The sequence below is a fragment of the Bos grunniens genome, chromosome 5, assembly GCF_055505025.1.
Source record: "Bos grunniens cultivar Pamir isolate PY7600 chromosome 5, Bosgru_T2T1.0, whole genome shotgun sequence".
Classification (NCBI taxonomy): Eukaryota; Metazoa; Chordata; class Mammalia; order Artiodactyla; family Bovidae; genus Bos; species Bos grunniens.
The window spans coordinates 103,790,291-103,851,554 of NC_141169.1; the positions used below are offsets into that span (position 1 = coordinate 103,790,291).

Sequence of the window (61,264 nt, forward strand, 5' to 3'; positions counted from 1 at the left end):
AGGAAGGGGTGTTGCGGGAGTAGTGCTGTGTAAACATAATCTTTACTTTGTCACTTCTTCATGCCAGCTCTCTCTACACTGAGGAGTCACAGCAGGATCACAATTACATTTTCAGTTCAGTTCAGTTCAGTCACTCAGTCGTGTCCCACTCTTTGTGACCCCATGAATCACAGCATGCCAGGCCTCCCTGTCCATCACCAACTCCCAGTGTTCACCCAAACTTATGTCCATTGAGTTGGTGATGTCATCAAGCCATCTCAACCTCTTTTGTCCCCTTCTCCTCCTGCCCCCAATCATTCCCAGCATCAGGGACTTTTAAATGAGTCAACTCTTCCCATGAGGTGGCCAAAATATTGGAGTTTCAGCTTCAGCATCAGTCCCTCCAATGAACACCCAGGACTGATCTCCTTTAGGATGGACTAGTTGAATCTCCTTGCAGTCCAAGAGACTCTCAAGAGTCTTCTCCAACACCACAGATCAAAAGCATCAATTCTTCAGCACTCAGCTTTCTTCACAGTCCAACTCTCACATCCATACATGACCACTGGAAAAACCATAGCCTTGACTAGACGGACCTTTGCTGGCAAAGTAATATCTCTGCTTTTGAATATGCTATCTAGGTTGGTCATAACCTTCCTTCCAAGGAGTAAGCATCTTTTAATTTCATGGCTGCAATCACCATCTGGAGTGATTTTGGAGCCAAAAAAATAAAGTCTGACACTGTTTAGGCAATCTTGAAACATCTGAAAAACAGATGTTTTCAAAGAATCCCCTTGGTCTGAAATTCTTCCTCTAAGAGATCAGTCATGTCAGATGCCTCCATCCATATCTCTGAAATATAAATAGCCAAATGTTCCTGATCTTTCTATATACATCCATTCTTCTGGATCCCCTCTGCCTAGGTCTCCACTTTCTTGCCCTCTTGTCCCATCTGAATATAGGGTGTGGGTGAGCACCAATTTTCCTTCCATCAACTTGAAGACATATATGAACTGATATAATTCACTTAGAAGGAGAGATCCTTGAAGAGAGAAGAAATCATAAGCAGCATCATAAGCAAATAGTAAGAAGAGATGGAGAAGAAAGAATGGATTTATAAGGATTGGATAATCAAACAGACATGGGATACGAGCAAAGAGGTGTCTGTATCTACTAAAGGAATAAATGAGAGATGAAAAAGGAAGAGGTAGTTATGTTCAGTTAGATTTTTAATTGGCCTGTGAATATTGAGGCAGGATAAGGAAAGCTGTATCCATTCTCTTCCACCAGCCAACCTTCCACTTTGAAACTCACACCCAGTCTGGTGTCCCAGAACAAGTTACAAACTGGTGATGTGACATCTCAGAGGTGTTTAGAACTGTTTTGTTTTGTTTTTCCATGAGTTCATCTTGTTAGGAAGGAGTGTGAGAATGTAGACCAAGTTTACATCCTTTTCTAAATAAGAGTGACCTGGAGCACTTGTGAGCGTGCCCTCATTAGCCTCTAAGACAGGTGAGAAAGCAGGTCAGCTCACTCACTTGCATTTCCTTTGAGAAAGATGGCATTTGAGGACCAATCCTCTAAAAGCGTTTGACATGGAGCTTGCTAAGTTAACAGCACAGCAAAAAGTTAATTTATTCAGAATATTTCATTTTGAGCAATTTTCATATGGCACAATTACAGGTCAGCACTACTCTATTGAAATACAGGCAATTAGAATATCTGAGGCTTCATCTCATATTTAATACAGCATCACGAGGAAGTCACTGGGGATGTTCCCAGGGTACTGAGTTCAACATCATCGTACCCAGCATCCTCTTTCTTCCCCTGGAGCAGCCAGAGGCTCTCTTCTCTTTGCCCAGGATCAGCTGCCTCTCTGGAGAAGTTCAGATAAGAGCCTGAAGTAGAAAACAGAAGTTTGATTAGAACTGAGACACGAGGATGGGACAGAACCCTCTGGTGGAAGGGAGTCAAGCAAGTGCTTATGACAAAGCATCCCTGGGACCCAGGTGTGGGGAGGGAGGCTCAGGCTATTTCACATCATTTCCAGTGAGGATGGATCCCAGCTATCCTCTCAGATACAGTTCATGTGGTCTACTGGGCCTCAGTGCATGGGGAAATCCTGCATCACAGGAGACCTGTGCTCAGGAGTTCTGGGAGACCTGCTTCCAGGCAACACAATACCAAGGAGATGCCCAGCAATGGTAAGAATCATAAAAGGGAATTTAAATGTTCTCCTTTCACAGGTGATAGATGCAAATTCACAATTAGAGGGAGACTGGAGACAGGAAAAATCTGAATTCCTCACTCACAACCCAAGTCTGCTCTTAGTTGACTTGACTCCTGTTCCCAAATGTCCACAAATAGTATCACAGGTGCACCCACAGATATTTCCTCCCCAGAAACTACACAGGCCCTCAGATGGAGAAATACTCTTTTCTAGAGAATGAGGGTCTTCTTGCAGCTACTGAAATATCAGTTTACTGTGATACACACAGTCAAAGGCTTTGCCATAGTTAATAAAGCAGAAATAGATGTTTCTCTGGAACTCTCTTGCTTTTTTGATGATCCAGTGAATTTTGGCAATTTGATCTCTGGTTCCTCTGCCTTTTCTAAGTCCAGCTTGAACATCTAGAATTTCACGGTTCATGTCCTGTTGAAGCCTGGCTTGGAGAATTTTGAGCATTACTTTCCTAGTGTGTGAGATGAGTGCAATTGTGTGGTAGTTTGAACATTCTTTGGCATTGCCTTTCTTTGGGATTGGAATGAAAACCGACCTTTTCCAGTCCTGTGGCCACTGCTAAGTTTTCCAAATTTGCTGGCATATTGAGTGCAGCACTCTCACGGCATCATCTTTTAGGATTTGAAAGAACTCAACTGGTATTCTGTCACCTCCACTAGCTTTGTTCAGAGTGATGCTTCCTAAGGCCCACTTGACTTCACATTCCAGGATATCTGTCTCTAGGTGAGTGATCACACCATTGTGATTATCTGGGTCATGAAGATTTTTTTGTATAGTTCTTCTGTGTGTTCTTGCCACCTCTTGTTAATATCTTCTGCTACTGTTAGGTCTATAACATGTCTGTCCTTTATTGTACCCATCTTTGCATGAAATATTCCCTTGGTATCTGTAATTGTCTTGACCAGCTCTCTAGTCTTTCCCATTCCATTGTTTTCCTATGTTTCTTTGCATTGATCAGTGAGGAAGGCTTTCTTATCTCTCCTTGCTATTCCTTGGAATCAAATGGATATATCTTTCCTTTGCTCCTTTGGTTTCACTTGTTGTCTTTTCTCAGCTATTTTTAAGGCCTCCTCAGACAACCATTTTGCCTTTTTGCATTTCTTTTTCTTTGGATGCTCTTGATCCCTGCCTCCTGTAGAATGTCACGAACCTCCATCCATAATTCATCAGGCACTCTGCCTATCAGACGTAATCCCCTGAATCTATTTGTCACTTCTACTGTATAAATTTGGAATTTGATTTAGGTCATACCTGAATGGTCTAGTGGGTTTCTCTACTTTCTTCAATTTAAGTCTGAATTTGGCAATAAGGAGTTCATGATCTGAGCCACATTCAGCTCCCAGTCTTGTTTTTGCTGACAGTACAGAACGTCTCCATCTTTGGCTGCAAAGAATATAATTAATCTGATTTCAGTACTGACCATCTGATGGTGTCCACGTGTAGAGTCCTCTCTTGTGTTGTTGGAAGAGGGTGTTTGTTATGACTGGTGCATTCTCTTGGAAAAACTCTATTAGCCTTTGCCTTGCCTCATTTTGTACTCCAAGGCCAAATTTGGCTGTTACTCCAGGTATCTCTTGACTTCCTACTTTTACATTCTAGTCCCTTATAATCAAAAGGACATCTTTTTTAGGTGATAGTTCTAAAAGGTCATGTAGGTCTTCATAGAATGGCAACTTCGGCTTCTTCAGCATTACTGATTCAGCATAGACCTGGATTACTGTGATACTGAATGGTTTGCCTTCATGTATGTGACAGTGAAAATATATTATTAAAACATTTGTTCCATCTTTGAATTTGGTTTAGTTCAGTTCAGTCACTCAGTCATGCCTGACTCTCTGTGACCCCATGGACTGCAGCACGTCAGGCCTCCCTGTCTATCACCAACACCCAGAGCTTGCTCAAACTCATATCCATCGAGTCGGTGATGCCATCTAATCATTTCATCTTCTGTCATCTCCTTCTCCTCCTGCCTTCAATCTTCCCCAGCATCAGGGTCTTTTCTGAAGAGTCAGTTCTTCACATCAGGTGGCCAAGGCATTGGAGCTTCTACTTCGTCTCAGTCCTACCAATGAATATTCAAGATTGAATTCCTTTAAATTGTCTGGGTTGATCTCCTTGCCATCCAAGGGTCTCTGAAGAGTCTTCTCCAACACTACAGTTCAAAAGCATCAATTCTTCAGCGCTTAGCTTTCTTTTACTGCTGCTACTGCTAAGTCACTTTGTCGTGTCCGACTCTGTGTGACCCCATAGACGGAAGCCCACAGGCTCCCCAGTCCCTGGGATTCTCCAGGCAAGAACACTGGAGTGGGTTACCATTTCCTTCTCCAGTACATCAAAGTGAAAAGTGAAAGTAAAGTTGCTAAGTCATGTCTGACTCTTAGCGACCCCATGGAATGCAGCCTACCAGTCTCCTCCATCCATGGGATTTTCCAGGCAAGAGTACTGGAGTGGGGTATGTTCAATTAATTGATAAGTTTCTCTTTCAGCCATGACACAATGCTTGTGGGATCTTAGTTCCTTGACCAGGGTTGAACCTAGGCCCTAGCAGTGAAAGTACAGAATCAGAACCTCTGGACCACCAGGAAATTCCGTAATCTATAAATCTTCATGCAAGTATATCACAAAGTGATAAGTTTATGTCACATTATGAAGACATAAATGCCAAAATCAGAGTGATTTCTCACTCCTTGCAAGGAGTCTGACAGCATTAAATATGGCATATGGTCAAGATGATGCTACCGTTAATGAGATTAGTTATATTTTGGATCTCTAGGGAGGCTGGGCATTGAGGAGCACAAATTCACTCTTTTCAGATAGAAAGATTGCGGGAGATCAACTGACCCCACTCACCTGTCTGAGAGGACCTCACCCCATTATCCTTCTCTGGGGGCACTTCCTCCTCATTCCCCTGAGAGGCAGAAGGAGTTCCAGGCACTGGTACTTCTTCAGCATCATCGTAATTTTCAGCAGGGACATCAGTCCTCTGATCTGGGGGTTCCAAGAGCAGACAAGGGAGTGGATGAAGCCACAGTAAGTGGGTTGGTCTGGGGAATACCTAAGATACCTTCAGACCCAGAGTTTCCGAGTTTCTGAATAGAGGCACCAGTCACTCCTTGTTTCAAAAGACTTTTTTCTCTAAGACCATGTTTCATTTTGATGTGTCCATAGCCAAAACATGATATTACATATCTCAATATTTTCTGGTGGAAACTACATATCTCAAAGCAACTCTTCCACCACTGAGCATTGCTAAAGTACTTTGACAAACTGTGCTTTACAGATGTTGTTTTTTTAAAACATTGTGTGCCTGTGGTGATTCTGGACACAGAGAGACCAGCCCCAACATGAGACATCACAGAAGAGCCAGAGAAGGATGAACCCTATCTGGACACAAGGGATGCCTCTGATCCATCAAAGGAAAACCATTCCCCTTAAATCTCCTCTCTATGAGGGAAACTCTCCTCCCCAGAGCCCAGCCGAGGCAGGTCCACCTCTATTTCCTGGAGCGGACCTGTAGTCACTGTTGTCCTCACCATCTCTGGTGTAATATGACAGTTTAGTCAGTGAAAAATCTAACGGGAAGCCTCATGTGGAGACAAACATCACACAACACACAGCATGACCCTCCCCACACCCATGGGACCTGTGTTAAGGCTGAGAAGGGACAGGCCTGGCTTCTGCAGTGTAGACAGGCTGGGTGGTCACGGGGCTCTGAGAGGCCATCCTGCCTCTTTGGAGGAGCCGTCTCTGTGAGCCTAGGGCACACATGGGGTCTGCAGATGCTGAGAAGATGTGCACAGCCAGTGGGTGGTGACAACCAGAGATCCCAGGAGGGCAGACAGAGACACTCACCTGGGCTGCCCAGACCTTCCTTCTGGGTCAGAAGGTAATCGAGCTCTTCATACACAGCTTCAGCAAGAGCATCTTCATAGCTGGATAAGGCTGAGAGATCCCCCAGCAGGTCAGAGAAGCTTCCCTAGATACCCCGATCCAGCCAGCCCACCTTCATCTCCCTGGTGCTTACATGGGGGCTGCCAGGACCTCAGCATCCTCTCCTACCCCATGCATCATGTCAGCACCTTCTCCCCTCATCTGACCCTGATTACAGCTCAGTGCCAACTCTGTCTGGTCTCACAGGAGAGGCCATGACTTATGAGAGTTCACACCCCAGTCCTAGGAACCTCTGTCTACTCAGCCCTTAGAGCTCAGCACGGAGCACATGGAGTCTGCAACTCAGAACAGTACCTGGCCCAGGTTCCCCTCTTCATACCTGCCCCATCTCCTGCCTCCATACACTCTCCCTGGTCCCCAGTTCCCCGTGCAGCCCACCTCTGCGCTCTGCTCTCCATCTGAGCAGCTGAGTCACCAGGATGACGAGGACCAGGAAGAGAAGGGCCCCCAGGATAAGGCAGAGGATCCCAGGCAGGGAGAAGACACCAGGGAGAGAATTTGAGGTTGTTCTGGTTCCTGAGGAGAACAGGAAAAAGGGCTGGAAATAGTCTTGGGCACAGAGAAATCTCTGTGTCAGCATTTTCAGGAGCTCCAGACAATGGCATCTCAGCCTCAGACAGTGTCAGGGTTCCCCTGGGTCTCGTCCTGAGACAAGTCAACTCCACCCTGGCCAGTGTGGCCCTGAGGCAGAGATGGGGATTGTCAGGGAGCTCCCCTCCGAGACAGCCTCTGAGGACCCAGCTCATCCCCTCTCCTTGGGCTTCAGGAGACAGAGCATCAAACAGTCCATGGACCTGTACCTCTGTGATGAGGAGCAACACTCAAGGGCAAGTGGGAGATCCTTAGATTCTACAACATGGAAACCAGACTTTCTTCCACCCCGGGCATGAGAACATTAGACCCTGGACATCAAGGCAGGGGATTTCCCCAGTATAATGCCCTGGCTCCTCCCCAACAGCCACAGCTCCTCAGATTCTTTCCTCTTCTGAATTGTCAGAGAGCCCACAGAACAGGTCCCCAGTATTTGAGTATTCTTTCCTGCCTGTGGATGGATCACAGTACCTGCTGTAGTCGTGGGCACTGTTGTCCTTACACCTAAAGAGAAAAACAGTAGTGTGGGGAAGAAGAATTGGCCAGAATGCAGGGCAAACCTTTTCCGTCCTGAGCCTGAAATCACCCCTCAGTCTGCACAACATCAATGTCCAGTCCTCCCAGCTCCCTCATCCTAGATCAGAGCCCCAGCACCCGGGATGTCTGAACACAAAATCCCCACCATGCCCAGCCCACCCCAGTGCCCCTGCACTGCCCCAGCTCACCCAGGGTGGACCCCGAACCCCTCACTCACCAGAGCACCTCACACCAGCATCCTCCTCATGCTTGCAGTCGCTCTGCCCCCAGGGCTCCGCAGCACAGTCCCACAGGGAAGACTCCTGGCCTCCACACCGCACCTCATCCAGCCAGATGCTCCCATTTCCAGGGCCAAATGCTGCAGACCGCACGGCTTCTAGGGCCTGGCCACAGCCCAGCTGCTGACACACCACCTCAGCCTCTGCCAGGCTCCAGGAGTCATCGCACACGGTGCCCCAGGAGCCACTGTGCCAGACCTCCACCCGCCCTGAGCACTCGCTGTCTCCTGCCCTGAGCCGGAGCTTCTGTCTGTCTAAAAAGGCAGCAGACCCTCCTGTGATTCCCCTGGTGGGAGGAAGGAGCCCCTGGGAGCCACAGGGGAGGGGGCAGGCTGACGTACCTGTGCAAGGGGCAGCAGTTGGACAGCTCTTGGGTCTTCTTCCTGAACACAACAGGGAAACAGTGGATCAGGAACAGCTGAGGGTGTTCCTGTCCCCACATAAGATTATCTAAGATCCATGGCTCAGTGCAAATGACATGTGAAAACACAGGCTCATTATCTCCTGGGCTGAAACATTCACTGCATCTGATCACCAGCTGAAATTACTTTAAATATTTACTTGTTTATCAGTCTTCACACCCCACAGCAAATATAAACACAGACATCTACGAATGTACACACTCCCCTCTGAATGAAAATTCCATTAGAAGGACCTTGTATATCTTATATGTGCCATGTTTCTGCTATTAGCACAGTGCCTGTACATTGTATGCACTCATTCAACAAATATCTATGGAAAACCATTTCGAAATACCTAGATAGGGGCTTGATAAATATTTATTAAATGAATGAATAGATGAATAAAATTCAGTGAAATAAAATTTCTTTTTTTAAATTCATACTAATCAGTGAAATAGTAAACCAAATATAAATTAATGGTAACAGTCTATGATAATAGTTCATATTAAAAATAATCAGTCCAGAAGCACAGAGTCAATTTAAATTTAAAATCTCATGTACATAATTTTAATGGCAAATTATTAGATAGATTATAAACTACTCTTACCTATTATTCAGTGTGACAAGTGGGCAAGTGAAGACTACTGTTGTAAAAGGAAACTCTCTTTTCTAAATTTGTTTTTAATTGGAAGATAATTGCTCCACAATGTAGTGTTGGTTATGTGTGTGTATGTGTGTGTGTGTGTGGGTTAGTCCCTCAGTCATGTCCAACTCTTTGTCACCCTATGGACTGCAGCCCACCAGGCTCCTCTGTCCATAGGATTTTCCAGACAAACATGCTGGAGTGGATTGCTCTTCACTTCACTGGATCCTCCCTACCCAGGGAATAACCCAGGTCTCCCACACTGCAGGCAGTTTCTTTGGGCTCATAGTGTTGGTTAGGAATCTCTTAAAAAGGAAGTATACAGGAAAAACTTGGTAGAATTCTGAGAAGATAAATGGACACATATATGTACACACTGAGTAAGCCAGAAATTTTTGCAGTAGTTAAAAAAAGCCTACTGAAAACAATTTGTATTGAGAAGATGCAGAATTAATAAACAAAAGACTGAAAATATATATAAAAGAACTGAAGCTGAGAGAAATATAAATTCAAAAAAAAAACACAGAAGGGTAAATAGTATCTGTCATAAAGTATCAATATTTATATATTCTTTCCAGATCATCCTATCAAAACTCCTACCCACTCTATTCAGAGAACCTCTGAGAAAACGATGGCAGGAGCTCTGTGAGTGGGTTGCTCATTTTCATGGTCAAAGACTTTACCACCTCTCAATTCACAGGGTTTAATTGTAGGGAAAATATCATCAATAAAAGGTCTCATAGTTTAATGCCTCTTTCGCCTTCAAATAAAAAAGACAAAGAGATGAGCAAAAAGAGGCAAGGAAGGGAGTGAGCCTCTGCTTTAGAAGTATCTGATCCCATGTTCTCTTAGCTATGGGTTTCAGGTAACATCCAGCATACCCTTCAAGGTGCACCTGAATGGGGTGTGTGTGTTTGTGTATGTGGAGGGGGAGGGAAGGAGAAAGAGAAACAGAGAGAGAACTTTTGGAGGAATAAGGTGCTGTGGTTTAACTATTTGTAGCCTTCACCAACATTTATTTATTTCATTCAAAATTTACTGCTGAAATCTCAGTTCCCAATGTAACAGTATTTAGTGGTGGAGCCTTCTCAAACTCTTCCAAAAACAGAAGAAAAGATCACTTCCAAATTCATTTTATGAAGCCAACATCAGTCTGATACCAAAGCCAGATAAGGACACCATGAGAAAAGAAAATTACGGCTAATACTCTGATAAGTACAGGTGCAAAAATCGTCAACAAAATATTAGAAAACTGAATTTGACAATACACTACAAGAATCATACACCATGATCAAGTGATATTTGTTCCAAGGATACAAGGATAGTTCAACATTCACAAATTAATCAATGTGATACACCAAATAAACAAAATGAAGGTAAAAATCATATCCTCAAAGGATTCAGAAAAAGTGTTTGACAAGTTCAACATCCACTTACAGTAAAAACTCTTTTACAAAGTAGGTATAGAAGGACTGCATCTCAACATAATTAAGGCCATATGAAAAGTACACAGCTAACAAAATACTTGACTGTAAAAAAACAAAAGCTTTTCCTCTGAAATTAGACACAAGACAAAAATGTCTACTCTTGCCACTTTTATTCAACTTAGTTTTGGTAGTTCTATGCAGATCCATCAGGAAATAAAAAGAAAATCAAGATTTCCAAATCTGGAAGGAAGAGGTAAAACTGACACTATTTGCAGATTGAAAAGTGAAAGTGTTAGTCACTCAGTCATGTCTGACTCTTTACAACCCCAAGGACTGCAGCCTGCCAGGCTCCTCTGTGCACTGGGATTCTCCAGGCAAGAATACTGGAGTGGGTTGCCATTCCTTCCTCCAGGGGATCTTCCTGACCCAGGGACTGAACCCGGGTCTCTTGCATTGCAGACAGATTCTTTACCATCAGAGTCATGAGGAAAGAAACCCCCTCACATGATATTATATGTAGAAAACACTAAAGACTTCAGCAAAAATATAAGAACTAATACACTCAGTAAAGTTGCAGAAGAAAAATCTGTATACAAAAATCATATGCATTTCTTTACACTAACAACAAACTGCTATAAAAGAAACTGAGAAAACAATTCTACTTACATTTGCATGAAAATGAATAAAATGTCTAGGAATAAATTTAACCAAGGAGGTGAAAGACCTGTACACTGAAAAATACAAACACATTGATGAAAGATACTGAAGATGACTCAAATAAAGGGAAAGAAATTCTGTGCTCATGGATTGGAAGATCTAATACTATTAATATGGCCATACTACCCAAAGCATCTACAGATTCACTGCAATCCTTATCAAAATTCCAAAGGAAATTTTCACAGATACAGAAGAAACAATCCTAAAATTTGCATGGAACCACAAAAGACGCTCAATATCAAAGCAGTCTTGAGAAAGAATAACAAAGCTAGAGGTGTCGTCCTTCCTGATTTCAAACTGTATTACAAAGCTATATTAATCAAAACACTATGTCGTTGGTATAAAAATGAACACAGAGATCAATGGAACAGAATAGAGAGTCCATAAATAAACCCGCATTTCTATGGTCAATTAATTTTTGACAAAGAAGCCAAGAATATACAGTGGGAAAAGGAGAGTTTTTTTCAGGAAATGACATTGGGAAAACTGGACAGCCACATGCAAAAAATGAAACTGGACCACTATCTTACACCATTCACAAAAATTAACTCAAAAGAGATTAAAGACTTGATCACAAGACCTGAAGCCATAAAATTTCTACAGGACAAAACAGAAAATAAAATCCTTGACACCAGTCTTTGTGATGATTTTTTGGATCCAACACCAAAAGCAAAGGGAACAAGAGTAAAAACAAGCAGTTGTGATGACATAAGGCTAAAAAGCTTCTGTCCAATTAAGGGAACCGTCAACAAAGTGAAAAAGCAACCTGTGGAACTGGAGAAAATATTTGCATATTATATTTCTGGTAAGGATTATTATCCAAAATACACAAGGAACTCATACAACTCAGCAGCAAAAAACAAACAATCTGATTTTTTTTTAATGGGCAGAGAACCTGAATAGACACTTTTTTAAAGAATACATACAACCTGCCAATAGGTACATGAAAATGTGCTCAACACTATTAATCATTAGAAAATACAAATCAAAACCACAATGAGGTATGACCTCATATCCTCTAGAAAGGTTTTTATCCAAAAGAAGAAATAACAGGAGTTGAGGAGAATGTGAAGAGACAGGAAAGCTTTTGCACAGTTAGAGGGAATGTAAGTTGATGTAGCCCCTATGGAAACAGTATTGAGGTGCATCAAAAATTAAAAATAGAACTGCCATATGATCTAGGAATTTCACTTTGGAGTATTTATCTGAAGGAAACAAAAACTAACTTGAAAACCCATGTTCACTGCAGCAACATATGTTCAGTTGCTAGGTTGTGTCTGACTCTTTGCAACCCCATGGACTGCAGCATGCCAGGCTCCTCTGTCCTTCACTAACTCCCAAAGTTTGCTCAAATTCATGTCCACTGAACTGGTGATGCTAGCTAACTATCTCGTCCTCTGTGGCCCCCTTCTTCTTCTGCCTTCAATCTTTCCCAGCATCGGGGTCTTTTCCAATGAGTCAGCTCTTCTCATCAGGTGGCCAAAGTATTGTAGCTTCAGCTTCAGCATCAGTCCTTCCAATGAATACTCAGGGTTGATTTCCTTTAGGATTGATTGGTTTGATCTCCTTGCTGCCCAAAGGACTCTCAATTCAATTGTGGCATCCAAGCACCACAATTCAAAAGAATCAACTCTTTTTAGCTTCTTCTATAACCCAGCTCTCACATCCAGAGATGACTACTGGAAAAAATATAGCTTTGACCATATGGACCTTTGTCAGCAAAGTGATGTCTCTGCTTTTTAATACACTGTCTAGCTTTGTCACAGAGGAGCAAGCCTCTTTTAATCTCATGGCTACAATCACCATGAGCAGTGATTTGGGAATCCAAGAAAAGAAAATCTATCACTGTTTCCACTTTTCCCCTTTTATTTGCCATGAAGTGCTGATGATCTTAGGTTTTAGAATGTTGAGCTGTAAGCCAGCTTTTCACTCTTCTCTTTCACCCTCAATGAGAGGCTCTTTAGTTCCTCTTCGCTTTCTGCCATTAGAGTGGTATCATCTGTGTATCTGAGGTTGTTGATATTTCTCACAGCAATCTTGATTCCAGCTTGTGATTCATCCAGCCTGGCATTTCCTATGCATATAAGTTAAATAAACAGGGTGACAATATACAGCCTTGATGAACTCTTTTCCCAATTTGGAACCAGTCAGTTGTTTCATGTCTGGTTCCAACTGCTGCTTTTTGATCTGCATACAGGTCTCTCAGGAGGCAGGTAAGGCGCCCTGGTATTCTCATCTCTTTAAGAATTTTCCACAGTTCATTGTGATCCACATGGTCAAAGGCTTTATGTAGTCAATGAAGCAGATGTTTTTCTGGAATTCTCTGGCTTACTCTATGATCCAACAAATGTTGGCAGTTTGATCTCTGGTTTCTCTGCCTTTTCTAAACCCAGATTGTACATCTCGGAAGTTCTTAGTTCGCTTGTTGCTCAAGCCTAGCTTGAAAGACTTTGAGCATAACCTTGCTAGCATGTGAAATGAGCACAATTGTGAGGTAGTTTGACCATTCATTGGCATTGGCCTTCTTTGAGATTGAAATGAAAACTGACCTTCTCCAGTCCTGTGGCCACTGATGAATTTTCCAAATTTGCTGACGTATTGACTGCAGCACTTTAACAGTATTACCTTTTAGTATTTTATAGCAATATATATGAGTCAAACAATGTAAGTCTTCACTGATGAATGGATAAAGAAAATGTAATATAGACTTATATCCACCCATAAAAAGAAGAAAATCTTGCCAGTTTCAACAACATGGATGGACCTCGAGGGCATTATGCTAAGTGAAACAAATCAGACAGAGAAAGAAAAATACCATATAATCTCATTTATATCTGTAATATTAAAACACAAAGCAAGTTCAGAGGTGCTGAGTAGTTGGTGGCTGCCAGAGGTGGGGGATTTGGTGTGGGCAAAGGTAATCAAAAGGTATAAATTTGAATTATAAAATTAATAGGTGAAGAGATATAACATACAGCATGGTGCTATAGTGAATACTGTATTGTCTATTTGAAAGATGGCAAGAAAATACATCTTAAACATTCTCATCATGTAAGAAAAAATTTTAACTATATATATGGATCTGTATATATGGATCCATATATATAGATATAACTAGACTTACTGTAGTGATCATTTATCAATACACACAAACATATAAGCATTATGTTGTACACAGCAAAAAATATAATGTTGTATCAATTATATCAATTAAAAATTTTTCATAAATCAAGTTCGGAACATGTAGATTAAATAAGCTCCATCCAAACTTCATTTTATAAACTCAACTTAAACCCATCACTTAGATTTTAAAATATCAAATCTCACTAACAACATCCTAAAGGGTTGAGACAGACACAGAAACAGACATAAGTCACCTGCACACGAGATGTAGGCTTCTTCCTTTGGAGAGCATGAACTGTATTTCCATGGGCCAGAAGGACACTGCCAGAGAGAGGTATCCGTTTTCCGACACTGAATTAAATCTACCCACCGGGGTCTAGAACCTTCCCTGAGACCAACAGAGGTGTTGAGACTTCCACTGTCCCCACAGCCAAGCTGACTGCAGATCAGGGACACAGTGATGTCTTCCATGGGGCTGCGGCAGACACTGCCCCAGGTCCCGTTGTAGAAAACTTCCAGCCACCCAGCACACTGCTGGTCCTCGCTGACCATCCTGAGGGCCAGGAACTCTAAGATCGAAAGAGAGGAGACAGACACAGTGAGCACTCCACTCAGTGCTCTGGGTTTTCCTCTCTCCCCAAAATTGTGAACATTCATCTGTGACCCAGCTGAGGAAGCAAATCCATTATATGACCAGAGTGAAACTTGTCTCCTTTTCACCTGACTTTGTTCATTTGTGTCTGTCTTTCTAAATATTTCTACCACCATGATGTAGTGGATATGAACTGAGAAAAGACCAACCTGGACACCTGCAGGGAGAGGGAGCTGACACCTGCTTCCTGACAAAACATCTAAAAGAGTGTATGAAAGGGATGTGATGCGCACAGTGTGGAGGCAGATGGAATAATGGACCCACAGATGTCTACATAGAACCTGCGTCTATGTTTCCTTATCTGGCAAAAGGGACTTTACATATGTGATTAAGGTATGGTCCTTGGGATGTAAGAGTAACCTGAAATATGGTGAACTAACCACCTGAGCACGGTCAAATCACATTCTTAGACTCACTATCCTTTAAAGTGGAATCCTTTTCCTCATTCTGGTTAGAGGGAGATGTGAATATGGATAATGGTTAGACAGGTGGAGCATTGCTGGTCTGATGATGAACAGAATAGGGTTATGAGTGAAGGAAGGCAGGCGGTTTCTAGAAGCTTGAAAAGACAGGAAACAGATTCTTTCCCAGAGGCTCAGAAGTGATGTGGCCCTGCTGAAACTTTTATCACAATCCAGTGAGATCCCTGCTGGACATCTAAGCTACAGAAGTGTAAGGAAATAAATATGTTGTTTTAAACCATTAACAATGTAGCAATTTGTTATAGAACAGGCAAAAACTAGCACAGTGGCTTTAAGACGTCTCTACTATATGTACCAGAAGGGTGAGCCCTGATTTCAAGAAAAACTGTGACAAAAGGCTCTGCCAGCAAACACTACTGAGAAGAAAGGCCCAGAATCTCACCTGCTGCAGGAGGCAGTGAAAGCACCTCGTCTTCACCTCTGTTGGAAACACAGGCTTCATGGGAGGAAGCCTCCTTCTCTGGTCCTTTCAGCATCTCTCCCTCAGGGCTTAAACCCCCGTCCTCCTGGGCCCCACCCCTGCCCCAAACTGTGGACAGTGTGCAGCACAAACCTGAGCAGATGACCCCGGCGTCCTCCTTGTGTCTGCAGTCGTGCCGCCCCCAGCCCCGGGAAGGGCACGTCCACACCTGGGACTCATTTCCAGTGCAGTTCAAGTCGTCCAGCCAGATAGGCCCTGATCCTGCCCCAAAATAAGCAGACCACGTGGCATTAAGGGCTTCTCCACAGCCCAGCTGCCTGCACACCACGCGGGCATCGTCCAGGTCCCAGCCGTCATCACAGATGGTGCCCCAGGAGCCCTGGTCAAGGATCTCCACTCTCCCGGCGCAGGGACCGCCCCCGTCCACCAGGCGGAGCTGTCTGCTGTCTGAGGAGAGAGAAATGGGACAATGGGGCGTCGACCTGGGGAATGAGCAGGGTCTTCTCTCCTATGGGACACTCACCTGAGCAGTAGGGGGCGCTCTCCTCTGAGGCCGCAGATCCTGCTGGTTCAGACACAAAGTGGTCGCACTGGGGCAGCACCTGGGTCTGGTTTCCTGAAGAAACAGCGATGATTAGAGGGTTGGGAGGGTTAAAGCACAGCAAAGTCAGTTAAACTAAATAATTTTTAGGAGGGGAGGGAAGTTTGGGGGGAAATGGATACATGTATGTGTATGGCCGAGTCCCTGGCTGTTCACCTGAAACCATAACAACTTTGTTAATCGGCTATACCCCAAGACAAAGTAAAAAGTTCAAAAGAAAAAAAAAAATAATGACCTAGTGATGGAGCTGAGATGAAAGCTGGAACATACTGGCAAAGTTACATTGATCTTCGTGTTCCCTTTCTCCATGAAGAGCCCTGGTCCTGACAATGGCACAATTCCTAAAACAACACCCAGGACTGATCTCCTTCAGAATGGATTGGCTGGATCTCCCTGCAGTCCAAGGGACTCTCAAGAGTCTTCTCCAACACCACAGTTCAAAAGCATCAATTCTTTGGTGCTCAGCTTTCTTCACAGGCCAAATCTCACACCCATACATGACTACTGGAAAAACCATAGCCTTGACTAGATGAATCTTTGTTGGCAAAGTAATGTCTCTGCTTTTGAATATGCTATCTATGTTGGTAATAACCCTCCTTCCAAGGAGTAAGTGTCTTTTAATTTCATGTCTGCAATCACCATCCTCCATGGTTTGGAGCCCAAAAAAATAAACTCTGACACTGTTTCCACTGTTTCCACATCTATTTCCCATGAAGTGATGGGACCAGATGCCATGATCTTAGTTTTCTGAATGCTGAGCTTAATCTACCCCTAAATAGAAGAAGCAAAACAAAAGCCTTTCTGAAGGAGTTGTACAATTATTTATCTACAGTGTTTGTTATTTTAAAAATACTTATATAAAAGAGATCTCATGGAAAACCAGAGCAAAAAGAAACATTAAAAAATTTCCCAGGGTATTTGGCTCTTAAAATTACCTGACAAAGAATTTATTTTATTTTATTTATTAATTCTTGAGTATAATTGCTTTACAATGTTGTGGTAGCTTCTGCTGTACAGCAAATTTAGTAAGTTATACATATACATATACATATACATATACATATACATATACATATGGGCTTCCCAGGTGACTCAGTGGTAAAGAATCTGCCTGCCAAACAGGAGACTGGGGTTCCATTCCTGGGTTGGGAAGAGCCTTTGGAGAAAAAAATGTAATCCACTCCAGTATTCTTGCCTGAGAAATCCTATGGACAAAGGAGCATGGCAGTCCATGAGGTCACAAAAGTCAGACACAACTCAGTGACTACACAACAACTCTATCTATCTATCTATTTATATCTATCTATCTATTTATATCTATCTATATCTATCTATCTATCTATATATATATCCCCTCTTTCTTGGATTTACTTGCTATTTAGGTCACCACAGAACACTGAGTAGAGTTCCCTGTGCTATAAAAAGTTATTACGTATCTATGTATGTGTGCATGCGTGCTAAGACACTTCGGTAGTGTCTGACTCTGTCAGTAGTGTCTGACTCTGGATTGTAGCCCATCAGGCTCCATGTCTATGGGATTCTCCAAGCAATATCTATTTTGTACTTAGTATCAATAGTGTAGGGCTTCTGAGTCTGGTGGCTCAGACAGTAAAGAATCCGCCTGTAATGCGGGAGACCTGGCCTTGATCCTTGGGTTGGAATGTCCCCTGCAGGAGGGCATGGCAACCCACAGTAGTTGTACCAATTTACATACTCATATGTAGGAGGATTCCCTTTTCTGCACATCCTCTCCAGCATTTATTTGTGGATTTTTTTAATATTAGACATTCTAACTGGTGTAAAGTGTTAGCTGCCTGTAGTTTTGACTTGCATCTCTCTAATAATTAGTGATGTTGTATTTGTTAGCCATCTGTATGTCTGGAAAAAATGTCTATTTAGGTCTTTTCCCCATCTTTTCATTGGATTGTTTGGTTTGTTGATATTGAGTTGTTTGTGTATTTTGAAGATTAATCCCTTGTTAATTACTTCATTTGCAAATATTTTCTCCCATTCTGAGAGTTGTCTTTGTTCTGTTTATGGTTTCCTTTGATATGTAAAAGCTTTTAAGTTTAATTAGATCCTATTTTTTATTTTTGTTTTTATTTTCTTTAGGAGGTTGATCAAAAAAGATCTTGTTGCAACTTATGTCAAAGAATGTTCTGCCTATGTTTCCCTCTAAGAGTTTTATAGTCTTACAGAGAATTTAAATAGCCATGATTAAAGTGCACAAAGAATTAATTAACATGATGTGTATCTTGGCAGAGAAATGATAACAAAAACAAATGAAAATTCTACAGCTGAAAAAGTTAACAACTGAAATTAAGAACTAGAGAATGAGTGTATCAGCACATTAGATCAACATAAAGTGGAAATAGTAAAATGGAAAATCAGAGGATAAATATTCCTCTATTCAGAAATGCTGGTCCTATGGTAAGTGCCTGGTTAATAATGCTATATAACAAAATTTCCCCCCAAACTTAGTAGTTGAAGGAATTTATTTTTTAATTTTGCTTATGATTTCCCGGGTCAGTAATTTGGGAAAGACTCAACTTGGCAGTTCTATCTTTGGGGTTTCTCATGTGGTTGCATTTAGATGTCATCTGGGACTGACATCTCTAAAGGTTTGACTGAACTGTGGTTGTGTAAGGAAATTCCCAGAAGTACTTTTGTTGTTGTTAGGAGGGAAGGATAAAGGAGCATCATGTCTGCAACCTAATCCAGAAAGATTTTACATACTCAGGGAAAAACAGGGCAGGAGGGGAACAAATAAGGAGAGAAAGGGAAAGCTAGAGCAAGACAGAGAGAGAAAAGAAAGAAAGAAGGATTAAAGCAAAATACTAATCTAACATTTGGGGAATCCAGGTAAAGTTCAGAGACAATTCATTCCTAGAAAACCTTCACTAAAGGAAATACTAATAACATCAAACCCATAAAATGCCTAGGAGAAAACCTAGTTAAAGATGTGCAAAACATCTGAGAGAAATTCAAGACCTAACTGAATGAAGGGATATATTTTGTCAGTGAATTGGGAAACTCAATGTTGTCAAAGTCAGTCATTCTCAAATTTATATACAGATTAAATCTAACCTCAATCAAAATCCCTTGTGCTTTTGTTTGTCTGAAACATTACAAGCTGATTCAAAATTTATGTTGCTGTTGTTCAGTCACTTAGTCATGTCTGACTCTTTGTGATCCCAAGGACTGCAGCACACCAGGCTTCCCTGTCCATCACCAACTCCTGGAGCTTGCTCAAACTCATGTCCTCTGAGTCAGTGATGCCATCCAACCATCTCATCCTCTGTCATCCCCTTCTCCTCCTGCCTTCAGTCTTTCCTAGCATCAGGGTCTTTTCTGGTGAGTCAGCTCTTCACATCAGGTGGTCAAAGTATTGGAGCTTCAGCTCAAAAATGTATACAAAATATAAAAACCAAGACTGACCAAAGCAGTTGGCAAGAAAAGCAACAACATAACTTCTTTAAATTAAAGTTACCCAGACTTACTACGTCTGCTTAGTCAATGAGTCATGTCCAACTCTTTGTGACCCAATAGACTATAGCCCACCAGGCTCCTCTGTCCACGGGGATTCTCCAGGCAAGAATACTGGAGTGGGTTGTCATGCCCTTCTCCAGGAGATCTTCCCAACCCAGGGATCAAGGCCAGGTCTCCCGCCTTGCAGGAAGATTCTTTACTCTCTGAGACACCAGGGAAGGTTCAAGACTTACTATAAAATTACAATAATTAAGAAAATGTGGTACAGGTGCAAGGAGAGACAAAGGATACAGTGGAACAGAATAGAGAGTCTAAACAATGTATTCAGACATGTGCCCTTTCGCTTATCACAAAGGTGGCACTGCAGTGGGGAATAGTCTTTTCAGAAAAAGATTTTGAGTCAACTGGATACCCATATGAAAATAGGATATTTGACCCTTATCCTACACAGATGTCAATCCTAGAAGCAATGTACAATTATATGCAAAAAAAAAAAAAGTAATTACACTTCTGTGAGATACTCTCAGAGAACACTTTTGTAATTATGGAGTAGACAAAGTTCATTTAAAAAGAATATAAGGAGTTCTAGGGACTGGATCAATGGACTAGCTCAAAACTGAGACAGAAGTACATCAAGGCTGTATATTGTCACTCTGCTTATTTAATTTATATGCAGAGTACATCATGCAAAATGCTGGGCTGGATGAAGCACAAACTGGAGTCAAGATTTCTGGGAGAAATATCAATAACCTCAGATACACAGATTGTACCACCTTTATGGCAGAAAGTGAGCAGAAATTAAAGAGCTTCTTTTTTAATTTATTTTTTAATTTTTTTTATTATTGTTATTTTTTTTTTACTTTACAATTTTGTGTTGATTTTGCCATACATCATGAAACTGAAAGAGGAGAGTGAAAATGTTGGTTTAAAACTCAACATTCAAAAAACTAATACCATGGCATCTGCTCCCATCATTTTATGGCAAAATGATGGGGAAACAGGGACAGACTTTCTTTTCTTGGGCTCCAAAATCACTGCAGATTATGTCTACAGCCATGAAATTAAAAGATTCTTGCTGCTTGGAAGAAAAGCTATGACCAACCTAGTCAACATATTAAAAAGCAGAGACATTACTGACAAAGGCCCATCTAGTCAAAGCTATGATTTTTCCAGTAATCATGTATGGATGTGAGAGTTGGACCATAAAGAAAGCTGAATGCTGAATAATTGATGCTTTTGAACTGTGGTGTTGGAGAAGACTCTTGACAGTCCCTTGGATGGCAAGGAGGTCCAATCAGTCTATCCTAAAGGAAATCAGTCCTGAATATTCATTGGAAAAACTGATGCTGAAGCTGAAGCTCCAATACTTTGGCCACATGATGGGAAGAACTGACTCATTGGAAAAGACCCTGAAGCTGAGAAAGATTGAAGGCAGGAGGAGAAGGGGACAACAGAGAATCAGATGACTGGATCGTTTCACCGACTCAATGGATATGAGCTTGAGCAAGCTCCAGGAGATGGTGAAGGACAGAAAAGCTTGGCATGCTGCAGTCCATGGGGTTGCAGAGTCAGACATGACTGAGTGATTGAACTGAACTGACTGACTGAAAGAGCACTACATGTACAGAAAAAAAGTTGATAAGTCAAACCTAAGATGAGTAACTTGGCTCATTGAAGTACAACATACCATTAAGAAAATAAAAATATAAGACCAAGAATTAAACACACAAAAATCATAATAAATACTTTTGTCAAAAGTCATCATCATGGTAATTTGCACTACTGTATTTGTAATAGTCAAGAACTGGAAATAAACTCAAATCTCTGCCATTAGTTGAATGGTTCAACACATGGTCATGTGATCATTCAAAGGAATACTCTATAATAATAAAAGTGAATGAAATGTTGCCATAAACAACATCATGAGTGAATCTCAAACACAGTATGGAGTCAAAGAAATTAGACACAAAAGAAAACATACTGTATGATTTTACATAAAGTTCAAAAACTGAGAAAATATTCTATGGCAGTACAAGTCTTAGGTAAGCAGTATTCCCTGGAGTGGAGGACACAGCTATTGTGAGGCGATAGTGATTCTGTGGTGCTGTGAATGTTCTCTTTGTAGATCTGGATTGGAGAACATGATCTAGGTATACACTTATTGTTTGTATTTTGTTCTCTATTATTATCCTTAAATAATAAGGTTTCATAAAAAATATTCATCTAGGTGTTTCTTTCCCTGACATAGCACTTCTTAGCATTTCTTAGCACCTCTTTCCCCTGAAAAAAATGAGTGAACAATGAGAATGCTATGGAGCAGGACCTTACAGAGCCTTCTCAGGACAGACCACCCTCATGTCCTCCACCTGCCTCTGTTTGTAAAAAAACCTAGCTAAAGAATAAATTTGATCACAGAAATGAAAAAAAAAAAAGAATCAGAAAAAAAGGAAAGCAGTCAAATAGTACAAAATAGTACTAGTTTAGCCCTAAACAAATTCAAGGACCTTTAGTTCCTTCTTATGGGCTATAGATAACATTCTAAGCCATATCTTTTGAGCTATTTTGCAGATACTGAAATCCCAAACAGGTTGTAGAAATAAATTACATGATGACCATACTAGTGGGGAGCCAGTTCCTTCTCCAGGGGATCTTCCCAACCCAGGGATCAAACCTGAGACTCTTGCATTGCAGGCAGGTTCTTTACCATCTGAGCCAACAGGGAAGTTCATAATCTTCATCTTACACAATTCCAAGATCGGCCTCAAGGAAATGGGAACAAACCAACACTAGAACTGATGATTAACTGTAATTCAAACAATAAAGGTGACACTGACCAGACCTATTTCAAGATGATTGTCAGAGCTAGCTGTGCTACTCTGCAGGTAACCTGTCCCCTACTTCCACCTGTGCACTCCTGATTAGCAAGGAGGAGCTGGTTCTTTGGTACACTAGTCCTCTGTCTCCCCAGAACAGCTGGTTTCCTCAATAAAGCTGTCTTTAATTTTACCGAACACTGTCTCTCACTGTTGGATTCTTGAGTAGTGAGCAGCTGAAACTCAAGTTCAGTAACAAGATTAAACATTTCACTACAGAATATCTTACTTTTTAAGCCTGTTTTCCCTTACTCTCTGCTCTGGGGACATTTCACTCCAGGAGCATCCTAAGTATAGTAGCCCTTCCCTGCCTTACCTGAGCAGATCACAGAGGCCGTGTTGCCATGGGAACAGTCAGGAACACCCAGGGTAGTCACAGGACATTTCCACAGGAAGGACTCAGTCCCTGAGCAGTGAAATCGGGCTTTCCAGAGTTGATCACTTCCTTCTGCTCTGTTTGGGGTGGAGATGGCGACTCCACAGCCGAGCTGACGACAGACAACATTGGCATTGGCCAGACTCCAGTGGGAGGCACAGAACGCTCTCCATTGTCCAGAAATGTTCATCTCCACCTGCCCCTCACACTGAGAGGAGCCGTTTGTCATGAGCCGGACATCTGTGTACACTGATAGAAACAGACAGGATTTCAGAAAAATGGTATTTCTTTTTTAGCTTGAAGTGAGTGTACACAGAGGCTAAATCCTGACATGCATCTCACCTGAACAGACAACCTGAACAGCTCCACTGTGGTGACAAGTGCCCCCTGGACAGGGCACTCTGGGACAGAACTTGAGCTCAGGCTCCTCCCCCTCACACCTGAACTCTTCAGCCCAGACTCGGGCATTGGACTCTCTGAAGGGCACATGTCCCAGGACAGACACAGCCTTGCCACAACCCAGCTCTGCACAGATGACCTGGGCAGTGGGGAGTGTGAAGTTCCCATCAGACACTGGGATCCAGGCTTCTCCAGAATACACTTCTACTCGCCCTGAGCAGGGTCCATCCCCTCCAGCCAGACGCAAAAATCCTAGGAGAAACAAAGAACAAACCCAGTGACTGTTCATGAAACTGGCTTGACAATTGGAAACAACACCTCACAGGCAATGGTGGGAAAGCTTTTTCCAGTAGTGGTATAAAAGGAGATAAGAAGAGAAAATTTGACTGTCATTGTCAAATTGCATTTCCATGAGCAAGTTTCTGAAGAGATATCCAGAAGGATTGCAGGGTCAGTTTGGAATGGCTGAATCCTGAGAATATACATTGGTTAGGAATGTTAATTCTTATCTGGGGGGCTAGAAACTACAAAGGCCCAAAGAAACTGCACAGTGGTAGACATTCAAACTTGAGTGCATAGCTGAACTAACTGAGAGTGAAAAAAGATCATGGGATTTTAGAGGTAAGAGGCCTAAGAGCCAGAGAAGTTTAGAAGGTCATCCTGAAATTTCTGGGGCTAGAATTTTGGGCACGTTTCTCTGAGCCAATATTCAAGTCACTGGGGATGGGAACATCATGCAGGCTGGATCTGAGTGCAGGCATTAGGTCACAATTAGGTAACCTAATTGTGAAAGAAGTTGTTCACAGATAAGTTTGGAAGTGATGAAAGCTCAGAGAGTCATAGGAGAGGGAGGGAATAATCCTAGCCATCTTTCTTAAAAACCTAGGGTGTGTGAACACACCTGAGAGAAAGTGAAGTCTCAGTGGGATTATGCAAGACAACTGAGTTAGTTGATTACTTCATCCTAGACATGAGATTCTTAGCAAATGTGAAGGAGTGATGAGAATTTAATGTATTCTAACCCTATCTATATGCCTACTGCATATTCCTTTCCTATTTGGATTTCTGAGATAAGAAGCCAGCAAGCTACGAAAAAGGAGAGTGAGAGGAAGATAGCAGAGAGCAAGCAAGCCATATATATTTTAGAGATTTCTAAATTGCAAAAGCCTCAATAGTGATGAAACATATATTTGGAAACCAAATACTTGTTCAACAAGATTTTAACAGCTTTTATCCCCTGGGCTGCTCCCATTTGCCACCTAACACTCCTACCCTTTCCCAATTCCCCCAATGCAGAAAAGAAGAAATGATCTTAAGAGCTACAAATAGATGCAAAGGACACTCCAAAAGGGAAGAACTTCTGTAGGGAGTGAGGTGGGGTGAGTGGTAGGTTAAATGGGGAGTGGATAGGATATGAGAGAGAGACCAAAGAAAAGACTCATGATCATGATTTCATCCTTCAGGGACCATATTTGGACAGAGAAAAGGTAATCCAATGGGAAAAAAAACCCTGAAAATCATAAAGAACAATTTTTAAAATAATTTGCATGGTTTCTGAGTGTGCTCATGGCTATGTACATAATGGTGGAATTTGTCCTGGTAAAGGACTCTGATTGTATAAGTATGTGAACTTTGAAGTCTCAAAAAGAATGATGTAACAGAATAAAAATCTACTACAGAGAGCAGGAGAGGACAGAAAAGACACCACAGAAATTAAAGAATTGAAGGATTAGCTTGACCACTGATATAAGAATGAATGATGAGGGAGAGGATGATCTGCTTGCCTTTTATTATTTATCCACTTCCATCTCCCCAGAGAGGCCCAGGTTAGGACCCCTAGCCTCCTCTGGCTGGGAGTTTGGGTCACAGGCTACACATCCTAATTAAAGCATTTTTATTTAACTGGTTGTTTTGTTTCTCAGTCACTCAGTCGCGTCCGACTCTTTGTGACCCCATGGACTGCAGCACTCCAGGCTTCCCTGTCTTCACTATCTCCCTGAGTTTACTCAAACTCATGTCCATTGAGTCAGTGATGCCATCCAACCATCTCATCCTCTGTTGTCCCCTTCTTCTCTGGTCTTCAATCTTTCCCAGCCTCAGAGTCTTTTCCAATAAGTCATTTCTTCTTATCACGTGACCAAAGTATTGGAGCTTCAGCTTCAGCATACATCCTTCCAATGAGTTATTCAGGGTTGATTTCCTTTAGGATTGATTGATTTGATCTCCTTGCTGTCCAAGGGACTCTCCAGAGTCTTCTCCAGCACCACAGTTCAAAAGCATCAATTCTTCAATGCTTAGCCTTTTTTATGATCCAACTCTCACGTCCATACATAACTACCAGAAAAATAAACATAGCTTTGACTATATGGACATTTGTCACAAAGTAATATCTCTGCTTTTTAATATGCTGTCCAGGTTTGTCATAGCTTTTCTTCCAAAGAGCAAGCGTCTTTTAATTTCATGGCTGCAGTCACAGTCTGCAGTGATTCTGGAGCCCAAGAAAATAAGTCTGTTGCTGTTTCCATTTTTTCCTCATCTCTTAGCCATGAAGTGATGGGACTGGATGCCATGATATTAGTTTTTTGAATGCGGAGTTTTAAGCCAGCTTTTTCACTCTTCTCTTCTACTTTCATCAAGAGGCTCTCCTCTATTCCTCTTTACTTTCTGCTATTAGGGTGGTGTCATCTGCATGGCTGGATGGCATCACTGACTCGATGGACATGAGTCTGAGTGAACTCCGGGAGTTGGTGATGGACAGGGAGGCCTGGCATGCTGTGATTCATGGGGTCGCAAAGAGTTGGACAGGACTGAGCGACTGATCTGATCTGATCTGCATATATGAGGTTATTGATATTGTTATATTAATTCTATGAGATTAAAAATTTAGAAAGAACAAGAAAAAAGTATTTCTTGTATTCTGTTTTATATACCCTGATACATGGGAAATATTCAAATATATGCTGAATACTCAGTAGTCTTATACATATCAAGATAGAGACTTCTGAGATATAGTATGTAGTATATCTTTTTCATTTTCTCCTTGATTTTAAAATTTACATGGAAGAATACGTAGCATCCTTCACACCACACCTGGCCCCTCAGTGCTGCTCAGAGAACCTCACAGTTACCTTCATCAGCTCCCATTGCCATTTGCCTTCCTCCCAGCTACTATAAAACCTTTTCCACTTTGTCCACTTACTCCAAATAAGCCCCTAAACACAATTCTCTTATATTATTGAAGCCATCAGATATAAACTTTATAATCTCTTAACATAAAACACAGAAATTCTATACATCAGTGTCTCTTTTGCTGTCTTGTACACCAGGTTATTGTTACCATCTTTCTAAATTCCATATATATGCATTAGTATACTGTATTTATGTTTTTCCTTCTGGCTTACTTCACTCTGTATAATAGGCTCCAGTTTCATCCACCTCATTAGAACTGATTAAAATGTATTCTTTTTAATGATGTATAGAACAGTCTTATGGACTCTGTGGGAGAGGGAGAGGGTGGGAAGATTTGGGAGAATGGCATTGAAACATGTAAAATATCATGTAAGAAAAAAAATTTAAAAAAAATAACTGCAATCAAAAAAATAAAATAAAATAAAATTGTATGCAAAAAAAAAAAACACAGAAATTCAAGTTTTATTACCTCCACCTTTGACTTGTCAGTGCATGGCTAAGTGTTCCTCCAAAGTTTGCATTTATATAGATGTTTTAAAGGAAAAATTGGAGAGACAGACTTTTCTAGTAACAATGGAAGAATATATGACTCAGAGCATTTCATCAACAATTCTCTACCATCACAGAACTATAAACATTTATGTCTAAATTTGCAAAGGAAACTTGAAATCTGGCACAAATCCATAAGAATCTCTGATCTGTTAAATGATGACCCTTGTAGGGATACCCTCTATATCTAAATGATGACCCTTGTAGGGATACCCTCTATATCTAAATGATATCCTCCTATAGTAGGAGTAGCCTCCACTCATACTAACCTAGTGCAAAATAATGTCTCACACTGTTTGTATAGAAACAACTCCACCCAGGAAAGTACATCCTCATTTTTTGTCCCTCCCTCTCATAGCCTTCCTGTGCAAAGGGAGTGTTTATATGGCTGTTAGCAAATGTTTCACTTTTACAAAAAGTGAATTATGAAAAAAATTATGAGGATTTATTTTAACTGGGAGGATAAATAAAGCTATTTTAGTGTCAGGTAAGACCACTGGAGAAGAAAAGAATAGCAGAGACTTGTAAGAGGAAAGTATATGAAGCTCATTGCTCACAGCTACAGGGCACTCACGGAGGATGGGTAGTTGTCTCAGCCCTCTCTAGCCCACCCGTCCCCTATTGTCCCTCTGATCAGACACCAGCTTTCTTGGAACTTTCCATTCTCTCAGCTGGTGGGCAATGAACTGACCATACCTGAGCAGATGACTCCTGCATCCCGGCTATGATCACAGTAGTGCTTCCCCCAGTCCCGGGAAGGGCACCTCCACACGTGGGACTCCTTTCCTGTGCACCTCACGTTGTCCAGCCAAATGGGCCCTGATCCCGCCCCAAAGGAAGAAGAGAGAGTGGCATCGAGGGCTTTTCCACAGCCCAGCTGTCTGCACACCACGCGGGCATCGTCCAGGTCCCAGTTGTAATCACAGATGGTGCCCCAGGAGCCCTGGTTAAGGATCTCCACTCTCCCGGCGCAGTGACCGCCCCCGTCCACCAGGCGGAGCTGTCTGCTGTCTGAGGAGAGAGAAATGGGACATGGGGCATTGACCTGGAGAATGAGAAGGGTCTTCTGTCCTGTGGGACCCTCACCTGAGCAGTAGGAGGCGCTCTCCTCTGAGGCTGCAGACCCTGCTGGTTCTGATATAGTCTTTGCACTCGTGCAGAAAGCAATGGCAACCCACTCCAGTACTCTTGCCTGGACAATCCCATGGACAGAGGAGCCTGGTAGGCTGCAGTCCATGGGGTCGCTAAGTGTTGGACACGACTGAAGCGGCTTGGCAGCAGCAACAGCAGCATTGCACTGGGGCAGCAGCTGAGTCTGGTTTCTTATAGCAGTGGCAAGAGAATTAATAAGGTTGAAAAGTAGGAGGAAAGGTTAAAAAAAAAAAAAGTAGGTAAAGAAAGGTTAAATAATGTCTATCAGTGCTGCACTTTAAGTAAATAATGAAGTAGAGAATTAAACCTAAAATTTTCCACTTCCAGGGAGAATGGAGTTCACAGCAGGCCAATGTGTCTTGCTGGGTCTTTCTGGATACAACTTTAAAAGCTGGAAACTATTTTTTAAGAAACAGTAAATGTATTCGACATTTGTTAACACAACATGGACTAAATATGCTAAAATTCTAAAGAGTAGAGATTATTTCAATGTTAGTCCAGGATCTATATAGTTTCTTTTTCTCTGTGAGAATTTGCCAATTCATTGCATAATTTAATGATTCAGAATCTGGGCTTGGACAAGCAGAGGACTACTGTTGTGACAGGAAGCCAGCATAATTTGGGGGTTACCTGGTGCTGGAGAGACAAAATTAGAGTCTTGAGAGCCTCTCTCACACAGCAGGTTTTCTCCTCAAATATTTGCCCAGTATATAAGCTGTGAAGGGCAGGAAGCTAGAGAACTATATAAAAAGACTTGGAAAGCAGAGTTTTTTTCATTATTTTGGGTACTTAGCTACCAAAGAATATAGGCTCTGAACTGAAATCTCTGAAGGCCTATGTCATAGGGACAGAGAAATCAGAGGTGGACTGAGTGCTACCAAAACTGCAACCCATACTGTTACAGCTCAGTTTTAGGTTATATTTAGATGTTTGAGTGAGACACACCCCCTCCCCCTACCTGCCTAGGAAAACAAAGGGTAAATCCTTTCAGGTGTTAGAAAACGTATCAGGAGTATCTTATTTTTTCATATGTAATTCATAGCATTCAATAAAAAATGACATGACATTTGACAAGCTAGGATAACATGACAAATGACCAAAGTGAAAAAAGATAAGAGAATGCAGAAACACCTATGATAGAAATGCTGGACTTAGCAGATAAGGATTTTAACTACAATCAATGTATTTACGGGAAAAGAGAGAAGAAGAGAATAAACAGGTAAAAAGATGAAAAAAATAACAAATAATCATAAATAAATAAAAATATCTAAGGAACTATTGCCAACCTAAAATAAAATATCTAGGTTTTAAAAGTGAATGAATAAGTTAAAATAATTTTATATAAAACTTAGAATATAGTAATTTAGAGGAGTCCTAAAGATTAGAGATGAGAAAGAGAAGAAAGAGGAGGAGGAGAGGGAGAAGAGATACAGAGACAGAGAGACAGAACTGCAGAAGTAATATCTGATGATATAACAAATGGAGAACTTTAAAAAAAAATAAATGAAGGAGTATGAAAACCCCCACTCTTAGTAAAGCTGCTGAAAATCAAAAGGAAAAAGGAAAATCTGGAATAATAACAGATGTATTTAACACAAAAGGAGGAAAAATAAGGAGACAAAAAGGAACATAAAGCAGGTGGATCAATTAAAAACAAATGGCAGATACCAACACATCAATATCAGTAATTGCATTTACAGTAAATGGATTAAGATAAAACAAAATTGACACAAATGTTACTTGCAAAATGCCCACCTTATATTATGAAAGCAAAGAATGGTTGAAAGTAAAATGATGGAAAAAATGTACTAACTGTAACAAAACTGGAGTAGCTATATCAATGTCCCAGAAAGTAGACTTTAAGATACACTAATTGAATTAAAGAGGGAATTTTCATGATTATAATGAGATGCACCTTTAATAAAGATATTTTAGACAAGAAAATTCAAGAATGGTAACAGAACATAACTTTGAAACATACTTGTCAGAGTGAAAAGAAGAAATAGACAAAATCACAATCAAAATGGGGGATTATTACCATATCTTTTCCAATAGCATGCACACAAAACATACAAAAAACAAAGAATACAGTAGATGTACAACAACATAATCAGCACATTTAACTAAGTAACACGGAGAGCAACGCACCCAACAATGCAAGAGTTCACATCACTGTAAATGCACTGGGAACTTTTATCAAAACGACCATGTAATAGGACAAAATCTTTCACTCTTTGAATTCATACAGAATAATTACTCTGGCCACAGTGGAATAAAATTAAAAACTAATTAAAAACTAATAAGAAAATATTTATATATTTCTATTTGGGGAAATTCAGCAAGATCCTTCCAAAAACCACATGAGCCTGGGAATAAATTTAGAACTTACAAAATATTGTGAAATAATGATAATAAACACAAAATAATGGTATGATAAATTCTTCTAATGAAACTCAAGTAGTACCTAAGGGAAATTTATACCCTAGATTTAGAGAAGAGGAAAGACTGAAAGTGAAAAAAAGTAAGCTTCCAATTAAGAAACTAGATGAGAAATTCAAGAATGTAGAATGTTGGGGTTAATTTTAAAAGGAACAAAAATTAATGGAAAAGAAGGTGAGCATAAGGTAGAAAATATAGAAGAAAACCCTTTAAACGTGGCTCATTGAAAATTGATGAACACTGAGCAATACTAACGCAGAGCAGAGAGAAAATGAAGTTGACAATACCAAGAATGAAAAGCGACATCAGTATAAATCATACAGATATTTTGGTCATAGTTTTTGTGCTGGTGTTTGTTTGTTTTTTGGCTGTGCTGTTGCTCATGGGATCATAGTTCCCAGGTCAGGGATTGAACCTGGACCCATGACAGTGAAAGCCCAGAGATTTAACCCCTGGATTACATAGCTTTATTAGTACAATTTATACATTTAATGTGGATAAGTGCACATAAAGTGTCAGTTTCTCCACAGCCTTGCCAACACTAAGTGTCTTTAAAAAAAAAAAAAAACAGTCATTCTGACATATGTGAGATGATATCTCTTTGTGGTTTTAATTTACATTTCCCTGATGATTGACAATGTCAAGCATTTTTTCATATATTTATTGCCATTTGTATGTCTTCTTTAGAGAAATGTCTATTCAAGCCCTTGACCAATTTTTTAATTGAGTAATTAGGTTTTAAGTTTGTTGGTTTTTTTTTCTCTTAAGTTATAGGAGTTCCTTATTATTTTTGAAAATTAATACCTTATATAATTTGCGCTAGCTTGCTTTTTCACTCTCTTGATCTTTCATTTGGTTTGCAGAAGCTTTTTAGTTTGCTATATCCCCATTTGTCTACTTTTGCTGTGTTGCCTGTACTTTTGATGTCATATCTACGAACTCATGAGACAATGTGCTTTTATTTTGTGATGGAGCTAAGATATCACATATCTAAAATGTAATTCCTATCTGGTGATGATGTTTCACCATCACACATAGTAAAATAAATTCAGATAAATATATAAATTTTAAATTAGGTTTTGAATATTCTTTAGTGGAACTATTAAATTGTTTGCAGAAAATAAAACTTGATTCAATGTTATTTTGAGATGAAGAATGGCGTTTGAAACATTGCACTAAAGGCAGAAGTCAAAAAAGTAAAACATTACAGATTTGATCACATAACCCACCCATACACATATACAATCTTAAAAATATATGTAAAATATGGGGAAAATCTTACAAAAATATTTAAGGAAAACAGTAGGTGATGTTTGTTTATAAATTGAGTGACTGAACTGAACTGAACTGATGAATAAGTAAGAAATTTTAAAACATTCTAGAGAAAAAATATTGTCATGAAAGATATCTTAAGACAGTAATATAGGGAAGAAGAAAATATTTTTGAATATAGTGTTTGTGAAAGTCACTTAGTCATGTCCAACTCTTTGCGACCCCATGGAGTATACAGTCCATGGAATTCTGCAGGCAAGAACACTGGAGTGGGTAGCCATTCCCTTCTCCAGGGGGTCTTCCCAACCCAGGGATCAAACCCAGGTCTCCCACATTGCAGGCAGATTCTTTACCAGCTAAGTCACAAGGGAAGCCCAAGAATACTGTAGTGACTAGCCTATCCTTCTCCAGCGGATTTTCCAGACTCAGGAATCAAACCAGGGTCTCCTACATGGCAGGCGGATTCTTTACCAGTTGACCTACCAGGGAAGCCCTTATGTGGATAAAAAACCATGATGCTATGAAGAAAATAATACTCTCTTTTAAAATTCAGTATTTATTTGGTTGTGCTGGGTCTTAGTTGCAGCATGCAAATTCTTACTTGTGGGATCATAGAGAAAAAAATTGTAACTGCCTGTGGTGATGGATATTACTGTATGTGTGGTGATTTACCAATATGTACAACTACATAAACACTATGTTTTACACTTAGAACTAATATAATGTTATAAGAATTACATCTCAATTAAAAATTTTAACAAACAAGGTTGGAATGTGTGGATTAAATTAGTTTCATTCTTACCTCATTTAAGCTTCTCTGGTGGCTCAGACAGTAATGAATCTGACTGCAGTGTAGGAGACCCGATTTTCATACCTGGGTCAGGATGATCCCCTGAAGAAGGGAATGGTAACCCATTCCAGTAGTCTTGCCTGGAGAATCCCATGGACAGAGGAACCTGGCAGGCTATAGTCCATGTGGTCGAAAAGAGCACAACTGAGCAACTAACATTTTCACTTTATATCGTTTTGTGGACCCAAATTAAACTCATCACTTAGATTTTAAAATATCAAATCTCACTGCATCCTACAGGGTTGAGAAAGACACACAGAAATAGTAAGTCACCTGCACACGAGATATAGGCTTCCTCCTTTGTAGAGCATGAAGTGTAATTCCAAGGGTCAGAATGACATTGCCAGAGAGAGGTGTCAGTTTTCTGACAGCGGATTCCATCCACCCACTGGGGTCTAGAACCTTCTCTGAGACCAACAGAAGAGTTGAGGGTTCCACTGTCCCCACAGCCAAGCTGTCTGCAGATCACGGACACAGTGATGTCTTCCATGGGGCTGCGGCAGACACTGCCCCAGGTCCCGTTGTAGAAAACTTCCAGCCACCCAGCACACTGATGGTCCTCGCTCACCATCCTGAGGGCCAGGAACTCTAAGGTTGAAAGGGGAAGAGACAGGACACAATGAAAATTTTGCTGGATGTTCTAGGTTTTCCTTTCTTCTAGAAATGGTGAACATTCATCTCTGACCTTGTTCAAGAGATACCCACTAGATAACAAGGCTGACATCGCCTCCCTTTTAACTGACTTTGTCCATTTACGTCTGTCTTTCTATTTCTACCACAATGGTGTAGTGGATTTGAACTGAGAGGAAGACCAAACTTCATGGATGCTAGTCAGAGAGGGGCAGCTGAATCCTGCTTCCTGACGAAATCTTTAAAGAATATGTCAAAGGGATGTGATATGGATATTAGGGAGATAGGGATAATAATTAACCCAAAAATGTAAATGTCCACATCCCAATCTTTGCAGCCTGTGAATATGTTACCATACCTGACAAGAGGGATTTACAGATGTGATTAAGGTAAGGACCTTGGGATGGTGAGATGATGTATTAACAATATGAGCCCAGTCTAATCACATCCTTAGACCCACTATCCTTAAATGTGGAATACTTTTCTTAGCTCCAGCTAGAAAGAGAGATGTGATTCTGGATAATGGTTGAAGGCCTGCAGCATAGCTGGTCTGTAATGGATGAAGGGTGCTGTGAAGGAAGGAATGTAGGTGGTTTCAAGAAGTTTGAAAAGGCAAGAAACAGATTCTCCCCTAGAGCCGCGAAAGTGATGCGGCCCTGCTGAAGCCTTGATCCCAGCCCAGTGAGATCCCTGCTGGATATCTAAGCTACAGAAGAGTAAGGAAATAAATATATGCTGTTTTAAACCACTAATTGGTAAATTGTTAGGGAAGCAAACAGAAACTAGTACCATGGGTTTAATTTTTTTGTATGTAACTGGACAGAGAGCCCTGCTTTCAAGAAAAACTGTAAGAAACGGCTCTGCCAGGAAACACTGCTGAGAAGAAAGGATCAGAACCTCAGCTGCTGCAGAAGGAAGTGAAAGCACCTCGTCTTCACATCTGCTGCAAAGACAGGCTTCATGGGAGGAAGCCTCCTTCTCTGGTCCTTTCAGCATCCTGCCTCAGTGCTCAGACCCCCGTCCTCCAGGGCCCAACCCCTCTCCCAGCCTGTGGACAGTGTGCAGCACAGACCTGAGCAGATGACCCCCGCGTCCTGCTTGTGTCTGCAGTCATGCCGCCCCCAGCCCCGGGAAAGGCACCTCCACACGTGGGACTCCTTTCCTGTGCAGTTCAGGTCGTCCAGCCAGATGGGCCCTGATCCTGCCCCGAAGTGAGCAGACCCTGTGGCATTGAGGGCTTCTCCGCAGCCTAGCTGCCTGCACACTACATGGGCATCGTCCAGGTCCCAGCCGTCATCACAGATGGTGCCCCAGGAGCCCTGGTCAAGGATCTCCACTCTCCCAGCGCAGGGACTGGCTCCACCCACCAGGCGGAGCTGTCTGCTGTCTGAGGAGAGAGAAATGGAACAATGAGGCGGTGACCCCAAGGGTTGAGAAGCGTCTTCTGTCCTATGGGACCCTTACCTGAGCAGTAGGGGGCGCTCTCCACTGAGGCTGCAGAGCCTGCTGGTTCTGCCATAGAGTCGTTGCACAGGGGCAGCACCTGGATCTGGTTTCCTGAAGAAACAACAATGATCAGAAGTCTGGAAGGGTTGAAGAACAGGAAACTGAATTAAGGAAAATAATGACCTACTGATGGAGCCTAAGATGAAGGCTGTGACCCAGCAGTAAAGTTATCATACTCTTAGTGTTCAACTTCTCCCTGGAGAGTTCTGCTTCTGACAGTACCACAATCTCTGTTTTACCCAAGTGTTGCTGTAAGAACGAGTTAAGTAAATTGTGTCCCTAAATTTATCCCTGTGCTGTGCTTAGTTGCTCAGTCATATCCAACTCTTTGTAACCCCTTGGACTGTAGCCCACCAGATTTTTCAGGCAAGAATATTGGAGTGGGTTGCCAAGCCCTCCTCCAGGGGATCTTCCCAACCCAGGGATCAAACCCAGGTCTCCCGCACTGCAGGCGGATTTTTTACCATCTGAGCCACCAGGGAAGCCCAAATCTATCCCTGCTGCTGCTGCTAAGTCGCTTCAGTAGTATCTGACTCTGTGCGACCCCATAGATGGCAGCCCACCAGGCTCTGCCATCCCTGGGATTCTCCAGGCAAGAACACTGGAGTGGGTTGCCATTTCCTTCTCCAGTGTATGAAAGTGAAAAGTGAAAGTGAAGTCGCTCAGTCATGTCCGACTCTAGCAACCCCATGGACTGCAGCCTACCAGGTTCCTCCATCTATGGGATTTTTCTAGGCAAGAGTACTGGAGTGGGGTGCCATTGCCTTCTCCGAAATCTATCCCTAAGTAAAAGCAAAACAAAATTCTTTCTGAAGGATTTCTACAAGTTCTTTAATGTGTATCTTTAAAACAAACACTTATATAAAATAAATCTCATGAAAAATGGAAAGGGAAAAGGAGACATTAGAAAGAATTTCCCAGGGTTTTCAGCTGCTAGAGTTACCTGATGAGAATATATATAGCCACGGTTAAAGTGCTTATGGAATTAATTGACAAAATGTGCATCTTTGCAGAGAAATGATAACAAAAACCAAATACTTCTAGAGCTGAAAAACTTGTTAGTTGCAATTAAGAACTAAAGAATAAGTGTAGCCACACATTAGCTCAACATAAACTAGAAACATCAAAATGCAAAATCAGAGGATATTCTTCAATTAATTCAGGTCACATAGCAAGAGTTCTGGTCATATTGCTATATTGCAGTTTTTCCAAAAAACTTGGTTCACTTCAGTTCAGTCCCTCAGTCATGTCCAACTCTTTGTGACCCAATTAACTGCAGCTTGCCAGGCTTCCCTGTTCATCACCAACTTCTGGAGCTGGCTCAAGCTCATGTCCATCAAGTTGGTGATGCCATCCAACTATCTCATCCTCTGTCATCCCCTTTACCTCCTGCCCTCAATCTTTCCCAGCATCAGGGTCTTTTCCAAAGAGTCGGCTCTTCTCATCAGGTGGCCAAAGTATTGAAGATTCAGCCTCAGTATCAGTCCTTCCAATGAATATTCAGGACTAATTTCCATTAGGATCCACTGGTTTGATCTCCTTGCAGTCCAGGGGACTCTCAAGAGTCTTCTCCAATGCCACAGTTCAAAAGCATCGATTCTTCGGTGCTCAACTTTCTTTATGGTCCAACTCTCACATCCATACATAACTACTGGAAAAATCACAGATTTGACTAGATGGACCTTTGTCAGCAAAGTAATGTCTCTGCTTTTTAATATGCTGTCTAGGTTGGTCATAGCTTTTCTTCCAAGGAGAAAGCATCATTTAATTTCATGGCTGCAGTCACCATCTGCAGTGATTTTGGAGCCCAAGAAAATAGTGTGTCACTGTTTCCATTGTTTCCCCGTCTATTTGCCATGAAATGATAGGACCGGATACCATGATCTTTGTTTTTTGAATGTTGAGTTTTAAGCCAGCATTTTCACTCTCCTCATTCACTTTCATCAAGAGGCTCTTCAGTTCCTGTTCGCTTTCTGCCATAAAGGTGGTGTCATAAGCATATCTGAGATTATTGATATTTCTCCTGACAATCTTGATTTCAGCTTGTGTTTCATCCAGTCCAGCATTTCACTTGATGTACTCTGAGTACAAGTTCAATAAGCAGGGTGACTATATACAGTCTTGACATACTCCTTTCCCAATTTGAAAACAGTCTGTTGTTCCATGTCCAATTCTAACTGTTGCTTCTTGACCTGCACACAGATTTATCAGGAGGCAGATAGGTGGTCTAGTATTTCCATTTCTTTAAAAATTTTCCACACATTGTTGTGGTGCACAAAGTCAAAGGCTTTGTCATAGTCAATAAAGCAGAAGTAGAGGTTTTTCTGGAACTCTTTTGCTTTTTCTGTGATCCAACGGATGTTGGCAATTTGATCAACATGAAAAGGTAAAACTTAGTAGCTGAAGAAAAAAAATATGTACTTAATTTTGCTTATGACTTTGGGTCATTAATCAGAAAAAACTCAGTTTGGCAGTCTTTCGGTGGGGTCTTTCAGTGCTGCAATTAGATGTCACCTGGAGCTGAAGTCATTTAAAGACTTGACTGAACTCTGGTTCCATAAGGAAATTCCCAGAACTGTTCTAAGGATAAAGGAACATCATGTCTTCAACTGAATTCAGAAAGAATTTACATAGTCAGGAAGAAATGGGGCAGAAAGGGAACAGAGAAGGAAGGACACACACAGATTAAAGCAAAATATTGATATTAACATTTGGAAACCCACGTAAAGCTCATAAAGGAATTTTTATATTGTTTTCCCAACATTTTTATGTCTCAATGTACATCAAAATTGAAAGAATTAAAAGATGAAAACAAGTCAAAGAGAATTCATTGCCAGGACACTTTCAAAAAAACACTCATAACATCAAAAACAAAATACCTAGGAGAAATCCTAATAGAAGATGGGCAAAACCTCTGAAATTCAGGATCTAACTGAATGGAGGGATGTATTATGTCAATGATTTGGAAAACTCAACATTGTCAATGTCAATCATCCTCAAATGTCTGTGTCTACTCTCAAATTTTTAAATCTAATCTCAATGACACCCTTAAGCTTTTCTTTTGGTTAAAATGACAAGCTGATTTCTAAATTCATACAAAATACAAGCAACCAAGAATGAACAGCACAGTTGGTAAGAAAAGCAACGATATTAGAGGAGTTAATATAAAGTAACTCTTGTAAATAAAAATTATTCGGGCTAACTACAAAGTTTGAAATTCAGGGAGATAGTAAAGGACAGGGAAGCCTGGTGTGCTGTAGTCCATGGGGTCACAAAGAGTCAGACATGACTTAGCGATTGAATGACAACAACTCCGAAGTTATGATAATTAAGAAAATGCAGTATTGGTGCAAGGATAGACAAATGATAACATGGAACAGAATAGAGAGTCTCAGATAAGACAGACATACTTGCCCTTCTGCTTATGACGAAGGCAGCACTGCAGTGGGGAAGAGTCTTTTCAGAAAAAGATTCTGAGTCAACTGGATGTCTATATGAAACCTGATCCTTATCTTACACAGATATCAATCCCAGAAGGAATGCACAATAATATGCAAGAGAAATATAGTAAAATTTCCATAAGATACTCTTAGAGAATGTTTTTAAGATCTTCGAGTAGGCAAAAAAAATTTTAAAGGATATAAGAAGCATTAAATGTACAGAAAAATGTTGGTAAGTTATATTTACATAAGAGTAAGAAATGAGTTCATCAAAGGACACCATTTGATTAAGAAAATAAAAATAAAAGACCAAGGGTTAAACATGAAAAATAAGTAACACATATTTGCATCCAAAGACATTGTCATGGTAAGTTGTAATATCATATTTTAAATAGTCAAGAACTGGAAATAACTCAGATTTATACTGTCAGTAGAATGGGTCAGTACATGGCCATGTGATCATTCAAAGCATACTCTACAGTAATAAAAAAAATAAAGTGCTACAATATACAACATCATGTGTGAATCCCAAACATAATTTTGAGTCTATGAAATTAGATACAAAAGATGAAACATATGGCATCATTTTATATAAAGTTCAAACATTGATAAAACTCTACGTTAGTAGAAGTTCAGTAAGCGCTTTTCCCTGTCGAGGAGAGGGGACAACAGTGACTGTGGTGCTGGGGACATTGTCTTTGTTGCTCTGGGTTGGGGTTCATACTGAGGTCTATACTTACTGCTCCTACATTGTTTTCTATGATTTTATGTAAGCAACAATGTTGCTTAAAAATATATTATTCCCCTTCACACTTCTTGCCCTGACCTGAAAAATGAATGAACAATGAGAAGATCCATACGTCACCACAAAATCTCTGACTCTGAAGCCCATTTAACCTCACTGTCTACTCTTGGAGACATTTCACTCCAGGAGCATCCTGTGTACCAGTAACCCTTTCCTCTCTCTTACCTGAGCAGATTACAGAGGCTGTGTTGCCATGGAAACAGTCAGGACCACCCAGGGCAGTCACAGGACAACTCCACAGGAAGGACTCAGCCCCGGAGCAGTGAAATCGGGCTGTTAGGATCTGATCACCTCCTTCCACCAAGTGTGGTCCTCTGGGGGTGGAGATGGCAACTCCACAGCCAAGCTGATGACAGACAACATTGGCATTGGCCAGACTCCAGTGGGAGGCACAGAGCGCTCTCCATCGTCCAGAAAACTTCATCTCCACCTGCCCCTCACACTGAGAGGAGCCGTTTGTCATGAGCCGGACTTCTGAGTATGCTGGTAGAAGAAGACAGAGTTTCAGCAAAATCACATGACTTTCTCACCTGAACAGGGTGTTCACAGAGCTGAAAGGCCTGACCTGCATCTCACCTGAACAGACAACCTGAGCAGCTCCACTGTGGTGACAAGTGCCCCCTGGACAGGGCACTCTGAGGCAGACCGAGAGCTCAGGCTCCTCCCCCTCACACCTGAACTCTTCAGCCCAGACCCGGGCACTGGACTCTCTGAAGAGCTCATGTCCCTGGACAGACACAGCCTTGCCACAACCCAGCTCTGCACAGATGACCTGGGCAGTGGGGAGTGTGAAGTTCCCATCAGACACTGGGATCCAGGCTTCTCCAGAATACACTTCTACTTGCCCTGAGCAGGGTTCATCCCCTCCAGCCAGACGCACAAATCCTAAGAGGAAACAACAAAACCAGTGAGTGTTCCTGGTACTGACTTGGCAACTGGAAACCGCACATCACAGGCAGTGGAGTGAAAGTTTTTTGTTTTAGGAGTGGAGCATGTAGAGAGTCTTTGACAGTTAGTGTCATAATTGAATTTTCATGAGCAGGTTTCTAAAGAGAAATCCAGGAGGATTACAAGGTCAGTTTGGAATGGTTGAATCCCAAGAATATACACTTTGAGACTGGTTTAAAATGTGAATTCCTTGGTCTAGGAGGCTGGAAACTACAGAGCCCAATTCAGATCATTGGAATGGCTGAATACTGGAAACACATCTTTTAGCATTGGTTGGAGAAGTGAATTTCTCATGTAGCAGCCTAGGACCTACATACAGATCCAAGGACACTGCATAATATTCAGGCACTTAAACTTGAACATAGAGATATGCAGACCAGAAGCCACCCAGAGGGACATGGGCTATGAGATTAGAGACCTAGCATCCAGACAAGCTTAGAAGCTTTCATGGGACTTGTGGGGCTAATATTCTGACCAGTTTTCTCTCCCAGAAGCTAGTCCTCAAGTGACCTAGGTTAAGGAAAGTCCTGAGGCTGGATCGATGAGGGCATGCCAACCTGTAGATGGGTGACAGCTCCAGAGAAGAAATATGGACACTATCACTAATTCAAGTTTATGGCATCACATCTTGTCTTTCTGATACTTTCTGATGCCAAAAAATTCCATGAATTCCTTCAGTGACCTCAGTGGGAAGGAAAATGAGTTAAGAAAACTCAGAGAGTCATAGAGAGAGAATCCCAGCCATCTCTCTTGAAATCCTAGGATTTGTCAAAGAATCTGGGGGAGAGTGTGCTCTCAGTGGGAGTTTACCAGATAGCTGAGTTTCCAATCGTCTCCTAGTAAAGATTTTTCTTCTCAAACAGGACTCATAGAAAATGCTAAGGGCTGATAAAAATTGATTTTAGTACTATCATTGTACTAACTCTAACCACAGAAAAATATGCATTCTTCTCAAGCACGCATGGAATAGTCTCCAGGCTAGGTTACAAATAATCCTTAACACATTCAAAAATATTAAAATAATTCCAAGTATCTTACATGACCATAATGGAATGGAACTAAAATTCAATAATGATCACAAAACAGGAATTCATGAATCTATAAAAATTAAACCATACACTCATATTTTAACATTGTTTTCCTATTCCTATAAAGAATGCTATTTAGATAGGAATTGCATTAAATCTATAGATCACTTAGAGAAGCACAGGCATTTTAATAACACTAATTCTTTCAGGCCAGAAACACAGAATGACTTTCCATTGATCATATTGTCTTTAATTTCTTTCATGAATGTTTTACAATTCTAAAAGAAGATGGCATGTTGCCAAAAAGAAGGAGGAAGAACAAGGAGCAGGAGGAGGAAATGAGAAAATAAGCCATAATTTGGAGAGTTTCAAGTTGAAAAAGCCTCAGTATGGATAAACATGCAAATATTTGTGGCAAACACTCGTTGAATAGGTTGTTAGCATACTACATCACCCTCTGCTCCTCCCATCTACCACCTAAACTGTTATCCTTTCTCATTTCTCCCACTTCAGACAAGCAAACACCATTTTAAAAGACACAGATGGATGGAAAAGAAAATCAGAAAGGGTAGCTACTGCTGAAGAAGTAGGATGTAGCTGGGGCATATGACATGCAAGGTGTTATCAAGGAAGTTCTGAAACTAAAGGAGGAAAACCAAAATAAAAGTTCATCATTTGGTCATCAAAGGAACACATTTTGAACTGAATGAAGATAACCCAATGAAAAAACTTTATGTAATTCATCAAGTACAATTCCCTGATTTCTGGGTGTGTTCTGATTATTTACTTCTGAAGTTCTTCCTGGTACAGGACTGCTTAGTGATGCCCAACATCAAACCAAAAAATTATTAGAATTTCCAAAAGAGAGAAATGTAACCCATAACACATTTTTTAAAAACAATCATTTTAAGCAGCTTCAGAAATTACAGAAATAATTGAATTGACTGAAGAGCTCCTTAAACCCCTAATATCAATATGCTTAATGAAGCATAAAAATAAGCAGGGAGAAAAGTAGGAAAGATAAACAAATGAGACTTCTGAAACTGAAAAATATAGTATTGGAATGAACATTTATTTGGATTAATTACACAAGAGACTAGACATTGCAGAATAGAAGAACTGGGAAGTAAAACACAGCAGTGGAGACTATCTAAACTGAACCAAAGAGAGTAAAAAGGCAGAAAAATATGAATGGAAACTCCATGGCATGTAGGATAATATAAAAATATATAAAATATGTGTATTTGGAGATTCAGAATAAGGGACATGCAGAAAAATATTAAGAAAAGATTAACGACATTTTCCCAAAGTTATTGAAAACTGTAAACCCACTGATCCAAAAAGCTAAACAAACCCTAAACAAGATAATGAACTTTACAATGTAATTACTGAAATTCATTGGTAAACAAACAAACAAAAATATGTTAAGAGCAGCCAGGCAAGTTTGACACATTATATACAGGGAACAAAAGGATAAGTATTATTTACTGACTTTTTTTTGGAGGCAATGAAAGTCAGATGACAATGTAAGAGCATATTTAACTCTGGGATTGGGCATTTGTTACCCTAAAATTGAATCAGCTATGAAAATACTTTTCAAAACTGAATGAAAATTAAAATGATTTCAGGTAAATGAGAGATGATAGAATTGGAGGCCACCAGACACACACTACACAAAACTGCCTCAGAAAGTTCTTCAAGCTAAAGGGAGATGACAGCAGATGAAAACATGGATCCTCTCAAAGCTATAGAGACTATGCTAAATGTTGATCCTCTATTAGAAGATTTAAGGCAAAAATATTAGCAACAAACTATAAGATTCATAATAAATTTATAAATAGAATGTATGACAATGACAGCACCAAAGACAGGAACAGGAAAGTGGAAGAAAAGTATAGTGACTGACATTGCAAGTTGTGACACAATATTATTTCAAGGTAAAATGTAATTGAAGATTAATAATTCAACATTGGGCTTTCCCAGTGGTTCAGTGGTGAAGACTCCACCTGACAATGCAGGAGACGTGGGTTCAATCCGTGGTCTAGGAAAATCCCACATACCACAGAGCAACTAAGCCTGTGCACCAGAACTAGTGAGCCTGTACTCTAGAGCCCAGGGGCCACGACTACTGAAGCTTGTGCACCATAGAGCCTGTGCACTACAGCAAGAGAGGCCACTGCAATGAGAAACTCATGCCTGCAACTAGAGAGCAGCCTCTGATCTCCACAACTAGAGAAAAGCCCATGCAGCAGTGAAGACCCAGCCAGCAAAAAATAAAAATTACTTTAGAAAATTTTTAATTAAACATTATAATCACCTAAAAATCTGATATGATTAATAAACCAATACAGTATTTAAATTAAAATGATAAAATATACTCGAAGATTAAAATAAGAACAAAGATAAAACATACAGCAGCTGCTGCTACTACTGCCGTTAAGTCACTTTAGTTGTGTCTGACTCTGTGCGACTCCAGAGATGACAGCCCAACAGGCTCCCCGGTCCCTGGAATTCTCATGGCAAGAACACTGGAGTGGGTTGCCATTTCCTTCTCCAATGTATAAAAGTGAAAAGTGAAAGTGAATTTGCTCAGTCGTGTCCGACTCTTAGTGACCCCGTGGACTGAAGCCTACCAGGCTCCTCTGTCCATGCGACTTTCCGGGAAAGAGTACTGGAGTGTGTTGCCATTGCCTTCTCCGACAAATAGCAGGCAAGTACACTTAAACCCAGTTATATCAATAATAACATTAACTGTAAATAATTAAAGTACTCCAAATAAAAAACAAGATAATCAGACCAGATAAAATGAGACAAAACAATATACTGTCTACAAACTTATATGTGTTTAAATATAAACACAGAAACATATTAAAGAGGTAAAAATTACATACCATGCAAACACAAATCAGAGAAAACTCTATATAATATCTAAATTAATATCATACAAAGTCAGACTATAAGACAAAGAATTCATTCAGAGAAAAAGAAACATTTTATGATAATAAAATCCAAAAGGAATTATATAGTATTGAAATTGGTGGGTTAAAAATAAAGTGATGCTTAGAAGAAAATTTAGAACCTTGATGCTTCCTTGATGACTACATTAGAATAAAAATAGAAACAGAAGGAAATGATCCAAGACTCCACTTCAAGAATCTACAAAAGCAACCACAATCATGACAGAAAAGGAGGAATGAAAACTGAGCATAGAAATCAATTCAGAAGAAAGCAAATACACGATCAAGAAAATCAATACAGTCCATTAGTGATTCTTTTAAAAACAACATTAACACTGATAATCTTCTAGCAAACCAATTAAAAAAAAGAGGGAACACATTAACAGCACCAGTAATAAAAGGAGGAATATCATTGTAGATCTTCCCAACATGTAAAGATATGAGATATGAACCAGTGTTACTAATTTGAAGATTTTTTGTAAAATGGGCCAAGTCCTTAAAAACATGTTACTTGTGAAACACAACTCACCAAAATCTGATCCAAAAAAAGAGAAAAATATGAGTAAACTTATTTGTTAAATAAACAGAATCCATATTATAAAAATTTTTCACTAAGAAAACTGCCAGCTACAAATGCTAGCACTTCCACAGAGCTGAGAAATGACTCCCACAACAGGATAAAGGAAGAGAGGGAGGGAAGGAATGAGGGCAGGAAGGAAATGCAACACAGAGGCTGTGGTGAATGTACAAATTGACCTGCGTCTTTCCAACCCTCCCCTCCTGCAATCCTTGCATCTTCATCCCCTCACCATTTTGCACTTCAGTACTGTAATCCCTGGTGGCTCAGAAGATAATCAAGACTCTGCCTGCAATGCGGGAGACCCAGGTTTGATCCCTGGGTGAGGAAGATCCCCTAGAGAAAGAAATGGCAACCCACTCCAGTATTCGTGCCTGGAGAATCCTATGGTTCATGGGGTCACAAAGAGTAGGACAGGACTGAAGGAACTTGGAACGCTTGCATCACAGTCCTTCACAATTTGTGTGTTCCCTCCCAGATCTTCCACCTGAACCCCATGAAATCTCTTCATTATTTCAAACAAGCTTCTCTACATTTTCCTCTGGTCTTTGTTTCCACTCTAGATTTATCCTAAACACGGTACTTCACTTCCAGCAATCCACTACTGAGGCTGAAATTTCTCTTCCTTACCTGACTCCTAAGGTTGAGCAGAAGAATCCAAGAGTTTTGATTAAAATAATGAAAATACATGCTATTCTAACCTTATTTGTGCTACACCACCACCACTTTGACTTATCTTCACATCATTAAAATATGTCTGAAAATACAGGGGGGAAAAAAAAAAAAAAACAGACCAGGAGGAGGAAACTAGTGACAAAAAGAGAAAAAGAAGGAACCTGGAACCGTTCATAAAAATGTGAGAGTCTAAGTTAGAGCAATGGTAGTTGGGGTGTACAAACCACAATCAGGGTTTGAATATTAGTTCAGATCAATGCAGTTCAGTCGCTCAGTCGTATCCGACTCTTTGCAACCCCATGAATCGCAGCACACCAGGCCTCACTGTCCATCACCAACTCCAAAAGTTCACTCAAACTCACGTCCATCGAGTCAGTGATGCCATCCAGCCATCTCATCCTCTGTCGTCCCCTTCTCCTCCTGCCCCCAATCCCTCCCAGCATCAGAGTCTTTTCCAATGAGTCAACTCTTCGCATGAGGTGGACAATGTATTGGAGTTTCAGCTTTAGCATCAGTCCTTCCAATGAACACCCAGGACTGATCTCCTTTAGAATGGGCTGGTTGGATCTGTTTGTAGTCCAAGGGACTCTCAAGAGTCTTCTCCAACACCACAGTTCAAAAGCATCAATTCTTCGGCGCTCAGCCTTTTTCACAGTCCAACTCTCACATCCATATGTGACCACTGGAAAATCATACCCTTGACTAGATAGACCTTTGTTAAATATCAGAGCACTTCCAATTCTTTACTTCTAAGTATATCTTAACTGGAATTAATAATAAGACATCAGTATTATTAGGATAACATTGGGAGTTCTAATTTCACATAAAGTTTCAACATCACACACTCCATTTTCATTCAGATGCTGATTTATCAAAATATGGTTGAGACACCTGTAGTATTTCCACAAATTTATCTTCAGTTGGAACCATGATTATGACATTGTGACAATGAGGAAGGTTACTCGAGATGCCAGAAAACAGGTCTGTTTAAAACAAAAGTTTCTAACTAAAATTCAAATTCATCTTGAAAATAATTTTTTAATAAGAATGATAAAGAGAATGGAAGAAAACATTTTGAAGAGATGAATAGATTTATGACATAAGTGCTGTAGTGGTTTCACAAATGCATACTTATCAGGCAGTTTTGTATGTCAGACATACCTCAATAAAGTACTTTTTAAAAAGGAAAAGAATTGTTTCCTTAAGGGCATCAACTAGAATCATCAAAGATCTGCTGAAGGTGAGATTAGAAAAGATCACTTTTCCAATGATCTTCCTGTACATAAACACCCAACAGCTGATTGGCCGTGGCTTAAGGACCTACTGCAGATGTCTTCAGGGCTCCCCTGTCCCACCATCCCATTAGACGGGGTGCTACTATCCTAAGACCAGCCCTCTACCTTAGGGAATTCAATGTGATAACTGACAATATCTTCCTCCAGTCCAGTTGTTCTGATGTGATTAATAACCTGGACATCCAATCTGCAATTGTGATAACAACTAGAAGCATCTCTACCAAACACTGTGAGCACCCATTCACACCCTAGTTTCACTGCTGTCTTTCCTGCATCCACCTTGGTATAGGTCAAACACACTTAGGTAGCACTGAGTACTTCTTAGGAGTCACATCAGGTCCTCTTAGCTTCAATTCAGTTCAGTTCAGTTCTTCAGTCATGTCTGACTCTTTGCAACACCATGGACTGCAGCATGCCACGCCTCCCTGTCCATCACCAACTCCCGGGGTTTACTCTATCTCATGTCCATCCAGTCGGTGATGCCATCCAACCACCTCACCCTCTGTAAACCCTTTCTCCTCCCACCTTCAATCTTTCCCAGCATCAGGGTCTTTTCCAATGAAGCGGTTCTTCACATGAAGTCGCCAAAGTACTGGAGTTTCAGCTTCAGCATCAATCCTTCCAATGAACACCCAGGACTGATTTCCTTTAGGAGGGACTGGTTGGATCTCCTTGCAGTCCAAGGGACTCTCAAGAGTCTTCTCCAACACCACAGTTCAAAAGCATCAATTCTTCAGCACTCAGCTTTCTTTATAGTCCAACTCTCACATCCATATAGGACTACTGGAAAAACCATATTTTAACCTGATCAGTCTTTGCTGGCAAAGAAATGTCTCTGCTTTTTAATATGTTGTCTAGGTTGGTCATAGCTTTTCTTCCAAGAAGCAAGCATCTTTTAATTTCATGGCTGCAGTCACCATATGCAGTGATTTTGGAGCCAAAAGAAAAAGAAAAAAAGTCTGCCACAATTTCCACTGTTTCCCCATCTATTTGCCAGAAAGCGATGGGACCAGATGCTATGATCTTAGTTTCTGAATGTTGAGTTTTAAGCCAACTTTTTCACTCTCCTCTTTCACTATCATCAAAGGCTCTTTAGTTCTTTGCTTTTGGCCATAAGTGTGATGTAATCTGCATCTAAGGTTATTGATATTTCTCCCGACAATCTTGATTCCAACTTGTGCTTCATCAGGTCCAACATTTCTCATGATGTACTCTGCATATAAGTTAAATAAGCAGGGTGACAATATACAGCCTTGACATACTCCTTCCCCAATTTGGAACCAGTTTTTGTTCATGTCCAGTTCTAACTGTTGCTTCTTGACCTACATACAGATTTCTCAGGATGCAGGTCAGATGGTCTGGTATTCCCATCTCTTGAAGAACTTTCCAGTTTGTTGTGATCCACACAGTTAAAAGCTATGGCATAGTCAATAAAGTAGAAGTAGATGTTTTTCTGGAACTCTTTTGCATTTTCAGTGATCGAACGGATGTTGGCAATGTAACCTCTGGTTCCTGTTTTTTCTAAATCCAGCTTGAACATCTGGAAGTTCACAGTTCATGGACCACAGCTTTGTCTAACTCAATGAAACTATGATCCATGCCATGTCTTAGTGGAGAGTTCTAACAAGACATGGTCCACTGGAGAAGGAAAGGCAAACCACTTCAGTATTCTTGCCTTGAGAACCCCATGAACTCTTAGCTTCACTGCCTCTTATACATGATGCACTTCAGTTGCTGTGTTGTAAACTTCAAGACTTCATTTTCCTGCTCCCTCAACATCCTTGCAAATTGGTGTGAGCTCCCCACTTGATTCATCAGGTACACCAGTGTGATGAGATTTTCCCTGCCACACGTCCCACTTCTGGCCTCCTCTGACTGTGACCTAGGGACATTTAAATGCACCACTGAATTTCTCTCACACCTTTTCCTTGTGTAACTGCACCATGACTTCGGGTATGGTCACTTGTCCATGGGTCTTCACATGCCCTTGTGGGGTCACCATTGCTTGGTTGAGCCTGTTCTATTGGCACATCACCCTCATACCAACCTGATGGAGTGTGGTGACTCTGACTTTTAGGACCAATGAGGATAATAAACCTTGTTGCCTACAACTCTCCTATGACACCACCCCCCCATCAATGTAACCACACCCTACTGACCATTATGTCAAAGAATACAGAACAATTACCATGCTGAGACTGGTCACAGAGGTCAAATCCAGAAGCTAATCTGTATGAAACTTTTGACCTCACCTCTGCCTCCTGTGACACATCACAAAGACCCTTCACCCAAGTATGTTCTAAAGGCTGTATCCATAATCTCAAGTCATTCTGGTAATAAGACAGAGGCTTTTCCTGCTAGAGATCCCCACACAAACCAGACAGGACTTACCTGAGCAGACCACTCCAGCATCCCAGTCATGCAAATAGCTATCATTACGATAGTCTTTAATATTAGAATGCCTACAGTCACTGACAGTTGATTCTACCCCTTCACATGAAGTATACAAAAGCCAAATGGGGCCAAGTCCTGGCCCAAAATAAGCCCCTCCAGGAAAACCAATGGCAGCTCCACACCCCAGCTGTCTGCACACTACAGATGCATCCTTCAAGGTCCATTCCATATCATCCACTGTGCCCCATTCTCCTTGGTGCTTCACTTCCACTCTCCCCTCACAGCGGTGGGCTCCATCCTTCAGCCTCAGCTCCAGTACTGCAAAAGAGACACAAGACAGGAAAGATTTTAGGAGACTTAGAGTGGTATAATATATAAAACATTAGCTCTCTGAGAAGCAAAACAGTGCATGGGATATAGTATTTCCTGACCTTGTTGTATAAACATTTCCAGCATGGCCAACTCTAAACCCCCAATGTGCCATCACTGACCACGGAGCAGGAAGGGAGGCACCAAGTATTTCTCAGGAGCCTGTAGAACCAGCTCCAGGGACACCACCGAGGACAGGCCTTCAGAGACTCTGGATGCTGCCCTCCCTGTAGATGTGCCCAAAGGTACTTAGGGCCCAGCTTCTCCATCTCAGTTGCTCATGGCCCAGGATCCAGGGAGGAATCCTCCCTCTCCTTCCCTGTCCATAGGAAGCATCTCATCCAGCTCAGAAACAGAGGGCTGGGGTAACAGGCTCTAAAATGTCCTGGTTTTTCCTGCCATCTGGTGTTCATGTGTTTGTGTAATTCCACACTCCAATGTACCTAGTAACACGCATCTAACAAATGGAATTTGACGAACGTGATCAGATGTCACTTTAGTGATTAAGTCATAAGATGACTCTGGTTTGTGCATATAAAAAGGATTTCATTAGTAGGAACATCATAGATGGAGACATTACCAGTGTTCATTTCAGTTCAGTTGCTCAGTCGTGTCTGATTCTCTGAGATCCCATGGACTACAGTACACCAGGCCTCCCTGTCCATCATCAACTCACGGAGTTTACTCAGACTCATATCCATTCAGTCAGTGATGCCATGCAAGCATCTCATCCTCTGTCATCCCCTTCTCCTCCCACCTTCAATCTTTCCCAGCATCAGAAGACTCTATTTTTTATAAAAAAAAAAAAAGAACTAACCAGATATTTTTCAATTCTCTGATAGCTCAGTTGGTAAAGAATCCACCTGCAATGCAGGAGATCCCGGTTCAAATCCTGGGTCAGGAATATCTGCTGGAGAAGGAATAGGCTACCCACTCCAGTCTTCTCTTGGTCTTCTCTTGTGGTTCAGCTGGTAAAGAATCAGTCTGCATGCTGGAGACCTGGGTTTGATCCTTGGGTTGGGAACACCCCCTGGAGAAGGGAAAGACTACCCACTCCACTAAGGCCTGAAGAATTCCATGGACTGTGTACAAAGAGTCAAACATGACTGAGTGACTTTCACTTCTTCAATTCTTCAACCATATATTTTGAAGCTGAATAATAAGTGAGTGGGCTTCCCAGGTGGCGCTAGTGGTAAAGAACCTGTCTGCAAGTGCAGGATATACAAGAGACTCGGGTTCAATCCCGGGGTCTGGAAGATCCCCTGGAGGAGTGCATGGCAACCTACTTCAGTACTTTTGCCTGGAGAATCCTATGGACAGAGGAGCCTGGTGGGCTACAGTCCATAGGGTCACAAAGAGTCAGACATGACTGAGGCGACTTAACATACACAATATGATGAGTAAACTGAAGAATTCAACACAGAGATTCAACAACAGGGAATTGACCAAGGGAAAGAAAAAGAAACAAGAAACAATGTGTTAGAAGAAAGATTAGTTGAAAGCATCCAAATAGAGGAGCCAAAAGAGAATGAAAGGAATATAGAAAGCCAGTAGACACCATAAAGAGAAACAGTGTATGGACTGGAGTCATAGCAGAAGAAGTGAAGGAGAAAAGAATTAAGGGCTGAGGACTTCCCTAGTGGTGTAGTGGTTAAGAATCCACCTGCCAATGTAGGGGACATGGGTTCAATCCCTGGTCCAGGAAGATTCCACATGCCTCAGAGCAACTAAGCCAGTGCGCCACAGCTGCTGAAACGTGTGCACCTAGAGTCTGTGGTCTCCAGCAAGAGAAGCCACTGCAGTGAGAAGCCTGTGCACTGCAGCGAGGAGTAGCCCCTGCATACCACAGCTAGAGAAAGCCCGCATGCAGCAAGGAGACCTAGCACAGCCGAAAATAAATAATTATAAAAAAGAAAGAAAGACAGGCTGCGAATTTCCAAACCTGGGGAAAGGTCTGGACATCTAAGTTCAAGAAGCTAATAAGTCACCCCAAAATTTCAATCCAAAACAACCTTCTCCAAGACTCACAGAGTAAACTGTTCAAATGCAAAGAGAAAGAGAGAATTCTAAAAGTCTGAAGAGAATAAAAAAATGCTGTCACCCAAGACAACTCCCATAAGGAGATCAGCGGATTTGTCCAAAGAAACCTTGCAGACCACGACAGAAGGATTGGTAACATACTCCACCCTCACTCAGGGGAAAGCAGCTCCCAGGGAGTGAGGGACAGGAGAGGGCACGAGAGGAAGTGCTCCCTACAGAGTCATAGCAGATCCTGCTAGGGGAAAGGACCATCCAGGTCCCCAGCACATCAGGAAATGAGTCATGGGAACTGGGGCAGGGACTTGGGAACTTATACACGTGGGGCTGCACATCAACTGATCTTTACAAACAGAGGGACAAGTCGTTCATTGGAAGGACTGATGTAGAAGCTGAAACCAATACTTTGGCCACCTGATGTGAAGAGCTAACACATCTGTAAAGACCCTGAAGCTGGGAAAGAGAGAAGGTGGGAGGAGAAGGGGACGACAGAGGATGAAATGGTTGGATGGCATCACCGACTCAATGGACATGAGTTTGGGTAGACTCCGGGAGTTGGTGATGGACAGGAAGGCCTGGCATGCTTCAGTCCATGGGATCACAGAGTCAAACACCAGTGAGCAATGGAACTGAACTGAACTGAACAGACAAGAGGTCCCCTCTCCTGGATGCAGGCTTCTCTGCTCCCTAATGGACACGTGGTGGGAACACGTAAGGCCAGCAGGCAGAGCCTCTCACAGAGCCCAGTGCTAGGCAGACATGGCAACAAGCAGAGGGGAGCCCGAGAGATGGGGGAGAGGAGCCAGAGAGAGGCAGGCAGGTGTATGATTATCTCTGATCCAGTTACATGCAGCGGCCATGACACCCAGCCCTGTGGACACCCCGTGTGCTTCACAGACCAAGAGACTCACTCCCTGCTCAGCAACTCTGTTCCTCTCACACAGACAGGCTCCACCTTCCCTCACACACACACACACACACACAAACACACACACAAACACACACTCCCCCCACACACACAGCCTCACACACTACTCAAACACTCCTCACTCACCCTCACTCACCCACACTTACTCCTCACACACCTTAATACATCACATGCACACTCTTCACACACTCCACAAACACATAAACTCTTCACACCCATGCACACCCTCACACATACACACCCTCACACACTCACACACACACTTCTTCATACCCTCACACACACACACCCTCACGCACTCCTCACCTGCACACATACACACACAAACACACACACAATCACAGAGCCTACAGGAGCGAAGACACAGGAAACACAGGGACCCAGAGGCAGTGCTCACACACCAGGCACATGGAGCGTGTGGGAACAGCCCAGAGTCCCAGCTGAGCTCAGTCACTGGACCTTCCACACGCTGAGAGCCACTGGGACTCCCAGAAGCTCCCTGAAAACAAGGGAGACCGTGGAGGGGACTTAGGCTGACCCAGCTCAATCCAGACAAAACCTCACAGCTCTGTAAAATCTGCCACTATGACCAATGGACATTCCCCCACCCCCCCATAGGAGAGGAACCAGTATTCACATCAGCATGGTTCTTTTTTGGTCAGAAACACTGAGGCCAGGTTCCACAACTCCAGACACCTTTCCCTTCATCAAGGTGTCCTCTCCCCTGCTGTGAACCAGGACAGAGGGGCAGCTCTTACCTTGACCACCCACCATGGTGCCAAGGAGGAGGACACAGAGTCCCTGCAGGGAGAGGTGTCTGCCCAGAGCCATCCTGACCCCACGTCCTCAGGGTCACAGTCCCAGCTGCAGGATCAGCCTGTGAGCAGGCATCAGGGTGCCAACCGGGGTCTATATAGACCACCCCTTACACCCTCCCTCCTGAGAGCCAATAGCGACACCTCTCACCATTTCAGGCACTATCAGAGGCTGCATCTGCCACTTTCTGAAGCTCAGACACCAATGAGCTTCTGAATCTTCAACATCTCCTTATATGAGCAACACGGTCCTTTGAGCTCCTGCTTCCGTAGTCCTGACAGCTGGGTCCCACCACTGGGACTGGGGTAGAAACGGTTCATCAAAAATCATGAGTGCCTTTCTCTCCCCTGATCACCCTGGTCAATATCTGCAGACTGTGAGATCTCACAGGGTCTGGGTGTGGAATCTGTTGACTGGTGGAGAATAACTTTTGTAGAATCGAGCATTGATCTTCCCCAGCACTGAGCTCAGGGTGGAAGCAGAGAACTACAAGAAGTCTTGAAACACAAGAGTATTTATCAGGTCAGCAGAAAATGAGGACCAGGAGTACAGGAATTCACAGGTGACTGTGAAGCCATGAAGTGAGACCCATCAAGTTGGGCGGATAAGATTGCAGGGTTTTCCCCCTTCTCAGAATGATCTGGACACTTAGTCCTGGAGCATGTGCCTGCATGCTCAGTCCTGTCTGACTCTTTGAAACCCCTGCACTGTAGCTCGCCAGCCTCCTCTGTCCAGTGGATTTCCCAGGCAAGAATACTGGAGGGGTTTACCATTTCCTTCTAAAGGGATCTTTCTGACTCAAGGATCAAATCTGCTTCTCCTGCATTGGCAGGCGGGTTCCCTATAGGGACATTCAGACATGTTAACTCCCTTTCCCTTTATTGCATTTCATTTTATGTGAAGTATCTCTTTCAGCTAGTCACTAAATGATTCTGACAGAGAGGAAGAGATTGCTATTAAAGGAAACAAAAAGAAAGTAGGAGTCATCATTCAACTCTAGCCCACCAAAATAGGAGCAGGGATCTCTAGAAGAAAACATGGGGTTTCACTGATGGCTCAGCAGTAAAGAATCCGCCTACAAAGCAAGAGACATGGATTCAATCCCTGGGTCGGGAAGATCCCCTGGAGAAGGAAATGGCAACCCACTCCAGTATTCTTGCCAGGACAATTCCATGGACAGAATGGCCTGGCCAGCTACAGTCCATCGTGTCGAAATGAGTTGGGCACGACTAAGTGACTAAACAATGAAAACAAGAAGAAAATTATACTTTAGAAAGACTAAAGTTTTCTAAACTTCACATGTACCCCCTTTATATGCTGAGAGTATGGTTTGATAAGATTCAGAATACTTTTGTATTATAAAACCATAACTAAAGAAAACACAGAATATAATTTAAGGGAACAGCTCCAGAGAAATGGGGAAATAGAAAGTCTGCTACATGATAGCTGCAGGCAGGGGGCAAAGAAGGGGTGAGTGAAGCAGAGAAGAGAAAGGGGTTCATGCTGCCTGAAACCACCAATGAACCTACCTCCTCTGTTCTGCATTTAAGAGGAAAGGTGGCGGCAAGAATGGAATCCCAGGTGGGTCGAGGAGACAGATCCAAGCAGAAGGGATGATGTCCAGTGTGGCCATTGCTGCCTTGTTCTGTTTCCACTCATCAGAGAAGTCCCAGATGCTCCCCCAGAAGGTACCCCAGGGATGAATAGAGAGACTGAGAAGGGCCGTAAGTAATGCAAGATAGAGCTCCCCCATCGAAATTCAAGGTCACTAATGTGCTGCCCCCTTTCCTCATGCCCCCTCAGGCTCAAGATTCCCATGATGAAGCCCTATGGTTCACACAACCCCACCCTGAGGCCCCCTCACCCTGACTCCATCTTTTCAGCACAGACGTGGAAGGAAGCATCTGTGACACACAGACCCCAGGATCCCCACCGGAGCCCAGAGACAGCTTCAAGAGCTACCCACGGCCCACCTTAAGGTCTCAGTAGGGCCAACACTGAGGGCAGCTGCAGGTTAGTCCACAGCCCTGCCACATCCCCCACCAGAGGGACCCCTCATCCCATTCAGCAGACACAGCTTCTCTGTCCCGCCATGCCTGTTCTTCATACTTGAGACGGGAGAAAAGACAGTTGAACACATGCTTTTCTTCCTCTAAATATGCTAATATTTACCCATTATTTATTTAAGTATCACTTCCTTGTCATCTGGTCCTCTCACACTCAAGCCTCATGACTGTACCTGACCCCATCTCCTTCTATATCTGGACATTTAACACGTTAATGATAAAAACTTACTATAAATATCAAAACCAAAATTTATACTCAGTTGCTGAAGTAAGACCAGGATCTGCTCAGTCACTTAGAATTGATGCTCTACTCTCTCTGGGCCCAGAGTCATCATTCCTTACCCAGTTGTGGAGTCCAGACCATCACCAGAAACCACCAGCTAGACACTGAGAACACAGGACGTGCTTCCTGAGGTCCAGTCATCCCTCCCACAGGATGACACAGGGATGCATTTAGTGAACCAGGTACCCATGGTCTCAATTTGGGATGGAGATCTCACAGGTAAGATGCTGTTGGCAGCTCCAGACCCTTTATAGAAAGGGATGGGCTATAAGGAGCGGCAAACTCAGGGCTGGCAGCCTGTCCCCACAGCACCCTCTACCCCAGAGCTGGGGGTGCAGGGTCAACATGGACCAACTCACCCTCGGATGAAGCTACATCTTTCTGACACATAAAGAAATCTCAGTATCCAATCTCATCAAAGACTTGAAGGAGGAAAGTTTTAGGGAGGACACTAACCCAGCTGTGTCCACAATGAACATGAGAGAGTGCAGTACAGGGTCAGGAAAACAGGCTCGGGAGCCAGACTGCCTGGTCTTGACTCACAGTTTAGCCACATGCCAAGTGCAGGCCTTGAACAGGGGGTTCTTACACTCTCTGATTAGTAAAAGGAGAGTGATGATCCCACCAAGACGACTGATTTTGGTGAGAATTAGGTGAGTTGGCATTAGCATGTGATATTACAACACTAGTTAACAGTAGTACATGTGCCGATGCTGATGTGCTCAGTCGTGGCCAACGCCTTGCAAACCCATGCCAGGTTCCTCTGTCCATGGAACTCTCCAGGCAATAGCAGTAGTGCATAGTAGTAGTAGTATGTACTACTGTTAACTTGCTTTCCTGATGGCTCAGATGATAAAGAATCTGCCTGCAATGCAGGAGATCTGAGTTCGATCCTTGGGTCAGGAAGATTCTCTGGAGAAGGAAATGACAACCCACTTTGGTATTCTTTCCTGGGAAATCCCATGGACAGAGGAGCCTGGAGGGGCATAGAGTCGCAATGAGTTGGTCACAGCTGAGTGGCTAACACACATACTTACACATGTAGTAGTAGTAGAGAAGCAGTGTTAGGGCATCTCCCACCATCTCATCCCAGGAATCCCAGGACTCTAGAACAGGAATTCAATTCTGTGACCTGGAGCCTTGACTGAGGCTGTCAGAACTCTCCCAGGAACCACATGCTGCGATGATCATTGGTGCCAATCAGAGTTGTGAGTCTTCCACACATCACTCCTTCTCTCTGTGCCCCATGTAACTGCTCAAGAACCTCGACCTTACCATTGGTGAGCTTTTGTGAATTAAGTTGTTTACTTAATCATTTTACCTTATAAACTCGAATATACTTTTTGTAAAACATTTTGTGTCTAATTCACCTCCATATCCCCAGTGTTTGGCTAACTAAAAATCGTAATGATGTCTCTTGTATACCTGAATGAATGAATGTCAGCCTGGTATTTTACACAAATCATTTCAATCAAAAAGAAATCTTTTGAGAAATAATTTAATTTGTTGTGAGGATGTAACAGCACAATGCAAGCTGCATCATTTGTTTTCATGATATTTCAATACTGTTAAATGGTATGAGCTATATATGGTTCACTTCAACACCTTTATGCAATGCATGCAGTAAATTTCAATAACTAGAAACAACCTAGCCCCAGTACAAGAGCAGTGCTGAGACAGCCAGTTCTAAACATGTATAAACGCTGCAAATTTCTTTGTATATCTGAAGATAAAGAAGACAAACCACAGAACACTGACAGATGAAGACCATGAAGCCTCCTGTTCTGGTCTTAATCAGATATGGCCAAGTGGTCAGGATGTTTAAGTATTTATCATTTGGCATATTTTCAATTCAAACCACACACAACTGTAACAGGAAGAAATTTTGTTATAAAAAAATTTAAACATCTTCTATGTTGAATTAGAAGTACAGAAGTAAAGAGCAGAAAGAATCTTGTTCTTTTACTTAGGCTAACTATTTGTCCTTATGGATTGTGAAGCAATACAACATGTAGCATTATTATCCCCAAATCACCATGAGAAAATGGTGGTCAGAGGTTCAGTAATCTCTTTGCTAGGAAAGTTAATAATTAAACCTGCTTGCTTGAGGAAAATTTCCTCAGGACCAATCAGACAGACTAAAATACAAAATATTTTTAAATTAAAAAAGAGGTATACAACTCTAAAGGAAAAATTTAACTGAGTTGTTAAACCAAAGCATTGGAGACCCCTTCACCATCTGCATTCCTTGCATGGATGGGACCAAGGTTAGTAAAGACTCCTTTACCAAAGACCGCTTCATCACAAGAGCATGAAGGAAAGAGCAAGGTCATGAGCAGGCTGAGGTCCAGCCCATCATCTCTGTTCAGCCCATTACAGTCTATAACCAGAAACACCGAACAGAGCGTGGCACTGAATTGGCCTCATTCACTCCTCCATAGTGCAACACCAGATACCCAGAGACAAGAGCAGATCAAAGCTAAGAAATCAAAGACAAGCAGATTCTAAGTGGAGAGCATGCAGACAAAGGGTATTCCCTGCTGCTGTCGGAAAGAAGTCCTCCCACCCAGGCACCACCTGTGGGAGGAGAGACAAGAAGATGCCTCCTGAAAGAGAGGAAAACCAGTCTCAGCAGGGAGCTTGAACTAGAAATGACAAGACAGTTATTACCATGAACCCGAGCTAAGTTGAGGGATAAATTTTAAATGGGAGAGTCTGTGTGAACTTCATGGAAATTTCAGTCCACACAAACATCCCTTGCTAGTGCACAAGATGAAATCTGTGATAAAAATAGAGAATATTACATTTAGTATATTTCAGTTCTAGAGGACACACTTTTAAGCCCATTACAGAAAGAAAATTTGTAAATCTTCTCTTGTTTTTAAAAGCACAGAGTTGTCACCTCTGTGAACTCTTTTTATTTCCTCCAGCTCAAAATTACTGCTGTGTTTATTTAATCTGTAAAACCTTGCTCACTGTCTCTAAAGTGGGGGCTTCTTGAGAGGAAGTATTGTGTCTTACTCTTCAATATCTCTTTAAAGTCAAGTAAAGACACATAGAGAGAGCTTAACAAATAGTGGATAAATAAAGAAATGAATGCATGAACAAATGCTGAAAATCACCCTGCAGTTAGTGATGCTGAGTGGGGAGGGTGGTGGGGGCAGGGGAGACACGAATCTGACTACTTCCACTCAGCACAGACAGAAGTGGAGTAAGGAGCCAGAGACACACCAGACAAAGGAACCCGATACAGAAGGCCTTCTTCAAATCCCATTCTGGGGACGGTCTAATGACATTTAATTTCTGCACAAAATTGTACCTCAGAAACTTCACCAAGGCAAGAAAAAAAAAAAAAACTGACAGCATTGCTACCAAGGACGTGGCATCAATAGTAATATTCATCAAATAGCTGTTTCTCTGTCTCCCAGTGACTCATTCTGGCCAATGAAACGTGGGTGTTGTCACCTGTGTCACTTCTGAGTAGAGGCATGAAAACCCCATGCGACTCTCTGGTTTCTCTCTTTCCTGCCCCAGAAGCTGCGTGTTCCACTTGGTACACGTGTAAGCGAGTGGAGCCTCACTGACCACAGTACGTTTGCAGGTTGGTAATGAATGTGTGTATGCATGTGTGTGTTCCTTCTGAGATTTGGGAGTCAGTTGTTCCAGCATCAGAACAGAGCCTATTCTGAAGACTTGAAAGGAAGACAAAATCTGCCACATGAAGCAGGTACTTTTCTGGATCTCCTCTTCCTTCTGTGTCTTCATCCCAAGCTGCTCCCTCAGGTCTCAACTTGATTCCTCTTTGAGGCTTGGTTGATTCCTAGTCACCATCACTGATTGACCAACAACTGGATCCAAACTTCTGCTTAAGAGCATCCACACCTGGTGCAGCTCTTCCTCCCTTTACATCAGTCTGTGCTGACAGTTGTGCTTCCATTTCCCCATTTTTGTCTCTGAGCATCTTGACCTTCATCCTTAAACAGCTCTCCTTTGCTCTGAGTTAGTCAGTTCATCATCTTTCATCTTATTTTTACATTCTACCAATCCTGTACTAATGAAAAAGCAGCATGTACTTTCCAAGCCTCTTCTGTTTCTTCTTGATTTCCAGAACAAATCTGATTCCTGGATTTAGTTCTCCATGTAGTTCATTAAATTCTTCACCTTTGGGTAAGAAATAATTTTGCTGAATTTTTTTCCCCCTCAACTGAAGCAAATGGCACATTCAAAACCTATATCCTTGTGACCATGTAACCGAAGGGTATGTGTGAGGGGTCCAGCTGCTAACCGCTCAAAAGCCAGTATACAGGCCAGGTTGGTGGAAAGGAAAGTTTGTTTTATTTCAGATGCCAGCAACTGGTGAGGAGGGTGGTGGAAATCTGTACAAGGGCTGACTCCGCCCACCCCATGACAAGAAGAGGGTGAGAGCTTCTATAGACAGAGCCGGGGTGGGCGGAGGTTATATGCAGAAACAGCACAGTCATCTCTAACAGTCATCTTCAAATTGGTCACCAGTGGTCTGATTAGCATCATCTTGGTGGTTTTCAGTTCAGTTCAGTCGCTCAGTCGAGTCCAACTCTTTGCGACCCCATGGCCTGCAGCACACCAGGCTTCCCTGTCCATCACCAACTCCTGGAACTTGCTCAAACTCATGTCCATTGAGTTGGTGATGCCATCCAAAACATCCACTGGTTGTTTTAGGTACAGTTGATCTTTAGTGCCTGGGTGTACTTGTTCCCATGTCTTTGTGGTCAGTTCTCAGAATTGTGGATGCTCAAGTCCTGGGTACAGTGTGGTCATCATGTAGTTCGCTGCTCCACCTGGTGTTTTGTATCTATAAGACAGCACACAGGACACGGCTCAGAATATCATCTATAACCCTTGAGAAAAAACTAAATATCCTTACTGTGCTTAATGACTACATTATTATTATTTAATCTCCTCTGACTGTTTTCCTTTGTTTCCACGTTTCTCACTTCTCCAATTAAACATATTCTTTGACTAAAGTTTTCCACAGGCAAAAGGCAGGCAGAAGACATGGTGAGGGGGCAAGGATCATAGTCCTCTCTGCTTCAACCACAGCCCTAGGGCCTCCCTCAGGACTTGGAAGGGGCTGGTGCAAGGAGAAGCTCTGAAGAACAGGCTTCATTAACTTCATGATTAACCCACCTCTGCTCAGAGCTGATGTAATTACCAACTGCAGAGCTATTGAGTTCTTGTGGGTGGTGATTCTTAAACCACTGCAACCTAAGGTTAGCACCTCTGGGGTGGCATCAGAGCTCAAAGCCTGAGTGATTGCTCAGACTCAAAGTCTATGAACTGAGGCTCTATTGCACATGGAGCTTTGGTGCAGCTGAGTCCTGCCCGCAGACCAGCCTCAGAACACTGGAAATACAGCAAAATGTGTTCCTCCTTTAACATCAAAGACTCTGTGAACAGATCTCTTTTCCTTGTCATCAAATGCTTCCCAATCTGGGCATGCTAACCAAGGCTCCTGCAGTCTGCAGGCATTGTCTGAGGCCTTGCCAAGGCCCAGGATTGGAGTGAGGCCTGTGCCTGTGTATAAGCTCTATATTTCCCCTCTCTGTAACTTCACAGATGCTCAGCTAATATTTATTGAATGGGTGAATGGCACTGTACTAAATATTGAAGATAAATTGTCTTAAATATAAAGAAATATTTCTGAGAACATCATTTAACCAATATTTTTGTTTTAAAGGCAAATGTTTATGGCAATTAGCAAGGCAAAATTTCATTTTCAAAAACAAGCAGCTATCACCAACAAATATGTCACAACAAATACTGCAAATCTCTATCTCTAAGGATACACAAGACAAACCACTAAGTACCTACATGTGGCTTCTTAATAAGTCTTAATCA

At 41.9% G+C, this 61,264-nt stretch overlaps 1 protein-coding gene across 1 annotated transcript; it reads right to left on the minus strand.

Annotated features, from left to right (window-relative positions):
• Window positions 1-1,589: 1,589 nt before the first annotated feature.
• Window positions 1,590-53,104, minus strand: LOC147372838 (antigen WC1.1-like). Its single transcript, XM_086402118.1, has 20 exons — window positions 52,981-53,104; window positions 48,886-49,206; window positions 39,591-39,899; window positions 39,180-39,497; window positions 34,728-34,820; window positions 34,336-34,650; window positions 32,907-33,221; window positions 27,617-27,931; window positions 23,126-23,434; window positions 22,724-23,032; window positions 15,968-16,060; window positions 15,577-15,891; window positions 14,144-14,458; window positions 7,920-7,961; window positions 7,518-7,832; window positions 7,235-7,267; window positions 6,551-6,688; window positions 6,074-6,163; window positions 5,072-5,209; window positions 1,590-1,877 (listed from the first exon to the last, which is right to left on the minus strand). Exons 1-20 carry the CDS (start codon window positions 53,051-53,053, stop codon window positions 1,732-1,734), a joined length of 4,302 nt encoding a protein of 1,433 aa, XP_086258244.1. The 5' UTR covers window positions 53,054-53,104; the 3' UTR covers window positions 1,590-1,731.
• Window positions 53,105-61,264: the final 8,160 nt, after the last annotated feature.

Coding starts and splice junctions, on each gene's coding strand:
- LOC147372838 (XM_086402118.1), bottom strand. CDS start 53,053: ATGGCTCTGGGCAGACACCTCTCCCTGCAGGGACTCTGTGTCCTCCTC. Junction 34,821..39,179: donor AGCCTCTGTAATCTGCTCAG/GTAAGAGAGAGG, acceptor TTGTTTCTTCAG/GAAACCAGATCCAGGTGCTG. Junction 6,164..6,550: donor ATGGAGAGCAGAGCGCAGAG/GTGGGCTGCACG, acceptor GGGATCTCTCAG/CCTTATCCAGCTATGAAGAT.